This window comes from Mustela erminea, chromosome 20, assembly GCF_009829155.1.
Source record: "Mustela erminea isolate mMusErm1 chromosome 20, mMusErm1.Pri, whole genome shotgun sequence".
NCBI classification, from domain to species: Eukaryota; Metazoa; Chordata; class Mammalia; order Carnivora; family Mustelidae; genus Mustela; species Mustela erminea.
The window spans coordinates 265,492-316,633 of record NC_045633.1 but is presented as its reverse complement, the minus strand read 5'-3'; the positions used below and the strand labels follow the sequence as shown (position 1 = coordinate 316,633).

At 41.9% G+C, this 51,142-nt stretch overlaps 1 protein-coding gene across 4 annotated transcripts; it reads left to right on the top strand.

The window, feature by feature from the left end:
- The first annotated feature begins 3,434 nt into the window (after positions 1 to 3,434).
- LOC116580972 (integrin alpha-M-like) lies at positions 3,435 to 49,458 on the top strand. Of its 4 annotated transcripts, none has more exons than XM_032327893.1 (31): positions 3,436 to 3,681; positions 5,048 to 5,156; positions 9,464 to 9,567; positions 9,878 to 9,948; positions 10,092 to 10,209; positions 17,153 to 17,283; positions 17,720 to 17,865; positions 19,072 to 19,225; positions 20,243 to 20,393; positions 21,029 to 21,102; positions 26,920 to 27,049; positions 27,335 to 27,477; positions 35,597 to 35,737; positions 35,831 to 36,040; positions 39,783 to 39,913; positions 40,008 to 40,171; positions 41,820 to 41,974; positions 42,071 to 42,202; positions 42,383 to 42,456; positions 42,687 to 42,828; positions 42,924 to 43,046; positions 45,043 to 45,122; positions 45,385 to 45,468; positions 45,806 to 45,881; positions 46,421 to 46,528; positions 46,732 to 46,815; positions 46,969 to 47,082; positions 47,169 to 47,270; positions 47,707 to 47,817; positions 48,248 to 48,356; positions 49,348 to 49,458. In XM_032327893.1, the coding sequence occupies exons 1-30, from the start codon at positions 3,654 to 3,656 to the stop codon at positions 48,317 to 48,319; spliced, it is 3,462 nt and encodes a 1,153-aa protein (XP_032183784.1). In that variant the 5' UTR covers positions 3,436 to 3,653; the 3' UTR covers positions 48,320 to 48,356; positions 49,348 to 49,458. The 4 variants fall into 4 exon arrangements, with proteins under 4 accessions (XP_032183785.1, XP_032183784.1, XP_032183783.1 ...); XM_032327892.1 differs by lacking the exon at positions 49,348 to 49,458 and adding an exon at positions 48,644 to 49,316; XM_032327891.1 differs by lacking the exon at positions 49,348 to 49,458 and having other exon boundaries at positions 48,248 to 49,316.
- Positions 49,459 to 51,142: the final 1,684 nt, after the last annotated feature.

The window sequence follows — 51,142 nt, the reverse complement described above, 5'->3', positions numbered from 1 at the left end:
GTGGTGAGAGTGGGCATCCTTGTCGTGTTCCTGATCTCAACGGAAAGGCTGCAAGCTTTTTCCCATTGAGGATGGTATTTGCTGTGGCTCTTTCATAGATAGATTTGATGAGGTTCAGGAATGTTCCCTCTATCCCTATACTTTGAAGCGTTTGAATCAGGAACGGATGCTGGATTTTGTCAAATGTTTTTTCTGCATCAATTGAGAGGACCATGTGGTTCTTCTCTCTTCTCATATTAATTTGTTGTATCACATTGATTGATTTGCGAATGTTGAACCACCCTTGTAGCCCAGGGATGAATCCCACCTGATCATGGTGGATAATCTTTTTAATGTGCTGTTGGATCCTGTTGGCTAGGATCTTGTTGAGAATCTTAGCATCCATATTCATCAGTGATATTGGTCTGAAATTCTCCTTTTTGGTAGGGTCTTTGCCTGGTTTGGGGATCAGGGTAATACAGGCAAACATATCCAAAAATGGGCAGAAGATATGAACAGACAGTTCTCCAATCAAGACATACAAATGGCTATCAGACACATGAAAAAATGTTCATCATCACTAGCCATCAGGGAGATTCAAATTAAAACCACATTGAGATATCACCAGTTAGAATGGCCAAAATTAACAAAACAGGAAACACCATGTGTTGGAGGGGATGTGGAGAAAGGGGAACCCTCTTACACTGTTGGTGGGAATGCAAGTTGGTGCAGCCTCTTTGGAGAACAGTGTGGAGATTCTTCAAGAAATTAAAACTAGAACTTCCCTATGACCCTGCAATTGCACTCCTGGGTATTTACCCCAAAGATACAGATGTTGTGAAAAGAAGGGCCATCTGTACCCCAATGTTTATAGCAGCAATGGCCATGGTCGCCAAACTATGGAAAGAACTAAGATGCCCTTCCACGGACGAATGGATAAGGAAGATGTGGTCCATATACACTATGGAGTATTATGCCTCCATCAGAAAGGACAAATACCCAACTTTTGTAGCAACATGGACGGGACTGGAAGAGATGATGCTGAGTGAAATAAGTCAAGCAGAGAGAGTCAATTATCATATGGTCTCACTTATTTGTGGAGCATAACAAATAGCATGGAGGAGAGGGGGTGTTAGAGAGGAGAAGGGAGTTGGGAGAAATTGGAAGGGGAGGTGAACCATGAGAGACTATGGACTCCGAAAAAAATCTGAGGGGTTTGAAGGGGCGGGGGGTGGGAGGTTGGGATACCGGGTGGTGGGTCTTGTGGAGGGCACGGATTGCATGGAGCACTGGGTGTGGTGAAAAAATAATGAATACTGTTTTTCTGAAAATAAATACATTAATTTATATTAAAAAAAAGACCCGCTTTTACAACAGGAAGATATCTATACTTTATATTTTTTTCCTCCAGGAGAGGGAAGATTTTCTCCTTGCCCACCAACAACCTGCCAATAAGAGACTGTTCCAACTCAGCAATGAAAAGCCACTACATTTTGAACCTTTTGTTTATTTTATTTTTAAAAAGATTTTATTTATTTACTTGAGAGAGAGAGAGTTGAGCACAGGTTTATTCTTTACTGATGAATTTTATTTTATTTTTTAAAAGATTTTTAAATTTATTTGACACAGAGAGAGATCACAAGTAGGAAGAGAGAGAGGGGGAAGCAGGCTCCCTGCTGAGCAGAGAGTCCAATGTGGGGCTTGATCCCAGGACCCTGAGATCACGAACTAAGCTGAAGGCAGAGGCTTAACCCACTGAGACATCCAGACACCCTATTGGTGAATTTTATTTTTAAAAGATTTTATTTGTTTATCTGACAGAGAGAAAGAGAGAACAAACAGGGTAAGTGACAGGTAAAGGGAGAAGCAGTCTCCCAACCAAGCAAAGAGCCTGAGTCCGGACTTGATCCCAGGACCCCAGGATCATGACCTTAACCCAATTGACTAAGCCACCCAGGTGTTCTGAACTTTTTGTTTATAACAACTCCTCCCAATTCCTTCCTTTCCTCTCTAAAAGAGCTTTCCTGTCCTTTGTTTTTGGGACTTGCCTCTGGTTTTGTCATTAGCTTTTAAGTCTCAAATTGCAATTTCTACTTCCTAAATAAACCCAGTTGTGCTAATAAAATAACTGACAGTTTTTTTCTTAAGGGTTAACACATGAAATTATGATCTTATGTCTTTTAAAACAGATTCATAAGTGGGTAGACATAATGGAATGTAAGGGTATATCACAGAGTGAGAGACATCATTTAACCATCCCACTATTGTTGGGTATTTAGGCTGTACTTGTTTTTCATTATAAAAACATTGGCACAGTGAACAAACTTGTACATACCTTTTTGACTGTACTTCTTAACTATTTCTTAGGATAAATTTCTGGAAGTGAAAATTCCTGGACAAAGGGTTTGAGGCTTAAAAAATTTTTTTCTTTTATTATGTTCAGTTAGCCAACATGTAGTACATCATTAGTTTTTGATGTAGTGTTCAACGATTTATTGGTTCTTTTTAAAAGCAAATTAATATTCAGAAAGTATTGGGTTTCTCTGTATCTGAATTGTCCTTTCTGAGGGCTACAGAAGGAAGACAGCACTGGCCGAACCGTACTCTTTGTTTCCCTGGACAGGAGGGAAGGGCCTCTTGTAAAGTGTGTTTTCAGGGAGAAACAGTGTGACCTCCCACAAATTCTTGGTTTGTATAAATGCTTAGACACACTTTCCAGGAGAAGGCAGGCCCTGAGTCTATTCAGCTTGTTTTTCATAATGTTCAGCCAACCCTAGAAGCAGGTGGGAACCAACCTCCCCCAAAAAACCCCAACCCACCTTTGGTGATGTAGGAAAGATGTTACGGTTTGAGGCTGATGGAATTCTTTGAGGCTCAAGAATTCTTGAGATGTCTTTGGTGCAAAAAGGTGCATAAAGGTGATTTTATTAAAGCATGGAGACAAGACCCCGTGGGCAGAAAGAACTGCTTTGGGGTCATAAGGAGTGGCCGGTTATATACTTTCAAGTTGGGAGGGGGCTAGGGATAGTGTAAGTCTCTAAGGAATTTTGGAAGCAAGATTTCTAGGACTTTGAGAGGGCTAGCTATTGTTGGGAAAAGATAATTTATTACTGTCTAATAAAATCTTAGTTATGAGACCCTTCAGATTATATCGGTGGGCCACATGCTTGGGGAATGGTTGCCAAAACGTATCTTGGGGGTTTTAGAGATAAAGGAAGTTTCCAAAGGAATTTTTATAGTTGAAGTAGACTTACAGGATCCTGGGGTGAGGGGGTCAGGCTAGCATTAGCTTTTGCCCTTGGGAAAGTATTAACATCGAGGCAGTTGAGTCTCTAGAGGAATGTCACTCTGCCTGTTTCAAGGACTTGTCAATGGGCTGTACTTAATAAGGAAATTTAATAATTTTTCTTCTGCCTCTGTTTCCCACATCACTTGGGACAATGATCTTGATGGTTTGGGCCAGGAATCTGATTAGGAAGGGAGCACAGGCTGTTTGCAGCCCCAGTAAAATGTCAAGCAGGGCTGGTGTGCTCCCTGAGCCTCCGCCCTCTTCCTTTGAATCGCTACCAGACTTCAGCCTCAAGCTTCTCCTTTTCTGTCCTTCCTGTGCTTGGTGGCTTTCTTGAAGTGGCTCAGTGGTATGTGCAGCCCTGCAGTTCCTGCTCTCTCCAGCTATGACTCACAGAGTCCTTCTGTTAACAGGTACACCAGGGACTTCAGGGGGAGGGGGACTCAGGGTCAGGAGGGGTTTTATGAGTCTGAGTGGAGAGAGGCGGCACAGAATATGTAGGAACTAGCCTGGGGGAATATAAAGAGGGTTTGGGGAAAGATAAGGGATTCGAAAAGAAGCCGAGAGTAGAACCAGACCAAGATACCCAGAGAAGCTTGGATGAATAATTAAATTCATGGACTATGCAATGGGGTTTGGCTGTCCCCTTCACTTTACAGATCAGGAAACTGAGGCCCCAGAGAGGTGGAATGATATGCCCAAGGGTGCACAACGCATACTGGATACTGAGTGTTTTTTTCTTGCATTCTATCTTATCACCTTCACTTTGTCCAGAGTTCTGTTTTCCAAGAATCCAGGTATACATGTTGAGTGGCTGGCCAAAATTTTTCAGTTTTGTTTCCTTTTATGCCCATGCTTTGTAGAGAATTTGTAGAGAATGAACCAAAGGGGAAAAAAGTGCTTGATAATTCCATAGGAAGGAAATTACCTAATTGAGAGTCTTTAGGAACCTGATTGTTGGGCAAATCAGTAGGTGGGGGCACAGGGTGGAGATAGAGACCAGCTGAACGCACCCCGTCCAACTATCAGGAATCAGCAACTGGGGCTTGTGGGGATCCAGGGAGGCTTCTTCCCATCTGTTTTTATGCCACTTGTGAGCCATAGGTCTCAGATGAGCATTTATTTATTTTTAAATAAATGAGAATTTTAAGAATTTTCTCAAGTAGGCTTTACACCCAGCATTGAGCTCAATGTGGTGCTTGAACTCAGGACCCTGAGATCAAGACCTGAGCTGAGATCAAGAGCTGCTGCTCATCCCTCTGAGTCGCTCAGACACCCCTCAAATGAGTATTTATAATCTATTTATGATAGAGAATCCTAACTTTGAATCCCAGAGATGTTATCTTCCCCAAAGAATTCCATTAGTCTCATTAGTAAATTTTTAGAAAAGATTTTACTAAGCAATCTCTACACACTACATAGGGGTTGAACCCACAGGGTTGAAACTGTGACTCTGAAATCAAGAGTCACAGGCTCTACTGATCGAGCCAGCCAGGCACCCCTAATCAGTACTCAATTATTATATTTTGCATTTCCTTATTGAAAAATGTGTGGAATGCATTTTCTCTCTTGTTTTATTGGGCCACAAAACCTAAAATATTTGGCCCTTTATAGAAAAAGTGTGCCAACCTCTGCCTCAGGCTAATAGAGCTGGACTTGGGAGACAGACATTTCCATGCTGGGTTTGGGTGAGTTTCAGCCGGTAGGTGCATGGAGCAAGTAAGTTGCTTTCTTACCTTCTTATCCCTGCCTGATCCTCACCGCTTGTCCTTCCTCTAGCCTTGGTCTTACTATGTGACGGGTTCAACCTGGAGACTGAAAAAGCAGCGATCTTCCAAGAGAATGCAAGGAGCTTTGGGCACAGTGTGGTTCAGCTCGAGGGATCCCGGTAAGGACTGCAGGTGGAGGTTGTCTTATACTTATTCTCTTTAAAACATATATGCCTAAAACCCCCCACAATTTCCTTTATTTTTTTCTTGATTTATTTATTTTTGTATCAGAAATACAGTTACAGAGTTCTACATTTGAAAGATAGAACATAATAGTAAAGTTTTCTCAGCACACACTCCTTTCCCCCATTCCCTACTCAGGAGGGTCCCTGGTAAATGGTTTCTTGTGGGTTCTTCCATAGAGGTTCTATGCTGTGTGTGCCTCCACATTTCCCTAACCCCCATACCACACACAGTCTGTAGCATGTTATACTCAAACTGCAGCCTGCTGCCTATTTTTATGAAAAAAATTTATTGACACACCCTTCATCCCAACTTGCCATTCATTGTTCATGGTTGCTTTGGATTTAAAATGAATCAAGAGTCTTCAAAAGAGAGTATATGTTTAGGGTAAATACCCAATAGGGATCAAGAAGATGTGGTATATATACACAATGGAATACTATGCAGCCATCAAAAGAAATGAAATCTTGCCATTTGCGACAACATGGATGGAACTAGAGCGTATCATGCTTAGCGAAATAAGTCAAGCAGAGAAAGACAACTATCATATGATCTCCCTGATATGAGGAAGTGGTGATGCAACATGGGGGCTTAAGTGGGTAGGAGAAGAATAAATGAAACAAGATGGGATTGGGAGGGAGACAAACCATAAGTGACTCTTAATCTCACAAAACAAACTGAGGGTTGCTGGGGGGAGGGGGTTTGGGAGAAGGGGGTGGGATTATGGACATTGGGGAGGGTATGTGCTTTGGTGAGTGCTGTGAAGTGTGTAAACCTGGTGATTCACAGACCTGTACCCCTGGGGATAAAAATATATGTTTATAAAAAATAAAAAATTAAAAAAAAAAAAGAGAGTATATGGTCTGCAAAGCCTAAAATATTTGCCTATATGAAATAATATTTACAGAAATAATAGTACCTTTCCAGAAAGGTTTCCTGGCCTCTGCTCTATACTGAACTCTGAATTTTTTTTTTCTTAATAGAGCTTGGTGATTTTACCCGATAAATGTTTAAAGACCTTACTAATTCTTTTTTTTTTTTTTTTTAAGATTTATTTATTTGTTAGAGAGAAAGAGTGAGCACGTGCAAGCAAGCATGGGTGAGGGGCAAAGGGAGAGGAAAAGAGAATCTTAAACAGACTCTATGTAGAGTGCATGGGGCTTGATCTCATGACCCTGAGGTCATGGCCTAAGCTGAAACCAAGAGTCAGATTCTTAACCAACAGCGCCACCCAGGCACCCCATTTTTTAGAAAGATTTATTTATCTTACTCTTTCTTTTTATGCTTGCTTCATAATCTATTATTTTGATGTACTATAATTTACATTGATATTACACTTAAATCTTCTTAATAGACATTAGATTGTTTCCAAACTTTTGTGATGTGAAAAATGCTGTCATTTTGTACATGTGCAAGTATGTTTGGAAGTAAGTTCCCAGAACTAGGATTCCGGGATCAAAGGATACATATGCATGTGTAATGTTAATAGGTTTTTCCAGATTACTCTTTATGGAGGTGGCAACAATTTACATTCACACTAGAAATTTATTGAAACACCTACTTCCCCACCCATTTACCAGCCCAGTGTGTTATCAAACTTATTGATCTTTGCAAATTGAATAGGTGAGATATGGTATCTCAATTTAGTTTTAGATTGCACTTATGTTTAAATGAGAGATAGATTTCCTTTTCTGTGAATACCATTTTCTTATTTGTTGCCCATTTTTCTGTTGTTTTTTCTTCCTTAATTGGTTTGTAGGAGCTCTAACTATTGAGGAAAGTAGTCTGTGGCACGAGTTGCTAATCTCCCTCTGCCCAGTTTGTTGTTTGTCCTTTGATTGCTTGTGGTAGTTTATCATGTACAGAAAATTTTTGTTTAACTTCAGTTGGCCAACATAATGAGTTTCAGATGTAGAGTCTAGTAATCCATCAGTTGCATAGAACACCCAATGCTCATCGCATGATGTGCCTTCCTTAATGCTCATCACCCAGTTACCCCATCTCCCCACCCACTTCCCCTCCAGGAATCCTGTTTGTTTCCCGAGATTAAGAGTCTCTTGTGGTTTGTCTCCATCTCTGATTTCTTCCCGTTAAGTTTTCCCTCCCTTTTCTATGATCCTCTGCACTATTTCTCATATTCCACATATGAGGGAAACCATATGATAGTTGTCTTTCTTTGATTGGCTTATTTTTCTCAGCATAATACCCTCCAGTTCCATCCACATCAACGTAAATGGTAAGATTTCATCTTTTTTGATGGCTGACTGATAATCCATTGTATATTTTTGTACTGCATCTTCTTTATTCATTCATCTGTTGATGGACATCTGGGCTTTTCCCATAGTTTAGCTATTGTGGACATTGCTGCTATAAATATTGGGGTGCAAGTACCCTGTCAGATCACTATGTTTGTATCTTGGGGTAAATACTTAGTAGTGCAATTGCTGGGTCATAGGGTAGCTCTATTTTTAACCTCTCTATGGTTTTCCAGAGTGGCCATACCAGGTTGCATTCCCCCCAAAGTGTAAGAGGGTTCCCTTTCCTCCACATCCTCACCAACATTTGTTGTTTTCTGACTTGATAATTTCAGCCATTCTGACTGGTATGAAGTGATATCTCTTTGTGATTTTGATTTATATTTCCCTGATGCTCAGTGATGTAGAGCACTTTTTTTCATGTGTCTGTTGCACATACAGAAAAAATTTAAAAGGTTTTAATTTAAATTCTAGGTGGTTAACATACAGTGGTATATTAGTTTCAGGTGTACAGTACAGTGACTCAACACTTCCATACAATGCCCAGTGCTCATCACAAATGGCACTCCTTAATCCCCATCACTTATTTAATCCATCCCCAATCCTTCTCCCTGCTAGTCACCATCAGTTTGTTCTCTATAGCTGAGTCTGTTTCTTGGTTTGCCTCTCTCCTTTTCTTTTTTGTGTTCCTTAGCTTGTTTTCTTAAATTCCACATATAAGTGAAGTCTTACGGTATTTGTCTTTCTCTGATTGACTTATTTCACTTAGCGTAATACTCTCTAACTCATCCATGTCGTTGCAAATGGCAAGATTTCATTCTTTCTTTTGGTTGAGTAATATTCCTTTGTATATATGTACCATAACTTCTTTTTTTTTAAGGTTTTATTTGTAAGTAACCTCTACACCCAGCATGGGGCTCAAACTCACAACCCCAGTATCAAGAGTCACATGCTCCACTGACATAGCCAGTAACGCACCCCGATATGCCACATCTTCTTTATCCATTCATCAGTTTATAGACATATGGGCTCTTTCATAATTTGGCTATTGTGGATAATGCTGGTAAAAACACTGAGATGGATGTATCCCTTTGAATTAGTGTTTTTATATTCTTTGGGTAAATATCCAATAATGTAATTGCTGGATCATAAGGTAGTTCTGTTTTTAACTTTTTTTTTTTTAACTTCTTGAGGAACCTCCATGCTGTTTTCCAGAGCGGCGGCCCTGTTTGCATTCCCGCCAACAGTGCCGGAGGCTCCCCTTTCTCAGCATTCTTTCAGCACCTGTTGTTTCTTGTGTTTTTTATTGTAGCCGTGCTGCAGGTGTAAGGTGATACCTCATCATGGTTTTGGTTTGGATTTCCCTGATACCACGTACAGAAATTTATTTAAAATGACTGTGGTCTGTGATTAAATGTATTCATTAAAAAAATTTAATTCTGGTATAGTTAATGTACAGTGTTATATTAGTTTCAGATGTACAGTATAGGATTCAATAACTTTTATTTTATTATTTTATTTTATTTTACTTTTTTTTTTTTTTTAAAGATTCTATCCATTCATTTGACAGAGAGAGATCACAAGTAGGCAGAGAGGCAGGCAGAGAGAGAGAGGAAGAAGCAGGCTCCCTGCTGAGCAGAGAGCCTGATGTGGGACTCGATCCCAGGACCCCGAGATCACGACCCGAGCCGAAGGCAGGGGCCCAACCCACTGAGCCACCCAGGTGCCCCAGATTCAATAACTTTTAAATGACTTCTTGGTTTTGTATCATTCTTAGAGAGTCCGTTCCCCTTCCACAATTTAAAATTTTCCAATTTTTTTTCTTTGCGGAGTCTTCCTCCTATTTCTGGGGAATTGCGAAATACCTGTGAGGGTCGTGGGTCCTCACTTTCCTCTGGGTGGCCAAACTTCTATGATCTCTTTCTCTCCTCAGACATCAGAGTGTGCTCTTGTCCCTGTGGTGATTTGTTCCTATCTCACCTCCCCAGGTTTGTTGTTGGAGCCCCCCAGGAGATAAAGGCTGCCAACCAATCAGGTGGTCTCTACCAGTGTGACTACAGCACGGGCAAGTGTGAGTCCATCAACCTGCAGGGTGAGTCACTGCCCCTCCCTGAGACCCAGGGCTAGGTTTCCACCTGTACATACACCTGAACTTTCCAGGAATTCCTTTTGCTTTGGGGGTGTGTGATTGAGGGCCTCGGGGGTTCAGCTCCCCAGCCTCTGTGTGTATACAGACTTAACCTCAGACATCCTCAGGTACTCCCTTCATGTTCCTTTCCTAGGACTTGGGTTCCTTCTTGAACTGTTAGGTCTCCATGTATCCCAGGTCAAAGTGACCTCTGTTCACCTTCACAGAGCCCCCTTTACTCCCCAAAGCTGACCATGTATTTATGTCTCCCCAGTCCCCCTGGAGGCGGTGAATATGTCTCTGGGCCTGTCTCTGGCATTTGCCACCAGGCCTTTCCGACTGCTGGTGAGTTGTCCTGGGTCATGGGAGTGTCCTGAGGGAAGGAGTTGGGGGTCCATGGCTGCTGGAGCTGTGGTCTGTGGAGGGTGAGGATCTGGGGTGAAAGGACAGGAAGCCGGAACAACCCCGCCCACCTGCAACCTTCCCAGGCCTGTGGCCCCACCGTGCACCAAACTTGTAAGGAGAACACCTACGTGAATGGCTTATGCTTCCTGTTTGGATCCAACCTATGGCAGCCGCCCCAGACTTTTCCATCAAAGCTCAGAGGTAAGTGGCTTTTGGCAGAAACTGCAGATGAGCAGTGTGAGGGAAAGGGGAGGACTGTTTATAGCTTGAGTGGTGACTTAGAGGTCTAGGTGCAGAAGCTAGAGGGACTGGGCTCCAGTAGAGAAGGTGGGGGAAGATGGGAGGGTCTTCAACTTTAAGAAAAGTACTGAGAGAATCCATCAAAATCCTAGAGGAGTACAGAGGTAGTAACCTCTTCAGCATCGGCTACAGTAACTTCATTCAAGACATATCTCCAAAGGCAAAGGAAACAAAATGAAAAAGAACTTTGGGACCTCATCAAGATAAAAAGTTTCTGCACAGCAAAGGAAACAGTCAACAAAACAAAGAGGTAACCCATGAAATGGAATAAGATACTCACAAATGACACACAGACAAAGGGCTGATATCCAATCTATAAAGAACTTCTCAGTCTCAACACCCCAAAAAAATAAATAATCAAGTCAAACATGGGCAGAAGACATGAACAGACACTCTCCAATGGAAGACACACAAATGGTTAATTGACACATGAAAAAATGTTCATCATCATTAGCCATAAGGGAAATTAAAATTGAAACCACACTGAGATACTACCTTACACCAGTTAGAATGGCAAAAATTAACAAGGCAGGAAACAAATGTTGGAGAGGATGTGGAGAAAGGGGAACCCTCTTATGCTGTTGGTGGGAATGCAAGTTGGTGCAGGCATTTGGAAAACAGTATGGAGGTTCCTCAAAAAGTTAAAAATAGAGCTACCCTAATGATCCAGAAATTACATTACTGGGTATTTACCCCAAAGATACAGATGCGGTGAAAAGAAGGGCCATATGCATCACAATGTTCATAGCAGCCATGTTCACAATAGCCACTCTGTGGAAAGAGTGAATATGCCCTTCAACAGTGAATGGATAAAGAAGATGTTGTCCATATATACAACGGGATATTCCTCAGCCATCAGAAAGGATGAATACCTAACTTTTGCATCAACATCAGTGGAGCTGGAGGAGATTATACTGAGTGAAGTAAATCAAGCAGAGAAAGCCAATTATCATACGGTTTCACTTACTTGTGGAGCATAAGGAATAGCACGGAGGACATTAGGAGAAGGAAGGGAAAAATGAAGGAGGGAAACTGGAGGGGGAGATGAGCCCTGAGAGACTGTGGACTCTGAGAAACAGGGTTTTAGAAGGGAGTGGGGTGGGGTGATGGGTATTAAGGAGGGCATATATTGAAAGGAGCACTGGGTGTTAACATGTAAACAATGAATCTTGGAACACTATATCAAAAACTAATGATGCACTGTATGGTGACTAATACAACAATAAAAAATAATAATAGAAAAGTCCTGAGATAGCTACTCATCTTTGTGAGATGATTCTTCCATCCCCCAGCCCCTACCATCATCCTTAGAGTAAGTGTCTAAGTCTCCTGACCATAGCCTTCGAGGCTCTCCCAACATTATTATTTCATCCACTGTGCTCCAGGCACCCTGGCTGCCTCTGTTCTCCAAGAATGACACCAAGTTGTCCCTGCCATAGGGCCTTTACTATTCCTCCAGGCTGGAATGCTCTTCCCTCAGATTTTAGCTCACAACCCATTATTGTCATCTCTGCTCAAATGTCATCTCCCAAAGAGGCCTTTCCTGAGTGGCTCTTATAATCATTTCCATCATTAATTCCTAACACGTTATTATACTTTACCATCTTCATATCTGTATATACATATTTTGTTTCTTTTCTGTGTTTTCTTCTAGAATGTTGGCTTAATGATAGCAGGAATACTGCTTACCTTTGTTGATTGCTCTATGCTCTTGTATCTATTGCTGCTTAACAAATTGCCCCTAAACTTAGTTAAAAACAATAAACATGTATATTACTGTTCCTATCAATCAGGAATCTGGGCATGGTTTAGCTGGGTGCCTCTGCCTCAGGTTTTTTCATGCAATTGAAGTTAATCTGTTAAATTGGAGCTGTGGTCTCATAAAGGCTTGACTGGAGGAAGAAGATCCATTTCCAAGCACATTTACAAGATTGTTGAACTGGGGACCTCAATTTTCACTGGCTGGTGGCTGGAGGTTTCTCTCAGTTGCTTGTCACATGAGGTCCCCCATAAAGCAGCTTACAACTGCTCCCCCTAGAGCAGCTGAGTTCCCTCAGAGTGAACAAGGGAGTAGGAAAACAAGAGAGAAAACACCCAAGAAAGAAATTAGTCTTTCCATAATCTAATCTGAGAAGTAATAGAACATTACCTCTGGCATCTTATGTTCCTTTGAAGTGAGTAAAAAAAATCCATCTCCCATTCAAGAGAAGGTGATTATGTAAGGGTGTTATTTCTAGGAGGTGAGAACCTTGTGCATCATCTTGGTGGCTGCCTACCACATGCTTGTTCCCCAAACATTTGTTGATTGATAGAGAGTGAGTGAGAGTGATCAAATCTTTTTTCCGAGCTGCTTTCTGCCACTTACTTCTTCAACTGCTTGGCTATCCTTTTGCTTGTTTTTCAAGTTGCCTTTTAACAAAGGCAGATATGTCTTTCTTTTGTAGTTCCCCCCTCAATCACGGCTCCTTTGTACTTTACTCTAAACAGATAACCTTCCTTCCTTCTTCACAAAGAAAATCAAGGTTTCCAGGGATGAACTCCCTCTACTTACTCCTTCTTCTTGTTCAAATTTTTGCAATGGTACCACCCTTGACAGTGTCTCACTGGTTTTAGAGGGAGACCTAACTGTCCACCTTTCCATGAATCACTCTTCTATCTGGGCTTTTGAGGCTTTATCATATCGCCAACTTGAAGCCCACATCCTCAATCATCATCTCTCCAGGAGCTTAAATTTCTCCCCGTCCTTTGAATGTAAACATGCTCATGCCTACCTATATCTTTAAAAAATCAACCACCAGAATTGCTAGCTTTGAAAATAACCTTTCCTCTCCTGGGTCTTCTCTACATCTTCTGCTATTTCTCCTTTCTTTCACCACCAAACTTCTTGTAAGAATTCTCTCATCTTATTTCCATTTCCCCATATCACCATTCTTTACCCTCTGAAATCTGGCTTCTGTCCAACCATCATATATATCTTCCTCTTACAGATGGCATTTGTGATTCCCTAAATGCCAAATCTCTATCCTGTCCTCATGTTTACTGACTCTGATGTGACCTATAGATCATCTCTTCCTTCCCTAAACACCTGGGCTCCAGATTTCTCCCTTCCCCTGGCCTCCCCTCTTCTCCCATCCCACTTCCCCTTACCACCCCTTCCTCTTGCTTCTTCCCCTGCCAAGGCTTCTGCTGAACCTCATCTCCAGGCCATCTTCCTCTGTCGCCTTTGCATATGTAGGTAGGGGTACCAGGTTTCAGCTTCTGTTCTTGTCCATGTGTTCTTCCTGCCCAACTGCATTCAGTTCTGTAGCTGCAGCTCTTACCCTCACATTGCTCTCTTCAGTCCTCACTCTTGGGATTCCATACTTTTCTTTTTAAAACACATTTTCAGCTCTTTTTTTTTTTTTAAAGATTTTATTTATTTATCTGACAGAGACAGATCACAAGCAGGCAGAGAGGCAGAGAGAGATGGGGAAGCATGCTCCCTGCTGAGCAGAGAGCCCGATGTGGGGTTCGATCCCAGGACCCTGAGATCATGACCTGAGTTGAAAGCAGAGGCTTTAATCCACTGAGCCACCCAGGCGCCCTCATTTTCAGCTCTTTAAAAATTATTCAGAATTCAAACAGCACTCAAGCACATAACACTTCTCTCTCTTGATTCTTCCAGCCTACGTTTTCTTCCTGGCATTCAACCACTGTTACCAGTCTCTTGTGTCTTCCAGTAATACTCTGTATTCACAAACATATACATATCTCTAATCTTCATTTTGTGCCACAAATGGTAGCATGTTGTATACACTTGATTCTTTTCATTTAACATATCTTTGAGATTTTCAAAATTTTTTTCTGTTTAATTTTCTTTGTATATGTTCCATACAGATATTAGAATCTGCTTATCTATTTTTGAAAAGCCAATACTTTTGGGGGTAATTTTATTTTTTCAAAGATACTTATTTATTCTTCTCAAAGATAATACAGTTAAATTGGCCTTTTTTCTTTTAGTATACACTTCCCTGAATTTTAAGGTATGTATAGATTTTCATTAGAAGACAACATGAACATGGGCTGCCTGGCTGGCTCAGTCAGTAGAGCAGGTGACTCTTGAGCTCCAGGTTGTGAATTCCAGCCCCATGCTGGTTGTAAAGATTACTTTACAATGCAGGACTCCATCCCAGGCCCCTGGGATCATGACCCAAGCCGAGGACAGATGCTTAACTGACTGAGCCACCCAGGCATCCTTAAAAATAAAATCTTAAAAAAAACCCAACATGGACAGAATACAAGAGTTCTGTTACTCCCCTAAAAACATCCTTCACTCTCTCTCTCTTTTAAAAAATATTTTATTTATTTATTTGACACAGAGAGAGCGAGTCTGAGCAGGGTGAGTGGCAGGCAGAAGGTGAGGAAGAAGCAGACTCCCCGCTGAGAAGAGAGCCCAACATGGAGCTCTATCCCAGGACTCTGGGACCATGACCAGAGTTGAAAGCAGAAACTTAACCGACTGGACCCCCCAGGGGCCCCTCAGTGCTCTCTCTTTATAGTTAGTTGCCTTCTCCCTCTCCATCCTAGCCCTTGGCACTCACTGGTCTGTTCTCCATCACTGTTTAGTTTGTCTTAAGAATGCTCCATGAATGGAATTATGACCTTCTGAGATTGGCATCTTTCACTAGCATGAGGTATTCGCCTCATTGTTCATGCATGTTGTTGTTGTGTCACTAGTTCTTTCCCTTGTTATTGCCCAACGGTATTCCATCGCAGAGATTTACAGTAGTCCCGGAACACAGTCTGTTCACACATTGGAAGATGTTTGGGCTCTTTCCAGTGTTTGGCAACCATGAGTAGAGTGGCTAGAAACTTTCCATTGCTACAGTAATCTTTCTAGATACAAAAAAGATCACCTCACCTCCTTTTCTAAGAAAACTTCTGTGGCTTTCCACTGCCTAAGGGACAAAGTCTAACTATTTTGGGGGGATGGAAAGGCCCTTCCCAACTTTCCTCTGCTTAATGACATAGGCTTATCTCCATTCTCTTCACATAGATTGATTTTTAGTAGAGCCATTTCAATCCTCAATTCTGCAGAATTATTTTAAGTTCATTTCCTTTTTATCAGTCAGGGATGGTACACTCCAGTTAAAATAAGTTGAGAAGGTTTTATTTACAAAGGGACTAATTTTAAAGGTTTGTTAGAGTCTTAGGGAACTATAGTGGACCCTAAGGGCAAGCAGCAGCAGAGCCCTTACCACTCCTAGGCTGACTGGACAAGGCGAGGGAGAAGTAACCAGAACTCAGAAGGAGAGAGTTGTGTGGAGTGTGCCTCCTTGAAGGAGCAGTGATTTTCCACTGAGGGCCACAGCTGGCCCAAAGCAACCTTCCAGGAAGGGAGTAAGGGGAGAAAACTCTGATCTCACTGTTCCCTCCCTCCCGTCTTCTACTGAGGCTCCTAATTGGGCAAATCCAAGTAGAAATCGGAGGCAAAGGAATCCCGAATGCATGTGGTTTATGTGGGCTGACTTCCTGGGGTGCAGAGCAGATTGGAGGAGGTAGAAAGTGGATTTGGGGCCGGGAACAGAAAGGAGGAGGGTACCCAGCATGTTGTTGTGTGCTGTTCCTTTGTCCTGTAACTTATTTCCCCCTTTGTATTTCTGGCAAGTTATTTCTCCTTCTCAGAGTTAGCTCTGAGCTAATACTACTACTTTTCCTGACTTCCTTGGGCAGAATTTACCAAATTTTCCCACACTTCATCCATATTCCAAATTGTATTAAACAATATTCAAGTTTATTAAACAGATCTTAAAAAGTATTATAAAATGTTTAACTCTCATCAGCATCAAGGTTTATTTTGCTCCCAAATTTTGCGTATAATTGAACTTTTTAATATGCTGACATCTGCTGAATTGATTCTACTATAGACTCAAAGGCTTCAGTTTCTTCCTGCAAATTTTTCTTTGCTTCTCCTAACATTTCCTGTGTTTATTCTTGTGAATGGCTAATGAAAACATCACAAAATTGATAAGGAATCATTAAGCAGTAGTCGTCTATCTGCAAGTATGATGTCCTTACAAGCATCTTTAAATTTTGTAGTTTTTCTTGTTTACTTCCATTTCTTCCTTCAGTTATGTGAATCTACTTGTATTCATGAAAATTTGTTTATCTTTTGTTGATCTTCAAAAGTAAAATTGGCACTGTGGAAAGAACCAAGATGCCCTCTAACGGAAGAATGGATAAGGAAGATGTGGTCCATATATACTATGGAGTATTATGCCTCCATCAGAAAGGACGAATACCCAACTTTTGTAGCAACATGGACAGGACTGAAGGAGATTATGCTGAGTGAAATAATTCAAGCAGAGAGAGCCAATTATCCTATGGTTTCACTTATTTGTGGAGCATAACAAATAGCATGGAGGACAAGGGGAGATGGAGAGGAGAAGGGAGTTGGGGGAAATTGGAAGGGGAGGTGAACCATGAGAGACTATGGACTCTGAAAAACAATCTGAGGGGTTTGAAGTGTCAGGGGGGTGGGAGGTTGGGGGAGCCAGTTGGTGGGTATTATGGAGGGCACGGATTGCATGGAGCACTGGGTGTGGCGCATAAACAATGAATTCTGTTATGCTGAAAAGAAATAAAAAAAAAGTAACATTGGCATCTTCTGGCAGATGTCTTCTTCATAGTGGCTGTGATCATGAGATTGTGTCCATGTTTTTATTAAGCTTGGAACATGGGTTGGATATTGTTTACCATTTATTTTGACTTCTTAGCAGAGAGCTAACATGCAAAAAAAATGACTGCATTTAGTTAGTGCATGTACTAGTACTTAATTAGTTCATCCTTTCTTTTGTTCCCCAAGAGTGCCCTCGGCAAGACAGTGATATCGCCTTCTTGATTGATGGCTCTGGTAGCATCGTCCCGAGTGACTTTCAGCGGATGAAGGCCTTTGTCTCAACTGTGATGGATCTATTCAAGAAGTCCAAAACCTTGGTGAGGGCATATGGGTAGGTTAGGGAAGAGCTCAAATATATGGCATCCAGGTCTCCACCTCCCCCTTTTACTTCTATTGCAGACATTGTTAAATTGCAAATTGGTCATGGTTTTCTTTCACGATTCTTTTTCCTTCTCTGTCTGGATGCAGCCTCAGCTTCTTCCAGCCATCTGTATAGCATACGACTCTGGCTCATTGATAAGGGTTGATATGGGAGATAAAACTCACATATCCTCTCTGGGTGAGTTCTAGTACTTAGAAGTGGGAGCGGATGGCAGATCTCTGTCCTGGTGAGGCGGAAGGATTGGGGACCGTATAGAATTTGGAGGGATTTGGAGACTGCAGTGTTTCAAGATCTATGTAGAGCTTCCTGGGAGATGGGTAAGTGTGAGGCGAGTCATCTTCTCCAATGTAATGGCAGATGCCTGTTCCCAGTTTTCTTTGATGCAGTTCTCTGAAGACTTCCGGCTTCATTTCACCTTCAATCAGTTCAAGAAAAACCCTGACCCAGAATTTCTGGTGAAGCCAATAAGACAGCTCTATGGGAGAACACACACTGCCACAGGAATCCGCAAAGTAGTGTAAGGTCTTTGTTTGGGAGTAACATGGAGGACTTAGGAGAAGGCAAGGACAAGTGAAATGGGGGAAATCGGAGGGGCAGACAAACCATGAGAGTCTGGGGACTCTGAGAAACAAACGGACCGTCTTAGAGGTGAGGGGGATGGGGATATGGCTGAGCCTTGTGATGGGTGTTAAGGAGTCATGTATTACATGGAGCCCTGGGTGTTGTACACAGACAATGAATCTTGGAACACAACTCCAGAAACTAATGATGTATTTTATGGTGACTAACATAACGCACACAAGAAGATCTTTGCTGAGGGTGGAAGGAGGAAGTGATTTTTTTTTTTTCTGGAATTTGAAGAATGAAGGGCTTATTCAGACAGGGACGGGGTAAAGGACACGAGTAAAGGTGGAGGAGAGACTCGCGTGGCGCACTCAGGAGCGACAGGTTGTGAGTGAAGGAGAGATGTGAGGAAGCTGAGAGAGAGGCTGCAGAGACCAGTTGAGCCCAGGTCACTTAAGGCAACTGAAAAGTGGGTGGGGATCGACTGAATGTTTTAAGCCGTGGGGAGATGTCATCACCACGTCTTGTTCTGGAAGTTCGCTCTGCTATGATGTGTGTGTGTGTGTGTGTAGAGGTGAGGGTGGGGGTTGGGACAGAAGTTCAGGAAGATGAGCTAGAGAGTTGTTGAATCAAACCAGGAAGGGTTTGTGAAAGCCCAATTAAGCTTAAAAATTTGTTTTAATTTAAGGGTATAATACTCAGTTAAAAAATCAGTTTATGGGGGGCGCCTGGGGGGCTCAGTGGGTTAAGCCGCTGCCTTCGGCTCAGGTCATGATCTCAGGGTCCTGGGATCGAGTCCCGCATCGGGCTCTCTGCTCAGCAGGGAGCCTGCTTCCCTCTCTCTCTCTCTGCCTGCCTCTCCATCTACTTGTGATCTCTGTCTGTCAAATAAATAAATAGAATCTTTAAAAAAAAAGAATCATTAAAAGAATCAGTTCACGCACAAGCATACAAAGGCAGTGACGCTTTCCCTTCCTCTCTTCTCCCTTCTCCTGCTGCCTCTCCAGGTCTTGGGGCAACCGCATCTCCATGTTCATTCCAGGGGAGCCTAGAGCTCTCCTAGCTGCATCTGTGCCTGTGACCACTGACATTCCCTCCCTAGCGTAACAAGTGTCTCTGTCTGTTCACATTTGACTTTTCTTTCCTCTTCCCTGGACAGAAGAGAACTATTTCACAGTAGCACAGGAGCCCGGGAGAATGTCTTTAAGATCCTAGTTGTCATCACAGATGGAGAAAAGTTTGATGATCCCTTGGATTACAAGGATGTCATCCCTGAAGCAGACAGAGAGGGAATCATTCGCTATGTCATTGGGGTAGGAGATGTGGCTTTCTGGCCTGATGTTTCTGTGGAGGGTTTCTGTTTGGATATACCTTCCCTTCAGTTTGAAAATATCCCTAAAACCAAGGTGGGCCAAGGGTCACTTCTAGCCCATATGGGCCTATATCAGTTAAGTGAAACAAATTAGAATTCAGTCTTTGAAACAAACGATTCTGTAGTTCAGCTGGGGAGATTTTCTGATTTTGACTGGCTCTCTCTTATATCTGTATTCATTTGAAGGTTGGTTGGCAGCTTTGCTGATCTTGGCTGAGCTCTCTCCATTTCTGAGGGTTTCCAGTCATGTCTGTTTGCTGGACTAGAACGGCTGGAACAACTGGAGTAACTTGGTTCTTCTGTTCCCTGTGTTATCCTTCTGTGTGCTAGCCTGGACATGTCTTCATGGTGAAGGCAGGGGAACAAAAGAGCAAATGAAAGTGTTGCAAACACTCTTTGAAGCCTCTGTCTGTATCATTTATGATAATATCCATTAGCCAATGGATATTAGCAAGTTGCATGGCTGCACCCAGAGATGGAAGCAGGGTAGATTACTCTTTCATGAGTGAGAAGATACAGCAAAGTTCTGGGGGGAAAGAGCTTGGATATAGGAACAGGTAAAGAGTTCAGATCATCATTGTAGTCAAACTACCACATTACCTCGTATGACAGAAAAATGTATCATCTTTGATGCATGGTTTGACAAGTAGGAAACCTCTTCATAAAGAGGAAAAGACTCTCTTTACTCTGGGGAGACGTCAGCCCCACACCAGGAGACATGGCACAACAAAGGAACCAAAGGCTGTATTTCAGCTCCTAATAACTTCCTTGACAGAATGCCCCATGCAGGGTATTCTGTTTTACTCTACTTGGTGGCCCTGTCCCAGGGGCCTTATGGTGCATTCCCTCATTTGACATATTCTGTTTCAGAATCTTTTCCTTCAGAATTTTTTTTTTTTTTTCTGAATGAGACAGTTAACTCCAGATGGTGTCTGATTGTCACTGTCCTTGGTAACAGGTGGGAGATGCTTTCAATATTCCAAAAAATCGTGAAGAGCTTAATATCATTGCATCCAAGCCTTCTCGTGATCATGTGTTCCGGGTGAATAACTTTGAAGCTCTGAAGACCATTCAAAACCAGCTCCAGGAAAAGATATTTGCAATTGAGGGTAAGCTAAGGTTCTGCATTCCTGCAGCAGCTCCAGAGGCAGTCCCTTACCCTCCAATATACATTTCTCCTTTAGAAACTAGGACTTCCTAACCCTTGATATCTTGACTCTTAGGGTTAATTCAACTCTCCACTTCCTCTAGTTCCCAGCAACTCTGGCCTCTCTTGGTCATTTCCTTTGAAATCAAAGGATCTGGATTTTATCTCTACTTTGCATTGGCGATAGGCTGGAAAATTGGAGGGAGGGGAGCCAAACCTCACACACTATTTTTCCAAGAATTTGGATATGCTGCCAATATTTGTGTGTGTGTTTCATTGTTGAATCTCCAGTGTCTAGAATAGTGTCTGGTCCATAGAGGATGCTCAATAAATGTTAACTGATTAAGAGAATTTAAAAAACTAGGGGAGGGGTCATATACAATCTGGATTTATGGTTTGTCTTAAAAAGTTGGAACATTAGACTGCATTCTCATGTGGCAAAAACCAGTTGGAGCCAAATAGCTACATCTTTATAAAAGGGGTATATACTTTCTAATTCAGCATAACTGCCATCTGAGCCTCCTTTCGTCTGGTCACATAGCATTTGAGTTCCAGCTCTTCTGCTTTCTTTATTATAGAAATCTCTCTTCCTCTCAGGTACTCAGACAGGGAGTACCAGCTCCTTTGAGCATGAGATGTCTCAGGAAGGCTTCAGTGCTGCCGTCACCTCTGTAAGTGGTCCTTCATTAAATTGGGATTGGGCAAGAGGTTTGGTGGCTTTTATCTGCAATGAGTACTTGTTGGGAGGCATTTCTTTGATGGGGAGCAGTGGTCCCTTTTCTTTCCCTTTTTAATCCTGTTTTTTTTTTTTTCTTGTTGTTGTTGTCATTGAGGGTATATGACACAGATATGGATATATGATAAGATTTTAGCTTCAAGGGGTGCATGGGTGGCTTAGTGGGTTAAAGCCTCTGCCTTTGGCTTAGGTCATGATTCCAGGGTCCTGGGATTGAGCCCCACATCAGGCTCTCTGCTCAGCAGGGAGCCTGCTTCCTCCTCTCTCTCCCTGCCTGCCTCCTACCTGTAATCTCTATCAAACAAATAAATAAAATCTTAAAAAAAAAGATTTTAGCTTCAAGTGTACAACATAAGGATTTGATATATGTGTATATTGTGAAAACATCATTACAATAAGTCTAATTAATACGTATCACTACATATGTTACAAAAATTTTTCTTTTGATGAAAACTTTAAGATTTATTTTATTTTTTAAATTAAAAAATTTAAAAATTCTTTATTTAAGTTCAATTTAGTTAACATATATTGTATTATTAGTTTCAGGGGAGGAATTTAGTGATTCATCAGTTGCATCTAGCAATCCTCAGTTTGTTTCCTTAAGCTCAGCATCTCAGCATCTCTTTGCTCCCCTCTCTGTTTTCATCTGATTTCATTTTTCCTTTGCTCCTTCTCTTCCCCTATGTTCATCTGTTTTATTTCTTAAATTATACATATGAGTGAAATCATATTGTATTTGTCTTTCTCAGACTTATTCCACTTAGCATAATACTCTCTATTTCCATCCATGTCACCCCAAATGGTAAGAGTTCATTCTTTTTGATGGTTGAGTAATATTCCACAGTACATCTTCATCCATTCGTCTGTCACGAGACATCTGGCCTCTTTCCATATTTTGGCTACTGTGAACATTGGTGGCTATAAACATTGGGGTTCATGTGCCCATTCAAATCACAATGTTTGTATCCTTTGGGTAAATACTGACTAGTGCAGTTGCTGGGTATAGCGTAGCTCTATTTTTCACTTTTTGAGGAAACTTCCTACTGTTTTCTAGAGTGGTTGCACCAGTTTGCATTCCCACCAACAGTGTAAGAGGGTTTCTCTTTCTTCACATCCTTGCCAACATCTATTGTTTCCTGAGCTGTTCAATTTAACACACCAGTCTGACTGGTGTGAAGTGGTGTCTCATTGTGGTTTTGATTTGTATTTCCCTGATGCCCAGTGATGTAGAGCACTTTTTAAATGTTTTGTTAGCCATCTGGATGTCTTCTTTGGAAAAGTGTCCATTCATGTCTTCTGCCCATTACTTTCTTTTCTTTCTTTCTTTCTTTTTTTTTTTTTTACTATTTTATTTCATTTTATTTTTAATTTCCCCCCAAAGATACATTTTTTTATTTAAATAAAGAACTTCAATATAGAATTTTTAAATTTTTTACTTATTTTTTTTTTATTTTCAGCATAACAGTATTCCTTGTTTTTGCTCCGCACCCAGTGCTCCATGTAATCCGTGCCCTCTCTAATACCCACCCCCTGGTTCCCCCAACCTCCCACCCCCGCTGCTTCAAACCCCTCAGATTGTTTTTCAGAGTCCATAGTCTCTCATGGTTCACCTCCCCTTCCAATTTCCCTCAACTCCCTTCTCCTCTCCATCTCCCCTTGTCCTCCATGTTATTTGTTATGCTCCACAAATAAGTGAAACCATATGATAATTGACTCTCTCTGCTTGACTTATTTCACTCAGCATAATCTCCTCCAGTCCCGTCCATGTTGCTACAAAAGTTGGGTATTCGTCCTTTCTGATGGAGGCATAATACTCCATAGTGTATATGGACCATATCTTCCTTATCCATTCATCCGTTGAAGGGTATCTTGGTTCTTTCCACAGTTTGGTGACCGTGGCCATTGCTGCTATAAACATTGGGGTACAGATGGTCCTTCTTTTTATGACTTCTGTATCTTTGGGGTAAATACCCAGGAGTGCAATTGTAGGGTCATAGGGAAGTTCTATTTTTAATTTCTTGAGGAATCCCCACACTGTTCTCCAAAGTGGCTGCACCAACTTGCATTCCCACCAACAGTGGAAGAGGGTTCCCCTTTCTCCACATCCCCTCCAACACATGTTGTTTCCTGTCTTGCTAATTTTGGCCATTCTAACTGTGTAAGGTAATATCTCTATGTGGTTTTAATTTGAATCTCCATGATGGCTAGTGATGATGAACATTTTTTCATGTGTCTGATAGCCATTTGTATGTCTTCATTGGAGAAGTGTCTGTTCATATCTTCTGCCCATTTTTTGATATGGTGGGTATTATAGAGGGCACGGATTGCATGGAGCACTGGGTGTGGTACAAAAACAATTAATACTGTTATGCTGAAAATAAATAAAAAAATAAAAAAAGAGAAAGATACGAATTTAGTGCTATTGTATTATCTGTAAAGTTGCTATTTCTGTAGATTGTCTCTGTTCCTTTCTACTCTTTGTTACCATTGGGCTCTCTCTTCACTCAAAGGATCCTCTTTAATATTTCTTGCAGGGTTAGTTTAGTGTTCACAGATTCATTTAATTTTTGTTTGTACTGAAATTCTTTTTTTTCCCCATTTTTTAAAATTAATTTATTTATTTTCAGCATAACAGTATTCATTATTTTTCACCACACCCAGTGCCCCATGCAATCCATGCTCTCTCTAATACCCATCACCTGGTACCCCAACCCCCCCCCCCCCCCGCCACTTCAAACCCCTCAGATTGTTTTTCAGAGGATAAGGAAAATGTGGTCCATATACACTATGGAGTATTATGCCTCCATCAGAAAGGACGAATACCCAACTTTTGTAGCAACATGGATGGTACTGGAAGAGATTATGCTGAGTGAAATAAGTCAAGCAGAGAGAGTCAATTATCATATGGTTTCACTTATTTGTGGAGCATAACAAAAAGCATGGAGGACATGGGGAGATGGAGAGGAGAAGGGAGTTGGGGTAAATTGGAAGGGGAGGTGAATCATGAGAGACTATGTACTGAAATTCTTTATTTCTCCTTTCATTTTGAATGACAGCCTTGCTGGATAAAGTATTCTTGGCTGCATATTTTCCCCATTTAGCACATTGAATATATCATGCCAGTTCTTTTTGGCCTGCCCTGTCTTTGTAGGCATGTCTGCTGACAACCTTATGTTTCTACCCTTGGAGGTTAGGGACCTCTTGTCCCAAGGTGCTTTCAGGATTTTCTGTTTATCTCTGAAATTTGAAAAATTCATTATCATATGCTGATGTGTTGACCTATTTTTATGGACTTTTTGGACTTGAATGCCTGTTTCTTTCTTTTATGGATTTGAATGCCTGTTTCCTTCCCTTCAGATTAGGTTCACAGCTATAATTTGTTCAAATAAGCCTTTTGTCCCTCTCCCTTGCTCTTCATCTTCTGGGATCCCTACTATCAAGCTGTTACTTCACTTTATGGAACTGCTGAGTTCTATTTAAGTATGCCTTTATTGTTCAGTAGTTTTCTTTCTCTCTTTTTAGAAGATTTTATTTATTTATTTGACAGACAGAGAGAGAGTGAGAGTACAAGCAGGGGGAGCAGCAGGCAGAGGGAGAAGCAGGCTCCCTGAGGGAGCCTGATGTGGGAATTGATCCCAGGACTCTGAGATCAAGATGTGAGCTGAAGGCAGATGCTTAACCACCTACCCAGGTGCCCTCTTTCTCTCTTCTTTTCAGTTTCCTTATTTTTTGTCATTTTATCTTTTATATCACTGAGTTGTTCTTCTGTCTTATTCACTCTAATTTTTATAGCCTCCGTTTGGGACTGGTTCTTGGTAATAAGATTTATTTCCTTAGCAATTTCAAATATACATTACAATTTAGCTAACTATACTCACTATGCTTTATATTGCATCCCTGCATTTATTTATTTAATAACTGGAAATTTGTACCTTTTGACCACCATCACCCATTTTGCCTACCCTCCCAACTCATTGCCTTTTGCAACCCCAATCTGTTCTCTGCATCTATATAATTGAGTTTTGTTTTGTCTTTAGATTCCACATATAAGGGAGATCATACCCTACTTGTCTCTCTCTGACTTATTTTTCTTAGCATAATGCCTTCAAGGTGGGTACATATGTGTTGTCACAAATGGCAGGATTTTCTTTTTTATGGTCAAATAATATTCCATTGTATTATATATCACATTTTCTTTATTCATGCTTTGATGGATAGTTAGATTATTTCCATATCTTGGGTATTTTTAAATTTTTAATTTTTAAATTTTTTCAGTGTTCCAAGATTCATTGTTATGCACCACACCCAGTGCTCCATGCAATACATGCCCTCCTTAACACCCACCACCAGTCTCACCCATCCCCCCATTCCCCTCCCTTCCAAAACTGTCAGTTTGTTTCTCAGAGTCCACAGTCTCTCATGCCTTGCCTCCTCCTCCAATTTCCCCCAATTCACTTTTCCTTTTCTTCTCCGAATATCCTCCATGTTATTCCTTATGCTTCACAAGTGAAACCATATGGCAATTGACTCTCTCTGCTTGACTTATTTCACTCAGCATAATCTCCAGTCCCGTCTGTGTTGCAACAAAAATTGGGTATTCATCCTTTCTGATGGCTGAGTATTGTTCCATTGTATATATGGACCATATCTTCTTTATCCATTCATCTGTTGAAGAGCATCTTCACTCTTTCCACAGTTTGGCGATTGTGGCCATTGATGCTATGAACATTGTGGTACAGATGGCCCTTCTTTTCACTACATCTGTGTCTTTGGGGTAAATACCCAGTAGTGCAATTGCAGGGTCATAGGGTAGCTCTATTTTTAAATTTTTTTTTCCTTTTTTTTTTTTTTTTTTAAATTATAGGGAAATGACACCTTCCGTTCCATTATGAGTAGAGCTTTTTTTTTTAAATTTTTTTTAAAGATTTTATTTATTCATTTGACACAGAGAGATCACAAGTAGGCAGAGAGGCAGGCAGAGAGAGAGAGAGAGAGGAGGAAGCAGGCTCCCCGCGGAGCAGAGAACCTGATGCGGGACTCGATCCCAGGACCCTGAGATCATGACCTGAGCCGAAGGCAGCGGCTTAACCCACTGAGCCACCCAGGCGCCCTATATTTAAATTTTTGAGGAATCTCCACACTGTTTTCCAAAGTGGCTGCACCAACTTGCATTCCCAACAACAGTGTAAGAGGGTTCCCCTTTCTCCACATCCTTGGCTATTGTTTTTTTTAAATTATTTTTTTCAAGATTTTATTTTGAAAGAGAGAGTGAGTGAGTGTGAGTGGGGGGAGGGGCAGAGACAGACGGAGAGAATCTCAAGTGAATTCCATGCTGAGCATGGAGCCAAACGTGGGTCTCAGTCCCACAACCTCAAGACCATGACCTGAGCTGAAATCAAGAGTTGAATGCCCAACTGAATGAACTACCCAGGGGTCCCTGTGTCTTGGCTATTGTAAATAATGCTTCATGAACGTGGGGTATCTCTTGATTTAGGGTTTTCATTTCCTTTGGATAAATACTCAGAAGTAGGATTGTTGGATAATTTGGTAATTCTATTTAAAAATTTTTGAGGAACCTCCATTATGTTGTCCACAGTTGCTGCACCAAATTGCTTTGGATATTTGGGGTCTTTTGTGGTTCCAAAAATTTTAGGATTGTTTGTTCTATTTCTGTGAAAAATGCTATTGGAATTTTGATAAAGATTAAACTGAAGTTGCAGGCTGCTCAATCTTGTTCTACCCTGTTTCCCAGAATGGTCTCTTGCTAGGTGCTGTGGGAAGCTTTGACTGGGCTGGTGGAGCCTTTCTCCATGTGTCAGAGAATAAATTCACCTTCATCAACACAACCAGGGTAGATTCAGACATGAATGATGCTTACTTGGGTAAGTGGAAAGGGCAGGGTAACTTTAAGAAGGGGTCAGGATTTGGCCTAATTCAATTAACATATATATCATTGGCTCTTTTTGGACCCTTGGAATAACTGTAAGGACAGAAATTTCAAAATTTCAATTTAATTATGTTAACAAAGGGGAATATAGTGCAGGGTCCAGTTATCCCAACCTACTAAGCATGGGGCTACTGCATTGCCCCTACTCAAGGGATAGGTCTCTCAGAGGGAGCAGGGTCTGTGAAGGAAACACTTACCTTCTCCAGATCACCATCTTCAGGTTATGCTGCTGAAGTCATCTTGAGGAGCAGGGTACAAAACCTGGTTCTTGGTGCACCTCGATATCAGCACACTGGCCTGGTGGTGATGTTCAGAGAGAGTGCTGGTTCCTGGGAGAGCAGTGGTGTTATCAAGGGCAGCCAGGTAAGTGCAGAGCACTTCCCTAATACTCTTTGAACTTCCCCATGATCCAGCAACTATGAGGTCAGACAGGTCACCTCAGAGGAGGAGTTCAGACATACTCCAGCTAAGCCCCTGCTCAGTGCCTGAGCAGCCCTAGGAGTTTGAATTTTTGAGTATCACTCCTGCAAAAGCAGTGTGATTTCATCTTATGTGGAGTATCTTATGTGGTATGAGAGGCAAAAATTTCTAGTTCCAATTATCCTTGCAAATTCCTGAAATAGTACTGTGCTCATGACGCTGTGCCTGTAGTTCTGTGTGTATTCCTTTAATTTTCATCACTGGTTCACCGGTAATTAATGCATCATATGTGGATGAAGGCAATTTAATCTGTTTTTCATAATTCTTTGCGATTACTCAAATTCTTCAAATGGTCTTTTCATAGGTTTTATCCACACACGTTGACTGTTGATGGCATAAGTGCCTGACACATACAAGGGGTGGGGTGGGGGAGAATGTGTAGGGGATTCCAGGAAGCCGACTGTGGGTGTGATGCTACTTCTCTGTTCTGTGTGTGTAGTCCGAGATCACATGGAGAAGGGTAGCTAGTGAACTCCTTCACCACACACAGGTATCATACATGCAGATTGTAGTCAGCGGTGATAAATACTTACACTGGGGCAGTCTGGGTGTTATGAGAGCTAATGGGAGGGGCGTCCACACAGGAGTATTGGGGAAGGTTTCCTGGAGAAAGTGATAGTTCAGGGGAAGAACTAGAGAAGTGAAGAAGGGGAAATCAAGCACCGAAGAAGGGAGAGAGCAAGAGAGAGCTCAGGGTGTGCATGTTGGGGCTGGGGGTGTGGGTGAAGGCACTGGGAGCAAGGGCAAGAAAAAGATCAGTCTCAGATCTGTCCCCTCTAATCCATAGAGGGAGGGTGACCTTTCCAAATGAGAAACTGTTTATATCAATCTGCAGTTTAAAACTCTTTGTTGACTACAGAGCAATATTTAATAAAATTTTAGTCTATACACATAGTACTCATAAAAAGGGTAATACATCATGATCAAATGTGGTTTATCCAGGAATGCAAGGCTTGTTCAGTAGTGCTGAGAAATGGGCAAGCTGATTCTAAAACTCACATGGAAATGCGAAGGACACAGAATAGCCAAAATAATCTTGAAAGAGAAGAATTTCCAATTTCAGAACTTACTGCCGATCTACAGTAATTAAGATGGTGTGGTACCAGCAAAAGGATAGGCCTACAGATCAATGGAATGGAACTGACAGTCCCAAAATAAATCTATATGTCTGCAATCAATTGATTTTTGACAAAGGTACCAAGTTCATTTAATGGGGAAAAGTAATATTTCAACAAATGGTTCTGGGCATTTGGATATCCCCTGCCTCATGATATACAAAAATTAACTCAAAATAGATAAAAACCCAAAGGCAAGAAATAAAGCTATAAACCTCTTAGGAGGAAACACATTGATTTTTGTAACCTTAGATTTGGCAGTGATCTTTTTCCACTTTTCTGGATTTTAAAAAATTTAAAATAAATTAACTAACATAGAGTGTATTATTAGTTTCAGGGGTAGAATTAGTGATTCATCAGTTGCATATAATACCCAATGCTCATTACATCAAGTGCCCTCCTTAATGTCCATCACCCAGTTACCCCATCCCCACCTCCCACCACCCTGCCAGCGACTCTCAGTCTGTTTCCTCAAGTTCAGCATCTCTATAGCTTGCCTCCCTCTCTGATTTCATCTTTATTTTCCCCTTCCTCCCCCCATGTTTATCTGTTTTGTTTCACAAATTCCACATATCAGTGAAATCATATGGTATTTGTCTTTTTCTGACTTAGTTCACTTAGCATAATACCCTCTACTTCCGTCCATGTCACTCCAGATGGTAAGAGTTCATTCTTTTTGATGGTGAGTAATATTCCACAGTACATCTTCATCCATTCGTCTGTCACGAGACATCTGGCCTCTTTCCATATTTTTGGCTACTGTGGACATTGGTGGCTATAAACCTTGGGGTTCATGTGCCCATTCAAATCACAATGTTTGTATACTTTGGGTAAATACTGACTAGTGCAGTTGCTGGGTGTAGGGTAGCTCTATTTTTCACTTTTTTAAGGAACCTTCCTACTGTTTTTCTAGCGTGGCTGCACCAGTTTGCATTCCCACCAACAGTGTAAGAGGGTTTCTCTTTCTTCACATCATTGCCAACATCTATTGTTTCCTGAGTTGTTCAGTTTAACCAGTCTGACTGGTGTGAAGTGGTGTCTCATTGTGGTTTTGATTTGTATTTCCCTGATTCCCAGTGATGTAGAGCATTTTTCATGTGTCTGTTGGCCATTTGTATGTCTTCTTTGGAGAAATGTCTGTTGATGTCTACTTTGGCAGTGATTTCTTAGCTATAACACCAGAAGCACAAGTCACTAAAGAAAAAATAGATAAATTTGACCTCATCCAATGGAAAACTTTTAAGCATCAAAGGACACTATCAAAATGAAAAGAAAGGAAGAAACAGTTTATAAAATCATATATCTGATAAAGATTTGGTATTTAAAATATATAAAGAACTCTTACAGCTCAACAATAAAAAAGAGATGATGTAATTGAAAAATGGGCATAGGATTTGAATAGAGATTTCTCTAAAAGAGGATATACAAATGGCCAATAGGCACATGATAAGAAGTTCAACATTATTAGTTATTAGGGAAATGCAAATCAAAACCACAATAGGGGGGCAATTGGGTGGCTTAGTTGGTTAAATGTCTGCCTTTGACTTGGGTCATGATCCTAGAGTCCTGGGATCAAGCCCCCCATGGGGTTCCCTGATCAGTGGGGAGCCTGCTTCTCCCTTTCCCTCTGCTACCCCGCTTGCTTGTGCGCTCTCTCTCTTTCTTCCAAATAAAAAAAAAAAATAAAATATCAAAAAACCCCCCAAACCACAATAGAGATACTATTAGAATGGCTATTTAAAGAAATGAAAAATTACAAGTATTGGTGAGGATGTGGAAAAACTGGAGCCTTCATACATTGTTGGTGGGAATGTTTCAAATAAAAAAAATCAATGTACATAGCACCATTATTCATAACAGTCAAAAAGTGGAAAGAAACTAAAGTTCATCAATTTATGAAGAGATAAACAAAATGTGGTGTATCTTTACAATGAAATACTATTTAGTCATAAGAAAGATGAACTGTTTATACATGTCACATGGATAAAACTTGAAAACATTATGCTAAGTGAAAATAACCAGTAACAAAAGGCCACATATTGTATGATTTTATCTGCCTGAAATGTCCAGATTAGACAAATCCATAGAGCTGGAGAGTAGATTAATAGTTGCCAGGAATAGAGGAAAGAAGGAATTGAATTTACTTCTAATAGATACAGACTTTCTTTCTGGGGTGATGAAAATGTTCTGGAATTAGTGGAGATAGTTACATAACGACATAACAACATAAACATTGTTTATATACTAAAGACAACTGAACTTTATACTTTGAAATGGTGAATTTTATGTTATGTAAACTTTATCTAAATTAAAAAAGACCATTCTGAGAAAAAGAGCAGTCAATGAAACTCACCATAACAGACTAGAGAAGAAAAAACCATAATAATAGATGCAGATAAAGGATTTGACAAAATACAACATTTGTGATATTTAGCTTTCAGCAAACTTGGAACTCAAAGAACTTACTTAACCTGAAAAAGAGCTCTTATTAAAAAAAAGTCCAAGGGAACCTCAGTGGCTCAGTTTGTTAAGCATCTGCCTTCAGCTCAGGGTACGATCTCAGAGTCCTGGGATTGAGCCCCACTTCAGGCTCCCTGCTGAGCAGAGAGAGTCTGGTCCCCCTTCTCCCTCTGCACCCCCCCAACCTACTCATGCTCACACACACACACACACACTCTCTCTAATTAATAAATAAATGAAACCTAAAAAATGTCCAGCTAACATCACACTAAAAAATAGAAATTCCCCCCCCTAAAATTGGAAATAAAACAAGAATATTCACTTTCATAAAGAAGGGATGAAAAAGAACAGAACAAAAAAGGAAAAGAATATAAAATAAAATAAAATAAGATGAAACCAGAGGGAGACAAACCACAAATGACTCTTTTTAAATTTTTTAAAATTTTAATTTTTCAGAGTTCAGTGTGAACAAAGACTCACTGTTTAGGCACCAGCCCCAGTGCTCCATGCGATCTGCGTCCTCCTTAACCCACCACAGGCTCACCCGTCCTCCACCCTCTCCCTCCCCAAACCCTCAGTTTGTTTCTCAGAGTCCACAGTCTCTCATGCTGTCTCCCCCTCCGATTTCCCCCAATTCACTTTTCCTTTCCTTTTCCTAATGTTCTCCGTGTTATTCCTTATGCTCTGCAAGTGAAACCATAGGATAATTGACTGTCTCTGCTAGACTGATTTCACTCAGAATAATCTCCTCCAGTCCCGTCCATGTTGCTACAAGAGTTGGGTGGGTATTCATCCTTTCTGATAGCTCTGTAATATTCCATTGTATATATGGCCCACATCTTCTTTATCCATTCATCTGTTGAAGGGCATCTTCACTCTTTCTACAGTTTGGCGATTGTGGCCATTGATGCTATGAACATTGTGGTACAGATGGCCCTTCTTTTCACTACATCTGTGTCTTTGGGGTAAATACTCAGTAGTACAATTGCAGGGCCATAGGGAAGCTCTATTTTTAATTTTTTTGAGGAATCTTCACACTGTTTTCCAAAGTGGCTGCACCAACTTGCATTCCCACCAACAGTGTAAGAGGATTCCCCTTATGGAGACATGTCTTGAAGTTGCTGTGGCTGATGTCGAGGAGGTTACTGCCTATGTTCTCCTGTAGGATTTTGATGGATTCCTGTCTCACGTTGAGGTCTTTCATCCATTTTGAGTTACTTTGTTTATGGTGTAAGAGAATGGTCGAGTTTCATTCTTCCATACAGAGCTGTCCAGTGAAGACATACAAATAGCTAGGAGACAAATGAAAAAATTTTCATCATTAGCCATCAGGGAAAATCAAATCAAAACCACATTGAGATACCACCTGACACCAGTTAGAATGGCAAAGATAAACAATGAAGGAAACAACAAATGTTGGAGAGGATGTGGAGAAAGGGGAGCCCTCTTACACTGTTGGTGGGAATGCAAGTTGATGCAGCCACTTCAGAAAACAGTGTGGAAACAATCTGAGGGGTTTGAAGTGGTGGGGGGGTGGGAGGTTGGGGTACCAGGTGGTGGGTATTATAGAGGGCACGGATTGCATGGAGCACTGGGTGTGGTGAAAAAATAATGAATACTGTTTTTCTGAAAATTAATTAATTAATTAAAAATTTAAAAAAATCTAAACACAGAGATATAAAATAGCTGTCTTGCTAATTGCACTGAGTATATAATTCAAAATAATAAATTGTAAAATTAGAGCAACAACAACAACAAAAAGAAAACAGTGTGGAGATTCCTTAAGAAATTCAAAATAGAGCTACCCTATAACCCTGCAATTGCACTACTGGGTATTTACCTCAAAGAGACAGATGTAGAGAAAAGAAGGGTCATCTATACCCCAATGTTTATAGCAGCAATGGCCACGGTCGCCAAACTGTGGAAAGAGTGAAGATGCCCTTCAATAGACAAAAGGATAAAGAAGATGTGGTCCATATACACTATGGAGTATTATGCCTCCATCAGAAAGGACGAACACCCAACTTTTCTATCAGCATGAATGGGGCTGGAGATTCTGCTGAGTGAAATAAGTCAAACAGAGACAGTCAATTATCCTATGGTTTCACTTGTGGAGCATAAGGAATAACATGGAGGATATTAGGAGAAGGAAAGGAAAAGTGAATTGAGGGAAATTGGAGGGGAAGACAAGGCACGAGAGACTGTGGACTCTGAGAAACAAACTGAGCAATTTAGAGGGGGAGGGGAATGGGGGATGGGTGAACCTGGTGGTGGGTGTTAAGGAGGGCACGTATTGCATGGAGCACTGGGTGTTGTACATAAACAATGAATCTCGGAACACTGCATCAAAATTTATGATGCATTTTATGGTGACTAACATAACATAATTAAAAAAAAGAAAGATACACTTAAGAGAATGAACAGACAAGCTACAGATTGGGAGAAAATATTTGCCAATTTTCCTTCTTTTTTAAATTATGTAGCTGACAAAAGACTTACATCCAGAATATATAAAAGATTCTCAAAAATTAAACACTAAGAAATTAAACAATCCAATTAAGAAGTAAGCTAAGTATTTTTCTTTAGTATATGTGCTGCCAAAGTGAGCACAAGCTAAATATTTTTTTAAAGATTTTATTTATTTGTCAGAGAGTAAGAGAGAGCACAAGCAGGGGAAGCAGAAAAGGAGGGGGGAGAAGCAGGCTCCCCATTGAGCAAGGAACCTGACTTGATCCCAGGACCCTGGGATCATGATCTGAGCGGAAGGCAGACGCTTAACTGACTGAGCCACCCAGGCATCCCAGTAAGCTAAATATTTTAACAGACACTTCACCAAAGAAGATACAGAGATGGCAAGTAAGCACATGAAAACATCCTCCATGTCATTAATCATTACAAAAAGGCCAATTAGAATGACTATTAAATACTATCACATAGCTATGAGAATGATTAGCAGAAGGTAGTAAACTGGCAATATCAAGTCCTGGCAAGGATGTGCAACAACTAAAATCCTCATACATTTCTGCCTGAATGAAAAATGGCATGCCTACTTTGGAAACAATTTGTCAATGTCTTACAAAGTTTAATATGCTGTTACCATACTGGCAATCTCACTTTGAGGTATTTACTTAGGAAAAACAATAACAGATGTTCACATGAAAACCTGTATCTGAATGCTTCCAGTGGCTCTATTCATAATTGCTAAAAACGAGAAACAGTCCAAGTGTCACTCAACTGGGGAATGAATAAACAAATTGTGGTACATCCATATAATGGAATATCAGAAATATTGGAAATAAAAAGGAATGGACTACTTATATATGTAACAACCTGACTGAATCTTAAATGCATTACTCTGGGTGAAAGGAGCCAGACACAAAAGGCTACATACTATACAATTCCATTCATACAACATTTTGGAAAAGGAATAACTTTAGGGACAGAAAACAGATCAGTGGTTGCCAGGGTTGGTGTTGGAGAGAAGAGGTTGGTTACATTAGAACATGGAATATTTTGGGAGTGATGAAACTTGTATCTTGATCATTGGTGGTGGTTACATTACTTCATGCATTTGTCAAAACTTACAAAACTGTACTAACGAGGCTGAATTTTATTGTATATAAATTACTCCCTAATCAACTTGACCTAAAAAAATCCTACTGACTTTAGGTAAAAGCTTAAATGCCTTTATTGGGCAATGAGTGAGGCCTTCATCAATGGTGTGTGGTGCAGAAATCAGATTGTATTGACTCATGTCTTGACATCTCTGGCGCTTTTCCTTCCTGGAACTTGCCCCACTTTGAAATTGCTAAATACATCTCCCTGTTTGTCTCCTGCTCCATGGAGAGCCCTGGAAAGCACTGTGTTTCCACGACTCAGTCTCATGCTCAGCAAAGAGCAAAACTTTGTAAATGAATGAACAAATGAATGCACGAATGAATGACTAAATGGATGAGTCTTGTGGGTGAATTCTACAGATTGAACATATTTTTGTTTTTTGGAAACATACTTTAAAAATTATTTTAAAAGATAGACAATACTGCTCAATACCATGCAAAAAAAATTCCTGCAGCAAGTTATTTTTAACTTAAGCCAGTTGATTCCTTACTAGCCAGACGGTCAACATTGAAGATATTCTGTATTCTCTCCTAGGCTTTTCTGTGTAGTTTCCAATTCAACTTCTTCCTTGCTGTACTAATCATCTCCCTGGAACACCATTGTTGGTCAATACTCAGCCTCTTCCCATCACCTCTCTAATATTTTCCTCTAGCTGGCAGTGCATTCAAATGAGAATTTGAATCATAAAGAAAATAACATCTGCTTCTAAGTCCTTTCCCCAGCTGGTATGATTTTTTCCTCACAGGGAGAAAACACTCACACATTGATTTTGGTGGCAAGAGATGTGATCCTGGGCTCATCTCTTTCAGATTGGCTCCTACTTTGGGTCCTCCCTCTGCTCTGTGGATATTGACAAAGATGGCAACTCGGACCTGGTCCTCATCGGGGCCCCCCATTACTATGAGCAGACAAGGGGAGGCCAGGTGTCTGTGTGCCCCTTGCCTCGGGGGGTAAGTGGCTCCTGGAGCCTGGGCTGGGTGTGACCTGGGTGTGGAGTTGAGGAGTTGCCTGGGTTGGGACTTGACATTCTTTTTATTCAACAGAGGGCTAAGTGGCAGTGTGGGGCTATTCTCCGCGGGGAGCTGGGCCATCCCTGGGGCCGCTTTGGGGCAGCCATGACGGTGCTGGGGGATGTGAATGGGGACAAGCTGACGGACGTGGCCATCGGGGCCCCAGGAGAGCAGGAGAACGAGGGTGCTGTCTATGTCTTTCATGGAACCTCAGGGCTGGGCATCAGTCTGTCCCATAGCCAGGTAAGGTCGGGTCACTGTCCCCATCATGTCAGTAGCCTCTTTGTTGATCTGTTCCTTTCTCATTCAGCATCCCCATGGCTGCCAGATCAATTCTCCCAATACTACTATTCAGTATTCAGAACCTTTAAAAGTAATAACACATTTTATGGAAATTCTTGCCACAACTATAGGAGGTGCATGGGACATCACCACTCCCACTTTATAGATTAGATGAGGAGATTAAAGCTCAGAGGTTGTACCTGACCAGCTGGAAGTGTTGGGATGTAGGCATTGTTTTCTTCTGAATCTCAGTCAGCCTTGGTAGGGAGACCAATAGTCCTGTTTTGCTCAGATCTGTCCTAGTTTTAGTACTGAAAGTAAGAAGGATCTTGCTCTTAGTTTAATGCTCTGCTCTTGCTTTCTTGAAGTTATTAATTTTTGAACAAGGTGTTCTGCACTTTTATTTATTTATTTATTTTTGGTACTGGATCCTGCAAATTATGTAGCCCATCTTGGTAGTTGGTCACTTGAAATTTTGGTTGCCACAACTGGTTTCCTCTCTGAAATACCTTCCTGTTGCCTGCTAGATGGAGTCCACTATGTAGAGGGACTCCCACAGTCTGGTTCCTTCCCGTCACCGCCATCACACCCACTGCGCTTCCACCCTTGGGTCTCTGGCTTTTTTCCAGCTTCACATATTTCTTTCTTTTTTTTTTTTTTTTAAAGATTTATTTATTTATTTGACAGAGAGAGATTACAAGTAGGCAGAGAGGCAGGCAGAGAGAGAGGAGGAAGCAGGCTCCCTGCTGAGCAGAGAGCCCGATGCGGGACTCGATCCCAGGACCCTGAGATCATGACCTGAGCCGAAGGCAGCGGCTTAACCCACTGAGCCACCCAGGCGCCCCAAAGATTTTATTTATTTATTTGACAGACAGAAATCACAAGTAGGCAGAGAGAGAGGGGAGGAAGCAGGCTTCCCGCTCAGCAGAGAGCCCGATGCGGGGCTCGATCCCAGGACCCTGGGATCATGACCTGAGCCGAAGGCAGAGGCTTTAACCCACTGAGCCACCCAGGCGCCCCCCCAACTTCACATATTTCTTAAGTGTTTTTCCTTCCAGTCCCTCCATAGCACCTGCCAGATCTCTCATGCCAGAGGTTCAATCTTGTCAACATAATGAAATAACCTGAAGGATTAAAAAAAACACAGATGCTTAGGCCCTGCTAGTATGGGTTCTAATTTAATTAGTCTGGAGTTGGTGCCCCAGCTATCAATAGAAATTTCCAGCATCTTATTTAGAAAATTTTCAAATTTACAGCAAAGTTGAAGGAACTGTATAACGAACACCCATATATTTACAACCTAGAATCTACAGTTAACATTGACCACTTATGTTATCACACATCCATTTTTTAAAATTTCTTTTTTTCCTGTTTTCTGTTTTTATTTATTTTTTTTTTCATTTTATTTTCAGCATAACAGTATTCATTATTTTTTCCCCACACCCAGTGCTCCATGCAATCCGTGCCCTCCACAATACCCACCACCTGGTACCCCGGCCTCCCACCCTCCCGCCCCTTCAAAACCCCTCAGATTGTTTTTTTTAAATTTATTTTTTATTTTCAGCATAACAGTATTCATTATTTTTGCACAACACCCAGTGCTCAGATTGTTTTTCAGAGTCCACAGTCTCTCCTGGTTCACCTCCCCTTCCAATGTCCCTCAACTCCATTCTTTGATTTACTCTATTTCTATCCATCCATGAGTCTATCCTGTTTTTTAATGCATTTCCAAGTAAGTTACAATGCCCTTAACTACTTAAGTACTTAACTAGAATTCACTACTTAGAATATCTAGTTGGATATTCTAGTTAAATATATCTAGTCAGAACATCAGTAATTAGAATTCAATATTTACTGACTGTTGTTTTTAAGATAACATTTATAGACAGGAGATGCATAAATCCTTTGCCATTCAATGATTTTGACAAATGCATACATCTGTGTAACCCACATTCCTATCAAGATATAGAACATAATTACCACTCCAGGAAGTTCTCTCCTGCCACTATCCAGTCAGTTTCTGACACTGCTCTATTAGAAAGGAAACCACTGTTCTGATTATTTTCCACCATAGATTAGTTTTACTCATTCTAGAACTTCATATAAATAGAATAGTATATACCATGTAGGCTCCAGCATTTTATTTATTTATTAAAAGTTTTATATCTTTATTATTTTATTGTGTCTTTAAAATTTTACTTAAATTATAGTTAGTTAACATATAGTGCAATATTGGTCTCAGGAATAGAATTCAGTGATTCATCACTTACATGCTAAACCCACTCTAGTATTTTAAAGGTGTTTGTTAGTTGCTGCCAGGGTTAAGAACCACTGCCTTACTTCTCTCTGCATCATGGAGCCTCTTTCCACCATTGTGTGACTCTTATAATTAGGCCTTTTTTCACTCACACCTGCTGCTTCTCTGTGTATCTGGGGTGTGAAGGCTCTAGTTTTACTTTATCTTCAAAAAAAGATCATTCTGTCCTTTTCTGCTGTTCTACTTATCCTATCCTGTTCCACTGTTTGTGTTTTGTCTTGCTTTTTCTCAGGGTTAGGGAGGAGGGTGGTTAGTGTTAGGATAAGTAAGCATGCTGTGGCTTTCCCAGCTACTTAATTTTACATTATGCTTAATTACAAAACAAAACTTCCTCCCAACAGAATACCATAAATTTTTCTCAAAAAACTTCAAGGCATAATGCGCATCCAGTAAACACAGCCATCTTAAGTGATGAGTTTTCACGTGTCCGTGAAGCTGCGTAAGCACCGTCTAGACTAAGATTTGGCACATTCCCAGGAACTCATCCTTCCTCACCCTTTGCTTTAGTTGGAAAAATCACTTTTTAAAAAACTGAGGTAAAATATACATGACATAAAATTTACCATCTTAACCATTTTTCAGGTGTGCAATTCAGTGGTATTAAATGCATGACAAAAATCACTTTTAAAATTTCCTTTAAATTTATTTGGCTGTTATTTGTAGAGTGTTTTTTTAAAAATTTAAATTTAGTTAGTCGACATATACTCCATCACTAGTTTCAGATTTAGGGTTCAATGATTCATCAGTTGCACCTTCCACCCAGTGCTCATCACACGCCCTCTTTAATGTGGCACATAGATTAAAGAGTGAAAATTATTCTTAAAGTATCATTATGAAAAATAACAATCATCACACTCACACAGTAACTTCCTCTTTATTTTCCCTTCTCTTGAAACTTCTTGCAGCTCTTTCAGTGATTCTCCATAATTCTCAATGACATGATTTTGTTGCTGCTTCATTATTGTTTTAACGTTGACTTCCCATTGTGGGAGGTGAGGACTGACCTTGCTTTCAGAAAGCTTGCCACCTCTGACCTTTTGCCCTCCTCCTCCACTCCTTAGATGAGAATTTTGGTAAGATCAGTATTCAGTGTTTGCATTATCCTGACCATGTGAAAAGATTCAGCTTAGTCAAATAGCATGCTGTGTCACGTCTTTCCTGTAAAACTTTGTTTTTCTTGGAAAACCTGGGTAATTGATAGAAATTTTGGGTGTCATCTCAAGGCTGTGGTCTAAAGCTGAATAATGCCTTAATTTCCTTGAGAAGCTGTAGGAGATGCGACCAAAGTGGAGCCCAGACAATACGTCCTGGGGTCACTCTGGGCAATTGAATCACACACTTTCCTATTCTTTCCCACTCCCTTTCTCTCCTCCTTTCTACCCTCAGAGGATTCAAGGCTCCCAGGTCTCCCCCAGGCTCCAGTATTTTGGTCAGTCACTAAGTGGGGGCCAGGACCTCACAATGGATGGACTGGTAGACCTGGCTATAGGGGCCCAGGGCCATGTGATGCTGCTCAGGTGAGAACTTCTTTTAGAGCACACCCAATATCTTCTCTTTAAGAAATGGCTTTATTGCCTGAAGGCCCCTGATGGCCCTCTGGTGTCCCTATAGATCCCAGCCTGTGCTGCGTCTTGAGGTGACCATGGAGTTCACACCCAAGGAAGTGGCAAGAAATGTGTTTGAATGTCATGAAAAGGTGGAGAAAGGCCAGACTGCTGGAGAGGTCAGAGTTTGCCTCCATGTTCGCAAGAACACACGGGACCGACTAAGAGCAGGTGAGGCTGGGTAGGTAAGTCTGAAAGGGTTAAATGACTAGAGACATTGATGGGTGGACCACTCCAGTCTTCCCAGCCTTCTGTCAGTTTAGAGCAAACTTCCAGACAGGTTTTGGCAGGCTTTTACAAGCTTGGCTGGAGTGACAAGGCACTTCTCTGGCTGGGTGGAGAGTCCCAGCAAACCCCACCAAAAAGTGAGTATGCAGTACTCCCTTACTCTCTCAGTTCTCCAGAGAAGCAATGGCCCCACACCTGTGAACTAACCAGGATTTTTTTCAAGCTCAAGAGATGACTCATTTAAATGGGAGTTTGGGTTGATGAAGCTAGACACAAATTCACAAAACATTCAAACATGCATTTTTTCACAACTAACTTGACTTTCTCCTTATCTCTATTCTGAAAAAGTAGCACTGTGCTTGGTATGGAGGAATTGTAACGGTGGTACTAGGGAGAAATGGGAAGGAAATAAAATTAGGTTTCTAGCAGTAATCTTACAGGGCTGAGGAGATAGCAGTCAGTTTCGGGCAACCAGCATGGCAAGACACTGAGAGCAAAATTTTGGAGAGTAGAGAATTGCATAGAAGGTGCAGTATAAATTCCTCTCAAGTCATTGGCTGAATTCTTAAGCCATGTATGTCTAGGTCAGAAACTCAGTAGAAGATAGCAGCTAAAGAGTTGAGTAGAAGTTGAACTCTCCAGTGCTGGGGAGACAGAAATGTGAGAGAGAGATTGGTAAGCAACTTGGTCTTTCTATTGGAACAATGTCTATTCAGACCAGCAACCAAGAGAAACAGTAGATAATAGAAATAGACTGATAGGTGATTCAGGAATTAGTTATTAGGAATTTAAAAATAACTACAGTGAATATCTTCAAGAAAAAAGAGGAAGTGGTGAAGTTTAGAAAAGACCTGGAATTCATAAAATAGATTAAAATGGAAATCTAGCACTGAAAAATACAGAGACTGAAATTAAGAGCTCAATAAATACATTTAATAGGTTAGAAGCAGTATAGAGAATTGGTGAACTGGAAAATAAATCAACTGAAAATATTTCGATTAACACATGGAGAGAAAAAAGGATGAAAAATACAGAGAGAAATCACAAGAGATATGGAACACAGTGAAAAATTTAATAAATATATAATTGGAATTCCAAACAGAAGAAAGAGAGAGAATAAGAAGCAACAAAATAGTGGTAACATATTTTTAAAACTGATGAAAGACATCAAGATTCTCTGCCAAATCAAAGAAGGATAAATATAAAGGAAACCATACCATAGTATATTATACCAATGTATAAGACATTATATATTGTACCATACCAAAGCACAAACTTCTGAAGACCAAAGTAAAGAAAAAAGTTGAGAGTTTCCAGGAAAATATACTTAATATTTTAGGATGTAACAGAATAACTGCCATTTATTGAGCACTTGCTATGTAGCAGGCATTGTGCTAAATGCTTTATGGACACTATTTCATTTAATTTTCACCATGAAGAAGGTACAATTATTATTCTCAAATTAAAAATAAGGAATGGAGATTCAAAGAGGTCATATATGGTTGGAGAGCAATAGATATGAACCTCAAACTCATGCTTGTTTGACTCCAAAGCTGGCCTCCTCACCACCATGCTGCCCTGCCCCCCTCAGGAGAGATCCAGAGCATCGTTACATATGACCTGGCTCTGGACCCAAGTCTCCCACATCCCCGAGTTGTCTTTGATGAGACAAAGAACAGCACACGCAGACAGACAAGGATTTTGACGCTGAATCAAGAATGTGAAAGCCTAAAGCTACTGTTAGTGGTGAGCAAGAGATGGCCACACTTCTGGGTCCTTCAAGCATGGGGTGGGCTTGGGAAGCTGAGGAAGGCAGACTCTTAAACCCCTGTTATCTCTCAGTATTGTGTAGAGGATTCAGTGACCCCCATCATCCTGCACTTCAACTTCTCTCTGGTGGGGAAGCCTTTGACCTCATTCAAGAACCTCCAGCCATTGCTGGCTGTGGATGCTCAGAGACACTTCACAGCTTTGGTGAGTCCTCAACTTGTGGTCCTGCAGGAGCATGGAAGGGACCTGAGGCCAAGATCACTGAAGCACATTTTATTTCATTTCACGTAATTTTATTTCAATAATTGGTTTTATTGTTTCATTTCACATCATTTCATTCTTTCCTTTCATCATATTCTCTCTCTCTCTTTTTTTTTTTGGTAGTTTCCCTTTGAGCAGAATTGTGGCAGTGACGGCATCTGCCATGATGACCTCAGCATCACCTTCACTTTTATGGGGTGAGTTTCTTTTCCTCATTGCTACCTGCAAATCTGCACCACAACCTGGTGCTTTGTTCTTCTCCAGGCCTGTAAGGGAGCCTGGCACAGAGCAGCTGCTTCAGAGGTGTTTGTGTGGCTGCCCCATTCCCTGTCTTCTCTCTCCAAGCATCTGTGCCTCCTTCCCACCAGCGCAGACTTGCCACATGGAAACCCTCAGCATCTCATGGCCTGGCTTATTATTCCCACAGCCTGGACGCCCTGGTGGTGGGTGGTCTCCGAGACTTCAACGTGACACTGACTGTGAGAAACCAGGGTGAGGACTCCTACAGAACTCAGGTCACCATCTTCTACCCACCTGGCTTGTCCTATCGGAGGGTGTCGTTGGCCCAGGTAACCAAATCTTTCTCAGGCTCTCTTTGACTTTATTTTCCCTGTCTCTACAGTGGGTGCTTGACATCGCTACCTCTGTCTCCCTTGCCTTCCAGAAGCAGCTCTCATGGAGACGTTGGCGCCTGATTTGTGAGTCTGAGGACTCCACCAATGGGCCTGAAGGCTTGAAGAACAGCAGCTGCGGCATAAACCACCCCATCTTCCCAAACTCCTCAGAGGTCAGGCTGCTGTCCTCCTGTCTTTTTCTCTTTTGTTTTCTCCTGAATTCTTCTCTCTCTCTTCTTGGCTCTTATTTTGAAAGATAGTTTTATTGAGATATAATTGAATTCCCCCATTTCAGGCACACAGTTCAATGGCTTTTAGTTAATACAGAGTTAATACATTCATTGCCATGATCGATTTTAGAATTTTTTTTTACCTCAAGAAAATACCCTGCTCTCCTTAGCCATCAGCTCCAGTCCTGTCATTTCTCCAAGCTCTAGGCAGCCAGTAATTTGTTTTCTGCGTCTAGATTCATCTATCCTGGACCTTTTGTGTAAATGGGTTTATACAGTATGTGGCCATGTTTTCAAGGATCATCCATGTTTGCAGCATGTATCAATACTTCATTTCTTTTTACTGCTGGATAGCAGTCTGATATATGGATGCACCACATTTTTAAAAATTTCTTTTCAGCGTAACAGTATTCATTGTTTATGCACCACACCCAGTGCTCCGTGCAATCCGTGCCCTCTATAATACCCACCACCTGGTTCCCCCAACCTCCCACCCCCCACCCCTTCAAAACCCTCAGATTGTTTTTCAGAGTCCATAGTCTCTCATGGTTCACCTCCCCTTCTAATTTCCCCCAACTCCCTTCTCCTCGCTAACTCCCCATGTCCTCCATGCTATTTGTTATGCTCCACAAATAAGTGAAACCATATGATAATTGACTCTCTCTGCTTGACTTATTTCACTCAGCATCATCTCTTCCAGTCCCGTCTATGTTGCTACAAAATTGGGTATTCATCCTTTCTGATGGAGGCGTCATACTCCATAGTGTATATGGATGCACCACATTTAAAAAATTAACATGTACTGTATTATTTGTTTCAGGGGTACAGGTCTGTGAATCAGCAGTCTTACACAATTCACAGCACTCACCATAGCACATACCCTCCCCAGTGTCCATCACCCAGCCGCCCCATCCCTCCCCGCTGCCAGCAGCCCTCAGTTTGTTTCCTGAGATTAAGAATCTTTTAGGTTTTCTCCCTTCCTGGTCCCATCTTGTTTCACTTTTTCCTCCCTTCCCCCCACGAGCCCCCACTCCTGCCTCTCAAATTCCTCATATCAGAGAGATCATATGATGATTGTCTTTCTCTGACTGACTTATTTTGCTTAGCATAATACCCTCTAGTTCCAACCATGTCATTGAAAATGGCAAGATTTCATTTTTTCCCCAAGCGATTTGTTTTTCTTTTATTTTTAAAATTTTAAAAATATACATGTATATATGTATACATGAGTATATATGTATATACATGTATATACATATGTATATATACACATACAGATACATACATGAATACTATATTTATATATGTAAATATACCTATTCATATATGTATAGATACATATATATGAATTCTATGCAGCCATCAAAAAATGAAATCATGGAGGACATGGGGAGTTAGAGAGGAGAAGGGAGTTGGGGTAAGTTGGAAGGGGAGGTGAATCATGAGAGACTGTGGACTCTGAAAAACAATCTGAGGGGTTTGAAGGGGCGGTGGGGTGAGCGGTTGGGGAACCAGGTGGTGGGTATTATAGAGGGCATGGATTGCATGGAGCACTGGGTGTGGTGAAAAAATAATGAATACTGTTATGCTGAAAATAAATAAAAAATGAAATCTTTCTGGAATATCGATCTATCTATAGATATATATATGGAGATATATATGAATGGATAAATATGGATATATATATATCTATATATATGTGTGTGTGTATATATATATCCATATCTTTTTTATCCATTCATCTGTTGATAGACATCTAGGTTCTTTCCATAGTTTGGCTATTGTGGACATTGCTGTTACAAACATGAATCTTTAGGGTAAATACCCAGTAGTGCAATTGCTGGGCGATGCACCACATTTTATTATTCATTCTTTAGTTGATAGACATTTGGGTTGTTTCTTCTATTCTTTTCACTGTCTCTCTTTTCTCTAACTCCAGGTCACATTTACTATCACATTTGGTGTAGAATCTGATGCTTCCTTGGGAAACAGACTACTCCTCAAGGCCAATGTGACCAGGTGTGCTGAGCCAGCTTCCCCACTTTGAGGTCCCAAACCCCTCCCCAGTGTGGACCACTGCCCTCTCCCCACTGGTTCTCCCTTCAGCTCATTCATTCACTCATTCGTTCAGTAAATACCAACTGAGCGCCCACCATGCACCAGGCTCTGTACTCAGTGCTGCTGGTGCGACAGCATGGGTAAGACGTGTGTGGTTCCTGCCCTTACACAGATTATAAATTCGTGAAAAAGATATACAAGAAAGCTCTCTGTTTCCCTTCAGTGAGAACAACACGACTAGGACCAACAAAACTGAATTCCAGCTGGAGCTGCCTGTGAAATACACTGTCTTCGTGGTAGTCACCAGGTACTGGCTTCTAGGGCTTTAGCCCTGCCTTTACCACTGGGCCAAACATGGCCCATTGTGTATTTGTGTGTGCGTGTGTGCGTGTGTGTGTGTGTCTAGCATCTGTGAGCATGGGTGTGTATTTGTGCATGTGTGTGTGCATGTGTCTGCATGGCCCAAGCTAGTACATTCTGTGTGTCTGACGTGTCTGGCCCCCTATACACCATCCCACTGGCAGTGTCTCAGGGCAGCCTTACCCTTATGTCTGTTTATTCCCTAACACACTTAGCCCAAGACCTCCTCTTAGGACACATTTGAAGTCCTGACACCTCCTTTACTTTCTTCTTTCTCCCATCAGCCATGAGGTCTCCACTAAATATCTCAGCTTCACAGCTGCAGAGAAGACCAGCCGCATTATAGAGCATAAGTATGAGGTGGGTAGCTGAGAAGGAAGCCAGGGAGGGAAATCAATGGGATGGGTGTGTGATAATGGGAAATAATGACGGGAGACACACATCAGATGCTTACTACGTGCTGGGCTCTGTTGCAGGCTCACTTTCATTCTGTACACACCCAGGACTGCGTGCGCATGTGTACACACACACACACACACACACACACACACACACACACCTCATTTTATCATTACAATGATTCTTTGAATCAGGGACTGTCATTATCTCCAGTTCGCAGATGGAACAAATGAGGCTCAGAGAGGTTAACAGAACACAGCCATGGTCTCACCGCTAGTAGTGGAAGAGCCACTACTTAGTACCAGCCTGTCTGGCTTTCAGATGTGTGTTTAACCCCTACCCTCTTCTGACTCCCAGAAAGCATCAGGAGGCAGGCTGCTCGGGACTGCGAGGCCTTATTAGGTGTACGGGGCTGTCAGGAGTCGGGAGGCAGACTCTGGGTGCTGGCGGGAGCAGAAAGGCAGAGTGCCGGTATCCACTGCCCTCCTCCCACTGTGCAGTTCAACAACTTGGGGCAAAGGAGCCTCCCCATCAGCGTGGTCTTCTGGGTGCCTACCAAGCTGAACCAGGTCACTGTGTGGGACAACCCTCAAGTCACCTTTTCCAAGGTAAGTCTAGCTGGGCTTGAGGAGTGACCCAACTCCTACCACCACAGCCCTGGTCTTTCCTAAAATCTCTGGTTTTTTTTGGTTGTTGTTGGATTTTGGAGCCATTTTGACCCTCTCCTGGACCTTGGCCATTTCAGTCTCCTTGATGGTGGACCCATGAGCCCTCATTTTCTGCCCTTCTCACAGTGTCTCTCTTTCCTTAGAACCTTTCCAGCACTTGCCACAGCAAGGAGTGGGAACCCCCTCTTTCTGATTTCCTGGTGGAGCTTAAGAAGACTCCAGTTGTGGTAAGAATAACCCTAACCCAGCTTTAGGGACACGTGCAGACTCAGCACTGTTCCTTTATTAGTGCTGAGTACCACCTGCCAACAGTGTGGACTGGGTGCATGGATATTTTCTGTATCCAGCTTAGTCATTCCTACCCTCTGCTCTCTCCCCAGAACTGTTCCATCGCTGTCTGCCAGAGAATCCAGTGTGACATCCTGACCTTTGGCATCCAGGAAAAGCTCAATATCACCCTCCAAGGCAACCTCTCATTTGACTGGTATATCAAGGTACGTGAGGGCCAAGGCTCAGCTGGGCACAGACACGATACTCCAGGGGGCCCACAGGTCCAACTGCCATCCTTTCTCTCCCATAGACTTCAACACACTACCTTCAGGTTGTGAGCACAGCAGAGGTCTTGTTTAATGATTCGGAGTTTGCCATGCTTCCAGGACAGGAGGCATTTCTGAGGGCCCAGGTATTTTCCTCTGACCCAGAGGGACTATGGGAGGCAGGAGGGGAGGCTGGGCTTGTAGCAATCTCTAGGTAAAGCGATAGAGTGAGACAAGGGAGGAGGAGACGGAGGAGGAGTGAGGGGGCGCCCGGGTGGCTCAGTGGGTTGAGCCTTTGCCTTCGGCTCAGGTCATGATCTCAGGGTCCTGGGATCGAGCCTCACATTGGGCTCTCTGCTTGGCAGAAACCTGCTTCCTTCCCCCTCACCCTCTGCCTGCTGCGCTGTTTACTTGTGATGTCTCTCTCTCTCTGTCAAATAAAGAAATAAAATCTTTAAAAAAAAAGGAGGAGTGAGGGTCCAGGGAGGGGCTAGTCATTGGGTTCAGGGAGTGCACAAGTTCTGACGGGGGAACCCCTAGAAATCTGAAGTTCATCATTACCCCTCTCTCCCTCTGCCACAGACAGAAACCAAAGTGGAGCCAACTGAAGTGCACAACCCTTTACCACTTATAGTGGGCAGTTCAGTGGGGGGGTTCGTGCTTCTGGCCCTCATCACCGCTGGACTGTACAAGGTATCCCCTTTTCCTGTCTGCTCCCCTCTCCCGCACTGCTTCTTACTCAGCAGCTCGTTACTGGCTTTGACTCCCACCAAGTCACAGAGTCTGTTTCTTCAGCTATAAAATGAGTGTCAGTACCATTTTGTGAAGGTAATTGGGTATTAACCCAATATATGTAGTACACTTAGAATGGTCCCTGGTCTAGAATGACCACTATAAAGGTATTAATTTTCCCTTTTCCTTCTGTATTTTATTTCTTTTCTATCTTTCCTGTCTCTAACGTTAATGCCTCTCTTTCCCTGCCCCATTTCCCCCAGGTCTCTTTAGAGTCTGCCACATTTTTCTTTGTGCCTCCTGATCTCTCTGTCTCCCCTCCTGGTTTGCATGGCCTTCACCACTTCCCTGGCTTTGCTGGTCATTACTCCCTTTGTCTCTGCCTCCGCAGCTTGGCTTCTTCAAGCGGCAGTACAAGGACATGATGAGTGAAGCTGGTCCCAGTGCTGCCCAGCCCCAGTAGCAGCTCCTTCCCCCTCGAGTGGCCTCTCCTGCAAGAAGTAAGACATTGGTTAGACCTACAGTGCAGGTCCTCAGGCTGTTGGACAGATTCATGTATTGGGGAGTGGGGTGGTAGCAACTCATTCAGGAAAGAACAGCTTGGACTTCCATTCATGTGTGTATGTTTGTTCAAGTGTGTGTACAAGCATATGCATGAGTTGTATGCATGACTCAGATGTCTCTTGGAAGGGGATGAGTGCTTTCAGTACAACCTCTCAGGAAGAAGGGAATTGCTTGAGATTCCTTATATGTGGATGAAGGTACCATTGGACCTTCCTTCTGACAGAGGTGATGGCAGCTTTTGTGGGTGAACATAAAGGGAAATGCAACAGAGTCTGATCCTGCTAAAGGAAGAGAGACCTCCTTTCATGGGCAAGGACATAGACCTGCGGGAGCCTGTTCAGTTGGGTGGAGACCACACTGGAAGAATCATGGTGGAGTCAGGATCTGGTCAGCCACCAGGAGCCTGTCCACCCATTCCACACTTGAGCTATATAAGGTCCAAGGAGCAGTGGTGCACCTCCCTTTATCTATGTATTTACTTACTATTTTAACAGATAGATAAACCCATCTGTTAAAAAAATCAAAAGGTGTGCAAGCATTTGTGGTGAAGTTTCCCTTCATTCTGGTCCCCATAGCCTTTCAGGTCCCTCCTAAGGGGCTGTCAAGGTTGTGTGTATTTGGGGGTCTCCTTCACAAAGATTCTAGTCATATGCAAACACATACACAAATACAAGCTTTTTACACAAATTATAACATGTTATTTATACTGTTCTGCATCTTGCTTTATTCATTAATATAGCTCAGATGTTTTATATCGATACATAAAGCATTTTTTCATTCTTTTATACAGCTGCATATTGTCCCTTTGTGTGGGTGGGTCATAATGTATTTAACCGGTTTCCTTTTGATATTCCCAACCTCTAGCAAATAAAAACATGGTGAATTAATAAATTGAATATGTTACTTTTGCATATGTATAATTTATAGGTTATGTTCTCAGAAGTTTGAGTTCTCCCAGAAGTAAACCCAAGATAAGAATTTGAGTGACACTGAAAAACAACCTGAGAGTTTTGAAGGGGTAGGCGGTGGGAGGTTGGGGGAACCAGGGGGTGGGTATTGGGGAGGGCACGGATTGCATGGAGCACTGGGTGTGGTGCAAAAACAATGAATACTGTTACTCTCAAAAGAAATAAAAAAATGTAAAAAAAAAAAAAAGAATGAAATTAAAAAAAAAAGAATTTGAGTGAAAGAAGTTTATTTAAGAGTGTCCCTAAGAGATAGGGGAGGGATGTGAGCTGGGAAGGAAAGTATATTTAAGAGACACCACTGTGTATCCCTGCAGAGTCACCTGATTGGGAGTTCTGGGAGACAGTAGAAAGCAAACCTCAGCATTGTCCCACTTGAAGACAGAAGGAACTGGAGTATGTCTATGGTTGGCCCTTGAACAATGCTGGGATTAGGGGCACTGATCCCTCATGCCATTGGAAATCCATGTATTTGACTCCCCAAGAACCTAATTATTAAGCCTTACTGATAACATAAACAGACACCTAATTTGCATATTGTGTGTATTATGTATTCTTACAGTAAAACTCAAGAAAAGAAAATGTCATTAAGAAAATCATAAGGATAGGGGCACCTGGGTGGCTCAGTGGGTTAAGCTTCTGCCTTCAGCTCAGGTCATGATCTCAGGGTCCTGGGATTGAGCCCTGCATGGGGCTCTCTGCTCAGCAGGGAGCCTGCTTCCCCTTCTCTACTTACCTGTCTCTCAGCCTACTTGTGGTCTCTCTCATTCAGTCAAATAAATAAATAAAATCTTAAAAAAAGAGAAAATCATAAGGAGAGAGGGGGCAAGATGGCAGAGAAGTAGGAGGCACTGTTTCAACCGGTCCCCTAAAGTGAGCTGATTATCTACCAAAGCACTCTGATCACCCATGAAATCAGCCTGAGATTAGAATTATACACTTCTGGATCTCTATGGGGGCAGAAGACTCCAGTGGGCAGATAAAGCAGAGTGGGAACATCGGACTGATATCGGAAGATAAACAAAAGGGGGAGGGAGCCACCAGAAGCAACCCATTGGAAAGTAATACCCAATACAAGAGTGCCGTGTGATTGGGGACCAGCATTAACTTGGGGTCTGGTTAAAAGCACTCAAAAAGAACAAAAGATCTTAAGGGGAAGTTGGTGGAATTGGGCGGTTAGGGACATGGCTTAAGCCCACGGACCCAGGATGGCCACCACTGGTGCTGTTCCAGAGTGAGTGCGGCAAAGAAGCCAGGCCTTGGTCCCTGAGCTGCTGGTGCCCATGAGAGCATCTGGGTGGCGGCGCACATGAGGGAGTCTGGTGTGGACACCAGCTGGTGTTCTCTAGAACCACAGCTTTTTGCACTCTGCACTCACGCGGTGCGACTGGGGTGTGAGTCACACTCCACACCCTCCCCTGAGAGAGGTCTGTGCAGGCGTTAGTGGGTGTTCTCTAGGACCAGTGAGAGTCTTAACACTCCCAGCATGAAAATCTCAGTGTGCTGTCTCCGGTTGGGACCTCTCCAGTGGTCTGGACCTGCCCAGACAGCCATGGCGGAGGCAGCAACTGGAAGCCAGCTCTCTGGACTAGTTAGTACTTCTCATGGTTTTGGTAGCACCAGGGTAGAAGCAGGAGCTCCTGTGACCCCTGAGACTTCGCTGGGGTTGTGCTCTGCCAGTGGGAGGTGGCAGAGGGGGAATTTATGTGCTCTGGAGCACCCAGAGGGGAACAGACTGAGGCTTCTCTGTGAGACAG

What these genes read in the sequence shown, in the direction of transcription:
- LOC116580972 (XM_032327893.1), top strand. Translation starts at nt 3,654, where the DNA reads ATGACTCACAGAGTCCTTCTGTTAACAG. An exon ending in TCTTCCCAAACTCCTCAGAG is followed by an intron (nt 43,047 to 45,042) that starts GTCAGGCTGCTG and finishes CTCTAACTCCAG; the next exon opens with GTCACATTTACTATCACATT. An exon ending in TTATAGAGCATAAGTATGAG is followed by an intron (nt 45,882 to 46,420) that starts GTGGGTAGCTGA and finishes CCCACTGTGCAG; the next exon opens with TTCAACAACTTGGGGCAAAG.